Source organism: Coptis chinensis, chromosome 2 (genome assembly GCF_015680905.1).
Source record: "Coptis chinensis isolate HL-2020 chromosome 2, ASM1568090v1, whole genome shotgun sequence".
NCBI classification, from domain to species: domain Eukaryota; kingdom Viridiplantae; phylum Streptophyta; class Magnoliopsida; order Ranunculales; family Ranunculaceae; genus Coptis; species Coptis chinensis.
This window is the reverse complement of record NC_141457.1, coordinates 61695661-61767749: the sequence shown is the minus strand read 5'-3', so window position 1 is coordinate 61767749 and position 72089 is coordinate 61695661. Positions and strand designations below refer to the sequence as shown.

Here is a 72089-nt window from a genome sequence, read left to right as displayed (position 1 = left end):
GGTCGAGGAGTTGGGCAAAGATAGGACAGGAGATGTTGTCATAAATCCTGGATTTGGAATCGGGCCGCCAACCTGTAAATAAGAACAGAGGTGAGTTAATAGATCGAAGGGAAAACATTTCGAAAAATGGGGAAAGAACTACGATACTCAACTCGAAGTCTGAAGGCGAGGTGGTTAAGAGTCAGGGTGGAGGGAATGTCTGCGGACAGAAAGTTTCTTGATACATAGAGCAGATAGTGATGCCAAACTTTATCGGAAGTGGTAAGCTTAAGGAGAAAAGATTGTTTTTTAGGACGAACGCAGAAGGACTGGTATCCTATGCTGACATCCTTGGTGCTGGTTTTGAGATAGTATTGGGAGTAGATGTCGCGGCTAGTGATCTTGGGTTCCCGGGTCTTGTTATAAGAATTTGTGGCATACATTATCCGCCAGAAATTTCCTATACCTTGGCAAGGGGGAATGTTGAAGTGGTTGCAAACTTCAACATCCATGAGAGTAAAGGGAACCCCCAGACCGGCAACCATTTGACCTACAGTGATGACAAGAGAGCCCGGTCTGCGGGGAACCAAATGGGGATAGTGGGTGACAGAGGACACGTGTTCCAATACAATGTCGGCTGGAACACCGTAGGCTGCTCTAAGGGCTTCTAAATTAGGTCTAGGAGATCTAGGGGGGGCGACAGTAAAGTAGTGAGGCGACCGAAGGTGGAGGGTACCACTGTGGAAATAGGAGGAGGGGGAGAAGATACCCCCGCTAAACTGGAAGAAGACGAGTCACCAGATTCACGGTCCGACATCAGAAGGGAGATAAACAAACTCTAGGAATCGAATTATTTCAAAACGAGAAAGGGAAAGACAGTTCAAATGAAAGAGAGAAGGCTAAGAAAACGTACCGATCAATGGTAAAAAGGAGTGGGTGAGGTCGTGAGAGATAGCTGGAGATGAAGGAAGGTACTGGAGAGACCACCACAGGGGAACACACGCACGCCGGTGAAGGTTTGGAGGAAGAGAAAAATGGGGAGTTTGAGAAAAGAGAGTGAAGGAGAAGAGACAAGGGAAAAGAAAGTGAGGGAAGAAGAAGAAGGATTGGGGGTTTAAATAGGCTGGAGGTAAAAAGGTAATTTCGAGTGGCGAGCAAAACGAAGCATCAGCTGGTGCTCCAGCCGAAGGACGACATGTGGGCACACAGGAAACCATGGGCCGCTAGAAAAAACGTGCGTGATGAGTGCCTTTCACATCACACGCTTCCTAAAATAGACAGATATTAGCTAGAGAGGAGATAAAACGGTGGAAGTTCTCGACCTCAGACCAATCATATGGCCGCGAAGTCGAGAAGGGGAATTTGTAGTGGCCCATTGTATAACGCGGGACTGGGTCAAAGACAAAGGGGGGAGGCAGTGTAACAATGTAGGCTGGGGAGTATGGGATCATGTCCGCAAAACCCTAGAGAGTAGAGGTGGCACGGGTACGGCTGTAAGATGGGCCGAGGGATGGAAGGAAGAGGGACGGTCTGGATGGGTACGTTTCAATGAAGGAGCGAAGACCAAGTCAGCAGGACCAGGGAGGGAAGCAGTTTAATGCGCTACCCCAGGGAGCAGGAGAACCGGGCCGCAGAACACTAAGGGCAGACGTGGCCGAGGTACGGCTAAGAGGAGAGTCGTCAGATGAGGGGACAGATGGATGGTCCAGAAAGAGAGGGGAGGGGTATAAAAAGAAGAGAAGGAAGACAAGAAGAGGAGGCCATAGAGAAAAAGGAAAAAGGGGAGAGAAAAATAGAGAAGGAAAGAGAGAACAGTAAAGACTTCTTGGTTCTATTTGAGTGTTATTGTTGTTTTACTCCATTGGAGGTTTTTGGTTCTTACAATAACCTTTTCACATGTCTTTAGGGAAGTGAATAGGGTAGCTGATTACCTTGCTGGATTAGTCCATAATCATGAGTTGAATATTGTACACTTTGTGAATCCTTTAGATTTTACTTTACAAAACATTGTAAATGAGGATGCAAGTGGAAAAGTTTATGTAAGGAAACATTTAAGCAATATAGGTGGGGGTCTCCCTAACCCTAGCTTATTTGGAAAAAAAAATAAAGTATTCAAGAAAATGTTGTAAAGATTACCCAACAGTGAAGGAGTAAGAAGAACCATCAACATCGAAATCAACAACACCATCGTTGTTATTGACATTAGAGCTTTGAAGCATTCTACCATGACGTAAACGATCATAAGCTTTAAGTTGATTTAACTCAACAACTCCATTATGAAATGATCTTTCCAAGGTAAGTGTTGCAGCAAATTACAATTCTTCAAAACAAAACAAATTACATACCTTTGAAAGCACGGTAAAGTGTTAAGACAGATTTGATGCCATATTAAATACATATTTGATTCAACTAAAACTAGTTCCTGATTGTTTGAGTTTGGAGAGAGGAATAGGAGAGAGAAAGAGTGAGTCAGAGAAAATCCAAACCCTTCGTAAGTTATATTTCAAAATTTCGGTGTTTAGATCTAGGCGTTTGATTTTTTTTGTGATTCAATGGTGGAAATTTGGCTGTAAGATGGCTGTTAGAAATTTGGCTATCTACCTAGCCGGTCCATATACGTCAACATACAGAAATGACATACGAGAATTGACATACGCAATCCTATCTACCTATACAATGAACTAAAAGCTGATTTTATAGGGATGTGATCTCCACAACATGGAGATCATCTCCACAAAAAATTGGCTCCTTTGAACATGTCTAATCGTACCAAAAGTTGAGTTCAAATTAGAAATTTATTTGACGGTCCATAATTTTAATACTCTTTTGACAAGACTAGACACATCCAATTGAGCTGCTTTTTGTGGAGATACTATCCATAGTAGGGAGGTCATCTCTACCAAAACTCAATCCATAGTGCAATGTGCAAATCTATTTTTGGATTACATATGTCAATTCCGTATGTTATTTTTATATGTCGACGTAGCCAGCCCGACGTCATTTATATTTATATATATATAAGGTGAGTTGAATGGCTATTGTGTTTGGAATGTTTTGTAATTATTCTATTTCTTGAGAAGATGATTTAATAATGAAAGAATTACATTAATGAGAACTTTTGGGATGTAAAAACGTGTTGTTAAAAGTCTTGTGAAAATTTAATGTGTCGCTCACATATTTAGATCTCTCAACGCCTTTTTGTTCAAAAGAAAAGGGAAATAAATGTTTATGACTAATGATGTTATGTGAAAAGCCGGCCTAAAGAGAAACTAAGGTATTCGCTATGCGGGGTAGTTGTATTCCTTCAGTGTACGAGAATGTAGGTTTGGATTCTTTGAATGTATGGGAGTGACCTGTTATTTTTTTTTATGCCTAAAAGAGACATTGTTTATGCGCATGGAAAGCCTAGAGATGGTTGTGACTCACAAGTTACGAGTTTACAAAATGGAAATATGTTCTTAGAGGTGATTTCCCCGCTTGAGAGATATGTCCTGTAGTTGTACTCGGTGTGAGAGAGGCACACGGGTATGTGTGACGTGCAAATCGTGGAGTAGGAACTAAAGGTTGGGTTGTTTCTGTTTATAAATGAGTCAACGAGATAATTAATAAGCAAAGTGAAATATTGATTTTACGTATGAGTGAGTTATTGCATATGAATATTTACGTATTATGATGTATGATAAGAGCCAAAAACTGTAGTTTTAACCCTGTAACAGTCATACTTTTAGACCAATTATGTGAGTAATAATTAAGAGTTAATACTGATTACGTGTTTTTATGCGTTTCAGGCTTCAAAGTCAATTATGTGCAAAAATGTGCCACTTTGATGAGATAAAGGAGCAATGGTTGGTTGCTAAGGAGTTCTGTGATTAAAGGCCAAGATTCAAGAAGACAAAGCTTTCTAAAGCTTGGTCAAAGCTGAAAAGTCAAAGTCAATGCGGGCAGAAACAGCACACAAAATCAGCAGAACTTCCGAAGGCCGTATCTTTGGACTCAGACCTCGGAATTGGGTCTACCTTATGTCAAAACGATCGGCTCTGAAAGATCTTTCCAATGGTCTAAGCCTTGGCCCAATCAGAGGAGCAAAAGTGGACGAAAAGACTGTTGAAGCCAACTGCAGCTGAAGAGGCCTTTTTGGACTGAAAGTATTGGGTTTTGGGCCTGATTCTTTGGCCCAAAACATGGATCCAAGCCCATGCACGATTTTTGGATCTGAACATATAAAAAACCAAAGCTTAGCTCTTTGTTAATGGTAGCTAGTTAGACCTAAAACTATAGATAATTCTAGATCTAGTTTTCATTAAATAAAAATTAAGTTTAGTTTAAATTCAATTCTTGTTTTAGATTAAACTCTTAGAATCATTGTTCTTCATTAGTTTGATAAATAAAATAGTTAGTTTGTCAATTTCGATTTTTGTCATTTACCATTGTTTAGATCTAAATTCCTTTATTACTTGTTATTCATTTCCTAGTTATTACCTAAGATTTCAATTATTGTTTAGATAAGTTGCATAAAGATAGAATTTTTATATGATGTCTAGTTTTAAATCAATGGGAAATGATAGTAGTATGAATCAAGGCTAAACCTCCATTAGAGGGGTTGAAGAAGCCTTGATGACGTTTGATCCTTGTTAAACTTAGAAATCGTCGTGATAATTATTCCACTCTAGAAACGATTAATTCACCATGAGAATGGGTTTAATCGCTCACATGCTAGTTATGAATTGGTAGAAATGCCATGTATAATTAGGGATTAGAATTACTATTTTGATATGCTAAGCATTCAATTTGGATCACGACGAGTCTTTGTTAGTAGGATTAAGTCGAGTTAAGGTGGATTCAATTCCCTTTAATTCTTTATCTAGATTCAACCCCCTTAGCATTCTATCATTTCGTTATTCGTAACTTGTTAATTGAATTCACCTCGTAGTATAGAATTCCCTTCATAAATCTCTCATTAGACTTAAGACCAATTAATTAGACTAGAAAACATTCCATGCTAAAGAACTAGGAGTGGAACGAATTTGTTACTCCACTCTATTTCGATAGAATTGAGAGTAGAAAACTTGATAAACCTAGGCACGTAAAAAGTTTTAGTTTACTTACGTTTTGAGTTTTATCGTTCATTTCGTAGGTAAACTATCATTTTTTATGTTTTATCAAATGGTGCCGCTGCCATTTTAGTTACCTTTAGCATTGTTTTCAAAGTATAATTAGTCATTTTTAAGTCCCATTAAACCCACCCACCCTTGTTTGATTCATACTGTGGTTGTCCGTTTCAGTATTGAAAAGTTCTGCGAAAAATTACACTAAGCGCGACCCACGCCTAAACGGAGCGCACCTGCGCCCAAACGCCTGGAACCTTGAGTGCGACCCGCGCCCAAACCGAGTGCGACCCACCCTAAAACACTGTAACTTGAAGTTACACGGAGCGCACCTGCCCAAAGTGTGGCAATCCACGCTACTAAATTTGAATTTTGTCGGATTTCCACAGGTTTGTTTCGAACTTCGAGTTTTTAAGTTTTTCAGTGTTCTAACTTGTTATATACACTGAACACGCGTAAACAAGACACTATTCATAAGCGAAGCAGGGGCCTTAATCAGGTATTCCTTTCTTCTATACCTCGCGATCTCCGGTTAGAGGTTTATACTAATATATCAAGATTGTTTGGAGGGTTGTCGTGTTTAGACTTAGACTTGCATGAGATTAAGGTCTGGTCGGAGAAAAACACCAAACGTAATTAACCGTCAACGTCAACAAACAAATCTATCGAGTATACCAATCACTACACCTTTAGCTACTATCCCACCCACCCACACGACATAATGGGTGAAGAAAAGAGACTCCTCTCTCCGACTTTTACAAAACCTCGAGTGATAGCCCTAAATCTTGCATCGTTCTAGCGGACCGATGGGGGATTTTGAATTCCCCAAACATATTTAATTTGTTACCCGTTTTCCATGGTTTAGACCATGAAAAACCTTATCAACACATCGTAGGATTGAACAAGTCCTTACAACATTCCATCATCTTACGGTTGGTGAGGAACAAATTAAACCGAGGGTATTTCCTTCACCTTAGCCGATAAAGGCAAACATCTTGCTTAGCGCCCAAGCACCTAACTCGTGGACTCGTGGGCTAAACTTGTTCATTTGTTTATGGAACATTTTTACCCACCCCTAAAGACGGATGAGATGCTTTCCAAGATTCATTTTTTCGACGAGAATCCTCATGAATCATTTTCTCGAGGCTTGGAATTGTTTCACCGACCGCTTATAGAGTGTCCACACTATAACCTAGCAAAAGACACGTTAGTTCGTGCCTTTTTCAAAGGACTTTTACATCACCATAAAGAAGTCCTTGACATAATGAATGGGGGTAGTTTCCTAAGTAAAAGCCTCGGAGGCTTACACATTTTAGAAGATCAAACTAAACGATAATAATAATGGGGGTAGTGATGATATCCCCGCTTTGCTAGTTCTTCTTCAACAGATTAAAATTTGTCGGTATGTTTGAGATGAAACCCGATCTAGAACTTAAAAATTTAATCGAATCTCTAACTAAAAAGGTTGAGGCTATTTCGTTCAACAAAAGCCTATCCCCCGTCATGAATGTAAACTCCAACCCATGTAATTTCTGTTTGAGTCCTGAGCACCCTGACTCCTATTGTCCTCTCGCCTATGAACAACAACAATTAGAGCAAGATAATGTTTGCTCCATTAATAGCTATCCTATTCCTAATGCCCCATGGAGACAACATCCCAACTTTAGTTGGCGAAACAATCAACAAGTTACACCTCCAGGGTTTAATAACCAAAATGTTAGGCAAGCAAACAACTATAACCAAGCTCCACCTAGACAAGGACAAGCTCAGGGGAATTATAATAATTATAACAACCAAGCGCAACCACGACAAAGTTTAACACAAGGTCAGGGTAATTATAATAGTTATAATACCAATAGAGGTATCGTTCCGGTTAACAATAGTAACTATCACAACCCACCCATAAATAATCAATGTGAGATAGTTCGGTCGCACCACCGTGACTACTACACCACACAACCGGATCAGACGATCGGCGCCTTTTATACAGGTTGCCCAACAACTTTTCCAAACAATGACTCAATCAAACCAACAGATCTTACAATCCATAAATCAGTGCATACAACAATTAGCCCAAGAGAAAGCCCAACCAAAAGGCGTGTTTCCAGGACAAGCGATACCAAACCCTAAAATAGCAAACACAGTCTTTGAGGTAAACGGTAATACTAGTACGGAAACTACAATCATAGGTGACCTAAATGCCATCACCACTCTCCATTCTGGAATAGTGGTTGATAACAAAGTAACTATGCCTATAGTTACCCCATCAGTACTCCCTACACCGGATATCGAACTTGATACTGAAATAGAAACTGAAGAGCCTACCACTATAGAGGTACCAGTTAAACAACAAACTAAGAAACAGAAAGCCAAGGTTACACATGAAGTCGAGCCATACGCTAAATATAGAGCGAAACCACCGTTCCCTCAGAAATTAGCCATGCTAACCAGGGATACAAACTTTGAGGAGATTAGGAACGTTTTCAAAAATCTAACGATAAACCTTCCTTTTCTCGAAGCTATTAAAAAGCTACCTAACCACGCTAAGTTTCTTAAGGAGTTGTGCACTACTAGGTAAGACCAACATACCTAAAGGCGCCTTTCTAACTGAGCAGTTCCCAACTTTATCGAAAATAATGGAATTGTTAAGTACAAGGACCACGGTAGATCCCATCGTAAAATGCACCTTAGGAGATTCCCACACGGCCACCGCTTTATTAGACCGGGGGCGAAAGTGTTAACTTACTCTCCGTATTATTTGTATAAACAAATAGGTCTATAGGAAATGCAACCTACAAGAATAACGTTGCGAGTTAGCGGGCAGTCTATAAAGTATCCTAAAGGGTGTAGTGAAAACGTGCTTGTTAAGGTTCGTGGATTTCTACTATCCTGCAGATTTTTTGTTATCCTCGATACAGAAGTCGCTAACGACTCTGTACCGATCATCTTAGGGCTCCCTTTCTTGGCAACTGCCAATGCGCTTATAAATTGCCGCGATGGTAAGATGTCCTTATATTTTGGCCATCTTTCTGTTGAGGTAAATATTTTTAAAATGATGAAATAGTTACTAGAATCGTCTATAGATGGGGAGGTTAGCATGATTGAGAGCTTCCCCCGGAGTTAAAATATATTCAACTTGATCCGGATGGTAGTCATCCGGTAATTATATCTTCTCAGTTAACTAAGGGTGACGAGACACGTTTAATCCGGGTGATTAGGGAACATCGGTCTGCGATTGGTTGGTCCCTAGCCAACATTAAGGGAATTGACCCTAATGTTTGCACTCATCACATCCATTTGGAGGATAACGAAGACTTCTCGCAAACCTCAGCGTCGTTTGAACCCTGCCATGAAAGAGGTGGTTAGGGAAGAAGTCTTCCGATTACTCGATGTGGGTATCATATACCCAATCTCTGATAGTGAATGGGTAAGCCCCATTCATGTAGTTCCTAAGAAATCGGGAGTTACCATGGTACGTAACGGAAAGGGTGACTATGTTGTCACACAAGGTCCTATGAAATGGAGAATCTGTATTGATTACAGATGTTTAAATGCTATGACACGAAAGGATCACTTTCCTTTACCTTTTATAGACCGGATGCTTTCGAGCGCCTAGCTGGTCATGCTTTTATTGTTTTACGGATGGCTACTCAGGCTATTTTCAGATTATTATTGATATTGATGACCAAGAAAAGACTACCTTCACATGTCCCTTTGGAACGTATGCCTATAAACGAATGCTTTTTGGCCTTTGTAATGCTCCTGGTACCTTCCAGCGGTGTATGCTTCATATATTTAGTGACATGGTAGAGCGCTTTATGGAAGTTTTCATGGATGATTTTTCTATCTATGGAGACTCCTTCACAGACTGCTTGTCTAACCTGTCTAAGGTTTTGACACGGTGTGAAGAAAAGAGGCTCGTTTTAAACTGGGAAAAGTGTCATTTCATGGTGAAAAAGGGCATAGTACTAGGTCACATTGTATCTAGTGATGGCATCGAAGTATATAAGGCCAAACTAGATAAGATAGCGACTCTACCTAAACCACGGACTGTCCGTGATATTAGAGCCTTTCTAGGCCATGCAGGTTTTTATAGGCGTTTTATTAAAGATTTCTCGAAAATAGCTAGGCCTTTAACTAATCTGCTTTTAAAGGATGCAATCTTTGATTTTAATTTTAACTGTAAGCAGGCTTTTGAAACTTTAAAAGCAGCCCCTAACCTCTGCACCAATTATACTGACCTCCGATTGGTCTAAACCTTCGAACTCATGTGTGATGCTAGTGATTATGCGGTTGGTCTTTGTCTTGGGGACGAGAAACTAGATAATAAGTCCTTTGTTATTTATTATGCTAGTAAAACCTTAAACGATGCTCAACGGAATTATTCAACTACCGAAAAAGAATTCTTAGTCTGTCATTTATGCTTTAGATAAGTTTAGGTCCTTATTTGGTTGGTTTAAAACTTTAGTTTACATGGACCATGCTGACCCTTAAGTACCTTCTTGCAAAGAAGGATGCTAAATAGAGATTAATCCGATGGATCCTTCTCCCCGCAAAAGTTCACATTAGAAATAAAGGACAAAAGAGGGGGCGAAAACGTAGTTGCCGACCACTTATCTAGACTTACAAATGGCGATAATAGTGATTCCGAGTCCATACCGGACTCTTTTCACGATGAGCATCGTATGCTATTTTTCAAAGCACCATGGTATCTTTGACATTGTAAATTATTTAGCGGCTGATGTTATGCCTTATAATTGGTCAAGAAATGAGCGTAAGAAGTTCTTGGCGAGTTAAGTTATACTCTTTGGGATGAGCCCTACCTTTTTAAGTATTGTGCGGATAAGATTATTCGTCGTTGTATTCCCCGGTGGGAATATAATGAAGTTCTATCGCTCGCCATGACAAAGAATGTGGTGGCCATTTTAGTGGAATGAAAACAGCCGCTAAAAGTTACGAATAAATGTGGATTTTATTGGCCTACCCTTTTTAAGGATGCCCAAGTGCATTGCAAGATGTGTATTAGATTTGCCAACAACTTGGGGCGAATCAATGGCGTAATATGATGCCATTAAATCCAATCTTGATAGTAGAAATTTTTGACGTTTGGGGTATTGATTTCATGGGTCCCTTCCCTGTTTCCCACGGTTATATTTATATTCTAGTTGCCGCGGACTACGTGTCTAAATGGATAGAGGCCATGGCTTGCCGTAGCAATGACCATAAGACAGTTGTATTTTTTATTGAGTATATTTTCTGTCGTTTTGGCATTCCTAAAGCCATCATTAGTGATGGTAGAACACATTTTTGCAACAGAGTTGTTGCATCTCTAGTGAAAAAGTATGGAGTTACACACAAGGTAGCAACTCCTTATCATCCACAAACTAGCGGACAAGTAGAAGTTTCTAATAGGGAAATCAAAAGATTTTAGAAACAACTGTAAATCGATAGGAAAGGAAAGATCGGGTGAAGCATCTATCGGATGCCTTATGGGCGTATAGGGCGCTTTCAAAACTCCTATAGGTATGTCTCCCTTTAGACTTGTATTTGGGAAACCATGTCATTTGCGGATTGAATTAGAGCACCGCGGCTCGTGGGCTATAAAAGCCTTAACTTCAATATTGATGAGGCGGGTGTCAAACGCAAGTTGTAATTAAATGAGCTTGAAGAAATTCGTAGCGATTCTTATGATCTCGCGAAGGATTATAAAGCTAACATGAAATGTGTTCATAATAAGCAAATCTTGCGCAAAGAGTTTGTGGTCGGTCAAAAGGTCTTGCTTTATAACTCCCGTCTACATATTTTCCAAGGGAAACTAAAAACCCGTTGGTCTGGTCCTTTTCTAGTTACTGAAGTCACCCCTTACGGGGCAATCACCTTGGTAAATCCCACGGACAACAATACCTTTCAAGTTAATGGTCAATGGTTAAAACATTTTCACGAACTTCTGTCCCCTGATGTAGTTGAAGTCCTTTTACAGGACCCCGTCTATGAGGACTGACCTTTGTCATTTGGTGTACTTCCTTTCACTTCCATATAGTGGTAAGTGCACCATTCAGGTAACCGGGCCCTCCCTATGGAGTGTGTGGCTGTAAGTACCGGATCCTAAGTCCACGGTTCACATAATTCACGTTTTCCACTTTTGCATGTTTTTCTCAGTTTTTGAGTCATGTTCCTCTATGGGGTGAATTATGTATTTATTGTTTTTCATGTTTCTTATAATAAACTAATAAAAAAAATAATAGTGTTGTTTACAAAAAAAAAAAAAAAAAAAAACAGCACTATTCACGTTCTTCTTCCGACCTTCTTTCTTCCCTCAGAACTTGCGACACGCTTTGTCTTTGCCCACACCCTCGCCACCACCTCCCATCGCCGCCCCCATAAACCACCCAACATGGCACCTCATCGCTGCCACCACCGCCTCCTTTAAACCCCAGATCTGAAAATCAGCACCACCACCTACAGCTACCACCACCGTCCTCCCCCCTAATCCCAACTGGTCTTCAGCGTCTCTCAACCTTCTTCTCAACCACCTCCCACCAGCACTAGCCGCCACCAGCACCATTAATCCTCCACCCTCTCCACCGATCTAAACCCAACCTTGCTACTGCTGCATCACCTCGCCCCGCCACCACACCACCTTGAATCACCCTCCAAATCACCACCACAACCCCCGACCACCTCCTCCCATCAGCAACAACCTGTTGCTTCCACCGCCACCTTCCAGCAAGACCAAAAAAAAAAAGATCGATTTTTACTTGTACTCGGCTTCTCCGGTCCATAACCAGTCCTCCCTCATCCGCAGAACACTATCGACCACGGTACAATCACTACCCTCCTTCCTCTTCAGCGCCACACTATTGCCACACCTCTATATCCCCACCGCCAAACACCCGAGAAGCTCCAGTATTAGGTTCGTTAGGTTTGGGTTGCTTTGGTGCACTCATTCGTTGGGTTTTTGTGGCTGTCAGAGATAAACTTTTTTCTGGGCTGGTTTGTTCTGTCGGAGAGGTTTTGGTTTAGGTTTTGTGTGTTGATGGGATGAGGTGTGGGATTTGAAGTTTTGCTGACACGATTGGGGATTTGCTTATGTTGGGTTTTGTCTGATTGGATTTGGGTTTTGTTGAGTTGTTGACAGGATTTGGATATGAGAAAGAAAAAAGGTGTTTCTTCTGGTTCTATTGTCCTGCCTCTTAAGAAACGTGTTCATTGCCCTTTCCGTGATCGTCATGGATGCACTAATGGGGTTAACAGTAATGGTTTTACTATTCCCTACTTTCTCACGCATTTTGATAAACAACACGTAGGTTGTCAGTTGAGTATTGATAGGGTACGGGATGAACTTAAGGATGATTGTGATTTGTATTTGTTATTGGAGAATTCCTTAAAGTCTATAGACAAATGGATGTGTGGTCGTTGTCTGGGTATCCACGCATTTGGTATACCGTGTCATCATCCAGATGCTATCATACCACCACCTATTTTGTTGGAGAATGGGGAATCCCTTTGTTTCATTGTGGGCATATCACAGTCGCCTCCTAAGCCCGACACTACAGATCTTACATCCACGACACAGAGGGGTGGTGATGATACCCTTGATCCGCTTGTTGTCCCTTCTTCTTTTAATGAGAAATTACTGGATAATGCATTTCGTATACCATTCCGAACCGTGAAAAGTATACCACGTGCTTGTCGATTGGCATTTTCGGGTGCACTGAAATCGGCTCTCTGGGATATTACAACTGATCCTACTTTAGTCATGTCTTGGGTTAGTCTCCTCCTCTTGCCGCGTTGCACTCTGCAAGTTTTCCGACCACGTAATCGTCCGGGAACGTCGTTACGGCACTAGGAAAAACTTCGGTAAAAGAAAAATTCTCCATGCTTTGACGACATGGAATGAGCTGGCGGGATGTTTCATCTCTTAGAGTCGTAGCGAGTCTCTTTCGATCCGACCGACCGGAAATCTGCCTCCACTCGATAATGCGCCGCTATTTACAGAAAGTTTGGCGATGGACATTTTTTTGCGTGATCAAAGTGTTATCATCGGCCAGGAGTTGCCTCAATACTGCGGAGACTATATGTGCATTAGAGGAGAAACACCCGATCGACAACCACGTGAGACATTATTTCCTTTTTTTCGAGCCTCCTTTAGTGGTAGAGAGAGATGCCCTATTGTCATGTATTAGGTCATTTCGAAGGGTACTTCTTGTGGTCGTGATGGTCTTCGAGCTCGGCATTTGTTGGATGCCATGAGTGTGGAACGCAGCAGCGATATATCGCCTCGATTTGCTAGATGCATTGACCCCCGTGGTGAATCTTTGGTTATAGGACGATGTCCACAGCCGTTAAGCGAATTCATTCGCGAGTGCTCCGCTTTTACTCCACTTCTCAAGCCGGATAATAGTATTAGGCCCTATAGTCGTAGGGATGGTTTTGGCCGTTTGGTCTCCAAGATTGCAATGAAAGGAGTTTCCCAAGATGTGGTAGGATACTTGCGGGATTTTCGATTATGGGGTTGGTGTTTACGGTGGTGCATAAGCGATTTTGCCGTATTTATCAACCACATAGTGTATGCTAATGGTGCCGATTACCTCTCTTTCGATCTTTGCTTGTAGATTTTCAGAATGCTTTTAACATGGTTGATCGGACTACTATGTTGAGAGAGGTTCAGTATCCATTGCTTGACTATTTCCCCTTGGGTTGAGTACTTGTATTGTCAACCTGCGAGGTTATATATGGGGATAGCTACATTTGGTCCAACTCATGGGGTCAAAGGCGACCCTTTGGGTCCCCTTCTATTTTGCACCGGTGTTGCATCCCCGATTCTGCGGATCGATCCGGTTGTCGAGTTGTTGCTACATGCTTGGTATCTAGATGATGGGACTCGATTGGAGATATCTGAGTAACGGTGGCGACAGCTTTGAGTATGATTCGGGGAAGAAGGACCTTCTTATGGGCTGGTTCTTAATGTGGCTAAAACCGAGCTATTTTGGCCATCATTGGATCCACGCCGCTCCACCCCTAGTCTCTTTCCTTCAGATTTGTCCCGATCCTTAGGGAGTCGGGTTACTTGAGAGGTGCGGTCAAAGATCCATCCATTTGTCGGGGGGGCCTTTGCAAGGCGTGTTGAAAAAGGTTGTGACTTTGATGGACCGTTTAGCTACATTAGACAATCCACAGTGTGAGTTAGCTCTTTTACGTGCTTGTGCTGGGCTCTCTAAGTTGGTATTTGCAATTCGTACTTGTCCACCATCCCTTTTTAGAGAGGCAACTAAGACGTTTGATCGGCATCTCCGCAGTGTTCTCCAGGGTATTGTGGTTTCTGATGGTCCTAAGTTCGGTGATTTACAGTGGCGTTTATCGATACTCCCATTACGTCTGGGTGGGTTAGGTATTTATTGTGCCACTGATGTCTCTACTTTTGCTTTTGTGGCCTCCCGTTGTCAGACGTCTGAGCTTCAGAACCACATTCTTAGGAGTTGTGGGCCAGTGCCTTTGGATGAGATTCTTGATGTTGCTAGCAGTGCAATGAGTCTTTGTCTACCCGATTTTGACCTCAGTTCTATGGCTGGGAATGCTACCGTCCCCTCAAAACCACTTCATCCTATTTTTCATACTTATCATCTAGGTGGGCCTATTTATTTGTGGTTAATAGATGGGTAAGGATTTTTGGTGAAAATGAAAGGTTCAGTGGGGTGACTAGTGGTAAAAATTTTACAGGTATGAATTTTTGGCTATATCGATCCAAAGAAGGCCTAAATTCTCGCCTAGGATTCGGGTAGTGATAAAGTAAGTAGACGCGTGATTTTCTCTATTCAGAAAAGCTACTCCTCTGTGTCATTACTCATATATCACACATATTGAGGCTTTTTGGTTAGATTATCACAGGATATGGAAATTAAGTTGTCTAACTGTGGATCCCAGAAACTTACTGCTATGTACATTCAATGACAGTCAGTGCATGAATGCTCATGAAAAGATGTAAAAACTATTGCATACATATTAACTTAAGTTTTTAAGAACAAATCCTAATTCTAATGCTAGGGTGAGATTTCTAGATATTTTTCATCACAGAAAAGGAAACGAGATTTTGTCACTAAATACACTTATTTATACATAAAATAAAACTATATATAACTTATAAATGTTTAATTTTTGCTAAAGGTTCTAACCACCCCCAACTAGTAGGACGTTGTGTCTTCAAAATGTCAAGAGGAAGAAAGAATATACCTGAGAGGCTTGAGCCAAAATAGAGCTGATATCTTCAACAAAAAATTATACTAGCACCACATATAGTATACAAAACAAAAGGGAAAGGGCACATCAAGAACTAAAACAAACAAATATGTACATCAACTTACACTGCCCTAATTAAGAATTAGGGGTATGCCCATTCTAACTTCATCTCTATCGAAGTGCCATTCTTTGGTGTCACGCCAGTTTATCATGGTCTGCCAAACTTCGCTCCACTTTCTCTTTTTAGAAGAGTCTAAATGAGCTATCATGTCTTTGTCTTTGGGGAAGCAATAAACATACTTTAGGTACCTTGAAGAGCGCCGACGCCAGACCTGAAATCTCAAAGAACGAATTATCCTGTTCGTCAGACACATAGAATCTACTCGTACCCAGTCATGAAAAGTGGCTAAAAAATGTGGGAAGAATGCCCTCATTATTCGGCATGCGGTAACGGGCAAGGTGATATATAATGGTGTCGAAAATGACGAGCCCTTTTCAGGTTCTCAATTACGAGGTTCGTGATGTCGAAGAGGATATGTTGCTGAGCGAGAGCATGGAGAGCCTTGCAAGCTGATTCGGTGGTAGTGGAAAAATGCCAATCCCCCATGATGTTCAGAAGGATAAACAACATGGCAGTCCCGACATTCATTGTCATACTTGCTAGGGGAATTGTTTTGTCCGGCCATCGGCCAGGTTCTTGACGTTCAACGACACTGGTGAGGCCATCGCTGTAGAGGCAGGCAAAATCTTTCCAAAAGTAGTGATTAAAGGAGTTCTGTATGATGTATTGAATGGTGGGGGTGAGCTCGTGATAGGGAAGGTCCAAAGTCATAGCAATTGTAGGCTTGTAAAAGAGATGTCTGGTGTTACCCATACAGATTGCGAATCCGTTCAAAAAGAAACTACGTGCACCATTAAATGCTGTTGTATCCTCCATATGATCATAAAAATAAGCTGCTAAACGTGGAGAGTATGTCTGCTTAGGTTGCAGAACGAGGGAGGACCAACCAGCTTGGGTGATAAGGTCTTTGAAATGAAGTCCATACGAAGGAGAATCCAACAAAGCTTGGAAGGATTGTTCAGGGATGATGAGGTTCCATTATTAGAGATGCAGAAGACGTGTGATGAAAGACACCACCTATAAACAAAGATAAACCAATTTTTAGAATATGATGGAAATGACTGAGTAAAAACAAATGACATTGATTACAAAAGGAAAATTGCACTACACTTAATTAGGGTTACTAAAGAAAAACTAAAAAAAAAAAAAACATAAAAAATGACAAAGAACAGAAATTCTAACAGAAATTTGTGAAATTTAATTTGGGTCATGGCCCGGGTAACGGTGAGGATCCTTAAGTGGAAGAAATCCATTTATAAGATTCTCGATGAAGTCAATCCGTGCAATAGCTCGTTGCAATAGGGCGCTCTGCATTTGGTAAATCTCAGATTGGTTCTCCATTATGAGATTGTGATTTTCCAAGAACTGGTTGTGGTTGTGCAAGAATTGTGCTTGTTCCTCATCGTGCATTGTCTGAAGGTCGTGAAACTCAAGAAGACTAGTGATGATGATGTTCTGACGTGTGTATAATGTCATTAGTCCTTGGTGAATTAAACAAAGGCCATTCATAGGATTAAATACGTTGTGTATTGCATTGTCAGCGAAGATGTTGACAGAGGAAAAAGCTTCGACGGTTTCTGCACCGGCATGGTTCTTTGCAACGTCGGGAGTCCAAAAACCGTTCATACAGACGGAGTGAATGGTGAGAATGTTAGCTGTTCTGAGATAGGTAGTAGGAGCAGTAATAGGAAACCCCAACACACCATGATAAGTGTCACAATGGTTGGCAAAGGAGCTGACTTTTTCCTGGTACGTACGATCGCATTCCAGAGAAATTGAATTATGCAAAAATCATTGTTTTTAGTATGTAGTACCCAGAGTAGGTGGAGGAGGGGTTATGTTATTTCGGAAGTCTTAGATGTGTCGAGCACATTATGGGTTAGCCATTGGATCACAGCTAATTGGTTATTTTGCAAGGATCGCTAATAAACAATGCGGTTTTTCCGGTTGTAATCGTCGTAAAGGATAGTTGCAAACATTAGATGCCTTATATTGTTGAATGGTGAATCTTGAAGGTGTACCCCAGGGTTCGTTATGGGAATTTGAAGTACCTCGGAGATGATTTCCGGAGTCAATTTTACACTCGCATCTGTTTGCATGGACAAAGAATTGCTCGTTTTGGAAATAATCGTGTGTATAGAAATGCAGAACCAATTCTCTGGAATAAACTGCCTCCTTATGATGTAATAGAGGGAACCATCCTCAACGTAAAATTTCAATGTCAAAATATGGTTGAAATAGACCGCTCTGAAAATTTTCCATAAAGTTTTGCTCGGGCACGAAAATTCGAGTGAGGGCCATTGAAGATGGAAGGAATTGAGTGGTGAAGATAATTCAGTGAAAAAGGGAAGACTGGATTGTAGAGGTGTCTAGCCTAGCTATAAATAGGCACCAATCTGAAAGTTTAGAAAATACGGGTCGAGGTGTCACAGGGTAGTTAGACCACGTGTATCTTCTAAAATAATTCTATCAAGGTGTTTGCCCAAAAGATCATTTAAAGTCAGATCCCTGAGATTGTGAGTCAGACGTGGGAAGAAATAGAATATATGAGAGAAGGTTTCACAAGTTAGTTTGACCAACTTGTATATTCATAAATCAATTAAACAAGGCGCAAAATTGGATGTAGTGTGGAGGGGAAAGAATACGGCATGCGACTACAAGGAGTGGCGCACTCTTCCTATTTTTATTTATTTATTATTTATTTTATTTTTTTTAGCGAGATCTCTAGACGTAGCGTAAGTAGAAGAACAAGTAATACAAATACGTAGATAGGATCTTACATTAAGTTGTAACAACATACAGGGATGTGGAAACACACCATAATGACAACGGGAAAAAATACAGATCTAGATATTAGATATGACTATATGCCACATCAACAACATTACGATAATAAAACTAACGAGCATGAAGACTTGAGTAGCATATTCAATTTGCTGCTGCTCGAACTTTTCTAGTGCATCCATGAAGCTGAAGATTGGTAAGAACTTAAAAAATCGTAATTGGAATTAAAGAAAAAGTGTATAGGGGAGAAGATGAAAGGAGTGAAAATGAAGGATGTGTTGAACTTTCTATTTATATAAAGGAAATGGAGCCGTTTTCTGACTGTTGTAGATCGTTAGTTGACGGTAAAATTTGTCGTTATGTGTGACGTCAACTGTTATATATATATATATATAGCCCCGCTCTTAAGCGGACTGTCCATAAGCGAACTCAACTTAAACACCGAAATATCGCAAATACGAAATATACTCAAGAAGGGTTTTCTCATGAGACTCTTTCTCTCTCCGAAGTCCAAACTTACATTGACTGTCTCCCTCCCTCCTGGTACTCTCTTTCTCTCAAGTGAATGCTCAAGTGATGGTTCTGACCATATGAACCGCTGACCACCAGAATGAAACCTGAAGTGAAGAAGTGTTAATTATTTCCATGTGTTAGGTCATTGTGTATGGTTTCAGTTTTTGAGATTTTTACTGTCGTCGGTGAAAGATAAAATGTAGTTCAAATTGGAAAAACTCAGGAAAGCTCTAACTTTCTGCAATGATTTACCATGGTTTTTTCACTGTGGCTCTACTCTACTATATATGATGATTATGTTATTGTCGTAGGTTGCTATTGTCCATATCTCAAATACAATCTGTTTCTTTTTGCCGAGTATATCTCAAATAATGCCATCAGTACCTTGTTTTCTATCACTAAGTTGGTCGTGTACTCAAGTCTCTGAGATGTGGAATCATATATACCAAAATAGATGGAAGTCATGGAACAACAAAACATGATTAATTCTTGAAATTACTATGGCGATTTTGGAAGAATAGAGATGAACATGGATCCTTTTTTGGATCAGAAGAACATTTTCTTTTCTAGTTCATTCTACTTAAACTTTGAGGCCATTTCCTTCTAGTAACACCTTATGCGGTTATGCCTTTTGTTGTGAAAATAGTTCCCGCCCTTCCTATCTAATTTTATCTCTAGTTTTGCACATCTTGGTGCTTCATTTCTCAATGATATCTCAATTCTCAAGTAACTGGATGCACAGAAAATTATTTCTTTTGCTTAAAAAAATTAACAATCTTTCCAAGCATTAACTAAGGCAAAATTGTTTGGTGTATGCTAGTGTAAAAACACAAAAGAGATCTTCCTGACTTTATTTGTTCACTAAATAAAATTACATAAAAATTTCTCTGTTTTCTTAAGCTACTGGAGTAGTTGAATAAATTAAAATAATGAACAAAGAATTGATGCTGAGACTACATGTATGCGTGAGATCACAATCTGTAAATGAACTCTTTACAGTCAAGTAAGTAAAAGACTAAAAGAATGAAATAATGATTCTTCATTTTAATCATCCTGTTGTTCTTCCTTCCTACTAAGTGAACTGATGTTGGGAAGCAAATGTTTGTCCAAACTTCCATGTTGAAGGGACGACATTGGAAAAAACTAGTGTTTTTCCATTAACTAAGGTAAGTCTGAAAGACAACTTCTGGTTTCTAGCATCAATGCTACTTTGCCAGTTTGCTCCCTAGTTTCTATGCATGGGTACCCATTGCCTTAACTTTGATCCCCTGATCCATGCAGCCTTCACGTCACCACTACCGCCTATATTTGTTATCATTACCATGTTAAAATTTGATTGCCCTTTCAATGTGAATCTTACTCCACCCCTTCTTTTGCATGGCACCCTACAAATACCAATAATTGCAATCGAAACTGAAATGTCAAATGCCCAGTAGTTAGATTAAACTGATTATATCATGTGATATAGATAGGTAGCATCCCGTTGAATTAGTTGAGGAGCTAGGGATGTATAGATTAAAGGAATCGCCTAATATTAGGCCTTATGATGAACAACTTCTGGTCTTCATAATAAGCGTGGTTAAGGCTCTTTTTGGTGCTAAGACACACTTTTTATGATAAGTGGTTTGAAATTTTCTGAAACCTGAAAAAGACAATAAAAGCTATGAGTTGTCTTTTCATTAAGTGTAAGAAGGGTTGTAATGCAGTAATATAAGGGTAATAAAATGCACATTTGGGAGCTGATTACTAACGTAGTTTTGTATATTTTATTTTAGTCGTACTCATACCAGAAAATTCAATTTGCTGACCCATGTTTGCTTTCTTTTGCAACGTGGGTGTGTTCTTAGGAACATAGATGGAGAAGTGCAGTGAATGTGCACTCTTGATTTGGATTTGCTATTAGAGTCTCCTGGTTTAAGTTTTCTGAAATGTCCGTACAGTTTTGTTTGAGTTAGATGTAATAGAGTTGGTTAGCTTCTTTTTAACTTAATAATGTGATTGAAGGATTGCACATTTGGGGGTTTGTTTTTTAATGTTGCATTTGATAATAGGGTATTAGGTTTTTGTTTCATCCTGGGTTTTTCAGATGATTGAATTGGGTGACGATTGAGATATTTACATCTTGAATAATTTTCTGTTTTAGTTGTCTAGAAATTCGGTGTGTTACAACAACAATATGAATTTCATGGAACACGAGTAAAAACCTCCAACTCACTAATACAGAGATTTGTACCAAACATATGCGACTAAAGTATATTTTTAGTCATCTATCAATCCTTACAAAAAACCTCCATTACAAAATTTTATTTTAAAAGAAATTAAATTGTTTGACAACTAATTGAAACATGTATATAAAATATTAAAGAAGAAACAACTAATTGGGAGCAATAAACATCTTTAATCGGAAAAGACACTGTGAAATTTAAACAATACAACACCTATTAAAAATTTAACAAAAAAAAAAATGAATGTAAAAAACACATACTCTATAGAAAAACATAATCTAAAAGAATCTAACATTTTCTTAGTAAATCTTCAACAATAAAATTGAGAAGAGATTAAGAGAATGAAGATTGCTGAAAAAAAATAGCATGTGAAGAAAAAAAAAACATTACAAATAGGGGAGGTTCGAGACTTCTCATCTTCCACGTACTTGTTTTGCAAGGGCATAAAAGAGAAGAAAATATCTTAAAAACGCACTGGTCTCGAGTCAAAAGCCCAGATTCTAAAAAAAATCTATTAAAAGAAACTTGTGCGGATTAAAACAATTTAGGGGGTATTAAATCCCAAACAAATTATTGGTCGAGCTTTTAAATTGTTTATTTTTCCTTAAACCTGCCCTCTAGTCGAAATTGAAGTCGGGGATGGGGATGGGATGGCAGTTGGCAAATCCGCCCCGTTTACATCCCTACATTGGCTGTTAATTACCATACAAAAAATACATTGAAAGTAGGGGTGATAAAAGGGCCGGGCCGGGCTAACCCGGCCCTTAAACCATAAAAGCCTTCATTATTGAGGGCCGGGTTCGCCCGCCCCTATTTTTTATTGAGGGTCGGGTCGAGTAGGGTCAAGCATGAAAACTCAAGTCCTTAACCCGCCCCTCGACCCTCATTTTTTAGGGCCAAATGAGGGCCAAGTTGGGCCCGGTCTAATTATACTTTACTAGTTTATTTTTATTTTTTGGTGATTTTTTATTTATTTTTATCATACTTTAATTATGTATATCAATTTTAACTAAGTGTATGAAACTAATTATTATGTCTTTAAAATATATATATGTGTGTGTGAGAGAGAGAGAGAGAGAGAGAGAGAGAGAGAGAGAGAGTATTTTTAAAACCTCTACATTTTTGGATGGTAATTCCATCGGGCACTCATCAAATTGGATTGGGTAACCCCTCAAAAAAAAGAAATTTTACAAGTTTGCCATATTACAAGTTTTCCATCAAAGCCCAAGCCCAGCAACCTATTCAACCGGTCTCGCCAAAACGAACCCCTCGGGCCGTTTGGGTGTGCACTCAAACGATCCTGTCATGTCATTTAAGTGTACACTCTAGCGATTCCGCCATGTCGTTTGAGTATACACTCAAACGGCTTGACCACATCGTTTGAGTGTGCATGGAAATGACTCCACCACATCGTTTCAGAGTACACACACTCGATTTGAGCCTGTCGTTTAAAACTTGGCTCTCTAGAATTCCATGGAACAGTCTGAGCTACACTCAAACGGCATGACCACATCGTTTGACTGTGCACTCAAACGACTTGGTCACATCGTTTGAGTATGCATTTAAACGGTTTGTACATATCGTTTGGGGCTTCTATGGACCGATGTGGTGAAGTCGTTTGGACTAAAATAATTGAGAAGTTATAAAAACCAAGGAAATTCCTGATTAACCAATGATTAGCCAGATTAACCAATAAAAATTGATTACATAAAAACCAATTACACTTTTCTTATACATACATAAACACCGAACACTTTTCTTATAATACAAATCATTAATAGATCGTAATTGTACAATAATTTATTTAAACAATTATATGCAAAATTGAATTAGTAATGATAAATTATCAACACATCCCAATTGAATTAGGAAAATTGAAATCCTATTTAAAAAATTGGGTTAGGAAAAACACAATTAGTTACTCCAACAAAATTACATGCACTCTGCACTATTTATCTGTTATGACATAGTATCTATATAACCAAGTTAAAACATGTAATCAAACATGCCAAAATCTAAAATAATAATTTATTTTATATCTAAACTTGTTATTTTTCATTTTTTTTTTCAATTGTGAATCATAAACTAGTTTGGGGTTTGGGGTTCAGGGTTCAGGATTTACAAATTTCGTACCAACATATTTCACTTAATTATTTAAAATAATAATTTATTTTATATCTAAACTTGTTATTTTTTTATTTTCTTTTTAAAATTGTGAATCATAAACTAGTTTGGGGGTTTGGGGTTTAGGATTTAGGGTTTACAAATTTCGTACCGACATAAAAAAAATTTAATTTCAAACATATTTCACTAAATTATCCAAATCTAAAATAATAATTTGTTTTATATCTAAACTTGTTATTTTCTATTTTTTTTTCAATTGTGAATAATAAAATAGTTTGGGGTTTGGGGTTTAGGGTTTAGGGTTTAGGGTTTACAAACATATTTCACTCAATAATTCGAAATATATCAAAATTTCAAATTTCTCTACATAGAATACTCAAGTTTCTCATTTACTCCTCCTTACTCCTTTTTTCATCAAAATCCTTACTCCTTACATAGAATACTCAAGTTTCTCTACATATTAGAATACTCAAGTTTCTCTAAATGGAACATGAAGATGAAGAAGAAGCATTTGAGGTAATGTTTCAGGTGCAACAACAAATTAGAGAAGGAGAAAATAGAAGATATGTTGAAAGTGAAGTGGAACAAAATGTTGAAGGTGAAGGTGAAGAATTTGAAAATTTTGAAGAATTTGAAGATGCGACTAGTCGAGCAAATGAGATGCCGAGAAATCGTCGACGACAAAGTGCAAACCTAAATAATTAGGTAATACTTGATTATAATAAATACAAAATACTTGATTGATTTAATGAATGCAAAACACTTGAATGAATGTAAAACCCTAGGCCAAACAAATGTGGCTGGGTCATTTGGGGACACTATGGAATGACATGGCTGGGTCATTTGGGGACACCATGGAACGACATGGCTGGGTCGTTTAGAGACACTATAGAACGACATGGCTGGGTCGTTTGGATCCTATATGGAACTACATGGCTGGGTTGTTTGGACTAAATTTAGTTAGAAGTTCATTTTTTTTTTGTGACTTTGAAATCCCTCATTACCTAAATGCAAATTGTTTGAGACTCTTGTTTTATTCTTCTATATGTATGATTCTTTGCCACTATCTGAGAACCGATCCTCTGCAAACTCGAATGACGTAGATTGTCAACTTATTTTAAGTGATACAACAGAAATTTTTACTACGGAAGAGGTATGATTGAGTAGGCATTTATTTCATTTTTTTTTTTAATTTTCTAAATGTAATTTTATTAGTGTATTAATAATAGTTGTTGTTTTTTATGTGTTTAGGTCTTTCATACACGTAGCGAGACAATCAGTTGGGCAACTGCTAGAGGAAAACAAGTTAATATTGTTGTGGTCATTGAAAAACCGGAGTGTGCCAAGGGAAACCGAGTAGCAAGATTGAATTTGGCTTGTGAGTGCTCGAGTGTGTATCGGTCACACAAGAAGGAAGGCGAAGGGAGGAATAATAAGAGAAGGTCGGGAACCAAGAAATTGGGATGTCCATTTAAGTTAAAAGGTGTTTTCCAACGCGGCACTGTCGATAGTTGGAAAATAGAAGTTAGAAATGGTATACACAACCATGTATTGACGAAGACCCTTGAAGGACATGCATTTGCTACTCGTCTGACCGTTCCAGAGTTTGAGTACTTGTCAGAGATGAGTAAGTGTGGAATAAAGCCTAAACAAATTTTGGATTTCATCAAGAATAGGTATCATGAAAACATATTTAGTATATCCCAAGTCTACACTGCAAGACAGAAGGTGAGGAAATTGGATATGAACGGTCTCACACCATGCAGAGATTGCGTGAGTTGTTAGCAAAAGAACATTATTTTGAGGAGTTGAGACAGGATGAGAATACCGAGGAGATAACGGGGTTGTTATGGGCCCATCCAGAAGGTGTTAAGTTGGCTCGGACTTTTCAACAGTTTTCATGTTAGACGCTACCTACAAAACTAACAGGTATCGGTGGCCTTTCGTATAGTTTGTTAGGGTGAGTTCAACGTGGAAGTCTTTCACCGTGTGTCAGGTGCTACTTCAGTCTGAAACAACAGTTGACTATGAGTGGGCCCTTTGTCATTTTAGTGGCTTGCTTGGTGACATAAGCCCATCCGTGATCGTGTCTGACAGGGACTTGGCCCTGATGAGTGCCACTGACAAAGTTCTCCCTAACGCACACAAGTATCTATGTAGATGGTATATCGCTACGTGTGTCCTTTCAAAATGTTACAATATTTTCCAACTATAGAACTTGTAGAGAAGGCCCAGTTCTCGTGGAACACTGTAGTCAAATCGAAGATAGAGATTATTTTCAAGCGTAGATAGGATGCTTTGGAAAAATATTACAGTGTTGAGTATTCTAATTTTGTTAGTTATTTGCGAGAGACTCGGTTTCCTCACAGGGATTGATTCGTATGTTGTTAGACTGACCAACACATTTACTTTGAGAGTACAACGACCAATAGAGTTGAAGGGTCTCATGCTCAGGTGAAGCGTGTACTAGGAAATGCAAACTGTCATGATTTTTTTAGTATGTTTAGCTTAATCCACCCGATTCTAGAGATCCAGATGTCCGAGATTATAGCTACCTTCTAGAGAAGTATGATTGTAACTCAACACCATCACTGGATTCCTTTATTTTGTGAACTCAGAGGCCTTGTCTCACGCAAGTGTTTGGACTTGCTATTTGAATAAATAGATACCCGCGTAAAGCTTGTTAAAGATGGAGAGATCAGGTGCTGGTGTTATTTGCGCACGAGCCATGGACTGCCATGTGTTTATGAATTAATTGAGTTTGAAGAGCAAGAGCGGTCCATCCCTTTGACTGCTATCGACAGCTCTTTTGAAAAACATTGTCTGTTTCTCCCAATGTGTCAGTGGGTGTTGGTCCCAATGTTACACCTTCGATGGACTTGTTCATGAATAGGTTTGCAATAGTTTCTGAAGAAGAGTAGAGGGTTGTGATTAGGAAGCTTATGGAGATTCTTATACCATAAAGTACATGGCTAGTACCGCCTCGTGAAGAAGCAAAAACCAAAGGTCGGTCGAAAGGTAGCTGCAGTAAAAAGCTTCCAAACTGGAGATGAGAACTCTTCAAAGCGAGATCCATCTCATTTTGAACATTCTCAACGTGACCATGAGGAGTGGGTCTCGTCATAACCAAACACTACGCCCACCCAAAACACCCACACCACACTAAGAAAGAAGCCTTCTCCAAAAATACCAACCCAAAACACCCACACCACACCAACAAATAAGCCTTCTCCAAAAATACCAAAAATAACCACACCAAGAAATAAGCCTTCTCCAAAAACACCAAAAACAACCACATCAAGAAATAAGCCTTCTCCAAAAATAGCCACACCACGAAATGTGAGAGATGAGTTAGACTTTGGAAATATGAGGGGTCCTAAAGATTACGGGTTGGATATTCCTGAAGAAATACATAAATACATTGTTAGAGTCCATGACCCTGTTGGCGATGACAACTACGGTTATAGAACTTTCTGCATTGCATTAGGAAGAAGTCAAGAAGAATGGCCGTAGATGAGAAGGGACTTGTACGAAGAGTTTACTGACAACCTCCCCCTTTATTGTACTTTGTACAATCAAAGTGAGGTTTTTTATGCGATGAAGAAAATCCTACATGAAGAAGGTTACACACCCTAAAATAAGTGGATGAACATGCCCTTTGCTGGATACCTATTTGCTTCAAGATTTAATGTTGTCCTCCTGCATTTAGGAGCTCGTCAGTGCTTCTTTATCATGCCGCTGAGAACCCAAGAAAATCCTGAGAGAATAAAAAAAGTGTTGGTAGCGCACATGTTGGTAGAAATCATTTTGCCAATGTTGAACTTGTTGAAGATTGTCAGGTTCCTCCAGTAATGCGCCAATAGCTTACAGCTCGATATGATATTGCTGAAAGTTGGGATTTGGCCTTGACAGCAAGGCAATTGCAATTTATGGCATTGAATATTTCCAATCTAATATGGGAAAACGAGCTCGTTGAAGCCCCAACAGTACATGTTATCGACTAAGTTATTTGTATGTTATCGATATGATATTTTGATGTAATTTGTAAATTTATTTTGACATGTTATTTTGATATAATTTGGAACAAGTGTAATTTGATTTTATTTTTATGTTATTTGGAAAAAGTTGGAGTTTGGGGTTTTGTTTGATTTGATTTGGAAATCGAGTGATCGACTAAGTTGATTCAGATGGCAATCGAGTGATTTGGAAATAATGTTCATATGTTGTCAATATGATATTTTGATGTAATTTGATTTGAGTTGATTTGATTTTACTTGATTCTACCCCAAACGACATGGTAAAGTCGTTTGGCCTTTATACCAAACGGTCTGAGCTGGTCGTTTGGCATTTACCTTAAACGACATGGTCAAGTCGTTTGGACTTTATGCCAAACGGTTTGAGCTGGTCGTTTAAGACAGAGTTATCTCTTTTTTATCCAAACGGTCTGAGCTGGTCGTTTGGCCTTTATGCCAAACGATGTGGCTGGGTCGTTTGGGCTTTATACCAAACGGTCTAAGCTGGTCGTTTGAGACAGAGTTGTTTGTTTTTTTATCCAAATGGTCTGAGCTGGTCGTTTGGCCTTTATACCAAATGGTCTGAGCTGGTCATTTGAGACAGAGTTGTCTATTTTTTATCCAAACGGTCTGAGCTGGTTGTTTGGCCTTTATGCCAAATGATGTGGATGGGTCGTTTGGCCTTTATGCCAAACGATGTGGCTGGGTCGTTTGGACAAAAAAAACTTCAATTTTCATTTTGTTTTTACAACACTTTCATTTCCAAAAAACAAACAAATTCCACTTTCAAAACATCAAATTTATATACCAATACATTAAATCGCGATCAAATTCATATACACTTTGATATAAACTCAAATTCATAAACTCAAGTTCAAATTGATGTTGTTGCAGTAAATTCATATACACTTTGATATAAGCTCAAATTCATAAATTTACTTTGATATACCAATACATAAACTCAAGTTACTTTTTACGCGACCCTGTTGGCGATGGCAATCAAATTCAATTCGAATACGTAATCAAATTCAAATACATAAACTCTATAAAAAACCTAACTTATAATTCTTGAATTTTTTTTGCCATAACCTCCTTTGTTTTATTGACATATTCATATCCAAAACTCATCAAACAACCTGCTAATAAAGAAGTCATTACAAACAACAATCTCAAACGCCATATTACAAGTAATGGCGCACAGTTATTACAAAATACATCAAATTCAAAAATACATAAATTACATCAACATCAAAGGAAGCCGCACTCAAAATCAGTTATGTCTATACCGCCCACCACTATACTTGCACCTACTCAAGTTGTATGCCTCTTTGAACGAAGACCTTGCTTCTTCGGGAATATTATTCCCACCCAATTGCAGACCTCTCTCTAGCAATTGACTCGTTTCATCGATGACGTTGTTCTGTCGAAATAAGAATACAAAACAATTATTAATTACCGTTTTAAAATAAGAATGTGAGAATAAGAATAAGAATACAAAGCAATAAGAATACTCACAATTGGTGCATAAGATGGAAGTGTCTCCATGGAGAAATGGATAGGAAACTGCTCGCGATTTATCAATCGAATATGAGAATGCCTCACATACCACTCCATGTACTCTTAAAAACACTCCCATGGATAAGTACAGATGGGTCCTCGATTGTTGGGTTAGATCACGTGATTCTGCCACGAGTCCCAATATGCAGGCCCAACAGTTGTCCATGTCCATTTCACTTCATACCCGCGTCCGACTATAGTCCTCAACGAGTAATTTGGTCTTGGAGGAGCTGCAGGTATAAACTGCACATGACCCAACTGACGCATGACCCCTGCAACGCAGTAAATCTCCACAACATCAAAAAAGCAGATCACTCCCTCAAAAAAGGTAATTTTATCGACTGGGCATTCATCTCTGATATTCTTGTATGGACACCAATCAACCTTAAACAAAATAAAATGTGTCATTAATCACATACTCAAATAATCAATTACTAAAAAAAAAATTGAAAAAAATTGAAATACTTACAGTCCACACCGCTATATCATCAATTATAGCTCGGTAATACTGCAATGCATATGTTGGGTTCTCATAATGTGTGGCGCTAACTGCGTGTCTAAGAACACGCGACCCAGCCAACTGATACTCAAAGTTTGGGATTGCCTTGAATAGCGGGAAGTACTCATAGATCCACGCCTAGATATATACACACACAGTTAACATACTAATAGAATAATATAACTAACATTAAAAAGAATCTGCAAAATATTTAAGTTGTACCTGTAGAAGAGTCAGGAAGCCTAAAACACCTTTCACCTTTGCACACGTGGCAGTCCCAAGTGCTCTATACAAAAAGGCCAAAATTGCTGCACCCCAAGTATACTCGCCGATCTCTTTGAATTTCAGCAACTTGGTCAAATAATAAATAGGTACTCCAGTCCCAGACTTGTTGGGGAAGATGGTACATCCAAAGAAAAATAGTAGATAAGCTCTTACAGCCCTATGTACCTCCGTCAAAGTCGACACCTTCCCCGTTACAACTTGCCCTTTATCGCAGACCTTCCCAGCAAACTGGCTCTGTAGGAATTCTAGCCTTACCTTTGAAATGAACCGGGTCGCGTCCATCTCCTTTTTAATCACAGGCTCCGAGACACCCAGAACACGGTGTAGGAGACTCTCCGTTTGTTCACGGGTCAACTCTGTGTTCCCTCTCATTGCTCTGCCTCTAATTGCGACGCCTAGGATTTGGGAGACATCATCCAAAGTCAGAGTCATCTCCCCAAACGGCATATGAAAGGTGTTGGTCTCTGGATGCCACCTCTCCACAAACGCATAGATCAACACCGGATCTTGATGTTTGTAACACCCAAATACCAGATCATAAAACCCAGTCCTCCTAAGCTGATTTTCAAATCTGGGAGATCTTTCAAACTCTTTCTTGAGATCCCACTGGCTTAACTTGGCTAGATGCAGAACACACTTCAACACTCCGCGCTCCGCCTGAAACAATAAAGACTCAATGAGGAGAAGCAAAAGGTTTTGTAAAGACAAAGGAAAATCAAGATACTAAGTCTATGATAATACCTTATGTTCCCAAACATCACGAGCCACATGCACCGAATAGTCATACAAAAGCTGAGACTCAGTAGGGCCACCACCATATACACCTCGTGTGTACTCCAAATCATCTTTGGATTTTCTCACATAGTTTACCACTGGAAGTGCTTAGACTTCGACCGGTGCTTCCACTTCAATCAATTCTTCTTCTTCTAAATCATCATCCTCCTCCTCTTCATCACCATCATCATTTCCATCCTCAACATCATCATCCCCATCATCTCCATCCTCACCATCATCATCCTCATCATCATTAACTATACTCTTCCCACGATCCATTGCTACATTTACATTTACATCTAAATCTTTATCTACATCATCTAAATCTTTATCTACATTAATCTCAGTTTCACTCTCAGTCTCACTCTCAGCCTCACTCTATACATTACTCGGAACAACCTCATTGTGGTCCCTTCTACGCACTGAGGCCGAGGTGCCTGCACTCCTTTTTCTCTTCTTCTCTCCTTCTACATCACCTACATTCGTAGGATCATCATCTGCTTTTCTATCGCCTCTACGGATTGGAAGCTGTTGTTTTCGACCCCTTTTCTCTCTTCTTCTCAGGCTCAGGCGCATCACCGCGACCTGAAGAGGAACCGCTGCCACTAAACAACTTCCTTACACCATTGAATGTAGTTTTCGCTACATTCTTGACATTCTTTGATCAAGGCATTGCTACAAAGAAAAATAAAACAAGTATTAGTAACTATAATAAGTTTAATAAAATCTATACCTATGTTAGAAACAGTAAAATACAACACTGGGAAGAACTGATTCTCAAATAAACCCAATTAAATAGTAAAATACATTAAATCTCAAAAGCAATCAAGTCGTGGTAACATGTGAGTTCAAAAAGCTCAAACCATACTAAGAAGAATGAGAAACAAAAAACAGAGACAGAACAAAAAAAAAACATACACATATAACCTCCAATATCCTTAAGTATAAGAAGATAGGATTTCTTACTACTTTGTATGCCTTTGTAGAAGGAACGTACATCAAGTAAAGAAGTCTGCCTTGGCTGGGTTCGCATGAAGTGATATGATCTCCTTGGTCATAGGAGCTGTAATGTAAAGAATCTTAGCTAGCTAGGTGTTTTCTACTTTTCTCCACATAGGATCACTATAATTTTTAGTGCCTAAATACATTTCATAATCAAAGTTCAAATATATCTCCGGAAGCCTTTGAAATTTTACTCATATCAAGCTTAAAGGCCGACTGAATGTTTCATTCTTCATTACATAAAGTCCACTTACATAATTACATGGGCTCACATACTAGTATACTACATTACTACTACTATAAGTGCTATTTCTACGGCAGCTCAATTCCTATGGAAGTATGGAACAAAATCTAATTTACCGGATGTAAGATTCATACTTCACGTCGATTTGAGATTACGACATGGTATAGAGGCAGATACTTCCTTTTTAATTTCTCCTTTTGCTAAAGGGAAAACAAAACTAGTGCTGCCCACACAAGTACCATTAGTTGTACCAATTAGAAATCTGTCAATTTAGAGTTACTTAATCTTATGAACAACCACTAAAACATATTCAATGAGCTGATTTCCAATTTTCGTGGATTGGTGGTGAAGCTATAGATATTGGTTTGTGTACAATGCATTAGATTTTGATTCCATCACTGTTTCGAGAGGGCTGGAAAAGAATATCAAATTTTCAAAAGTTTAGTTTGAGTTCTTGTTTAAGCTCAAAATTTAGTAAATTTCTACTGGAAATGACATGGTGTTCTATTTTTGCCAAGAAACTATGCTTAATGATGTAGATAAACATTATAACCAAGGAGTGAGTAAATGACTAATGAGTGCCATGCTGAAGGCACATGGATTACTTTATTGAAGACAAAACAGAATGCCTGTTAGGTACAAATGGGATGGAAAAACATGCAAAGTGCCAAAGGAAAGAATGAAACAACAAATTGATTGTAAATAAGTTTCTTTATGCAAAGATACTTTCACAATGGAATGGAGACAACACAAGAGCCAAAATGTCTAAGGCACTAGGAAGTGATATGAAATGAAATGTGAAGATACAGAGGTATCACTAGGTTCTAAGTGTTTGGATTCATAAGCATATTCAGTGCAAGTGAAATGCACAAGAAAATTGTGAATTCCAGTTTACAATCAATTATAGACAACTTTAAATCTGTCAATTTAGAGTTACTTAATCTTATGAACAACCACTAAAACATATTCAATGAGCTGGTCCAAAAACATATTCACTAAAACATATTCAATTTCCACAGTATCACACTAGTTTACCTTGAAAATGCAGATCCAAATACGGATTAAAATCGGTGCCACAATCCAAATACAGATCCAATATCCAAATGAAACTCGAATTAAAATGACCCAGCCAAAATAAAACTTGAATTAAAACGAAAACAAAGATCAAATGAAACGAAATGTATCTAAACAAAGAGCGAACAAAGAACAAAATGTATCGAAAGACATGTTAATTGTTCAAATTCAACAGATGGACTTATTGTGAGCAACACACACACAAACACACAAACTTGCAACTCACAATTATCTCGCAACTCGCAACTCGTAACACACACACAAACACACAAACTCGCCAATGTAACAACTAAATTTGCCAAAATCAATTATCTCATCAATGTCCAACTCGCAACAAAAGTTTCACATGTACTTGCCCTAAGTTACTCCCCTAAGTTCATATGATCGTCAATCTAACAAATAAATATCGACACATAACGAAATGCAACAAAGATCAAAAAGAAGTTCTTACCTTCAAATTGGAGATGAATGCAAGATATCTCCGGTGTGTTTAAAAGATTTGGTTTGGTTTTAAGATATCTCCCTTCAAATTAAGGTTAAAAGGTTTGGTTTTGAGTATTTTTGGTTAGGTTTCGAAGGGTTTTTCGCGAGAGAGATGACCGGTTAGAATAGGTTTTTCCGGTTTCGCGATTTGGTTGGGGAGTGTACTGGGCTTTTGTTTGGGCTTGGGCTGGAGGTTGCCCAATCTAATTTTAGTGGCGCCCAATACTGGACCCTTTTGGATTTGCTTTTATATATGACTTATATTCCTATCACTCAATCAATTACAAAAAACACATATGTTATGTTATGTTCTAATCTATCCCATATTTAAAACTAATTTAGTAATTTTTTTTTATATAACTTAGATAATTAAAGTGTAATACATAAATATAATGTAAAATAACAAGAAAACGCATGAGAGCCAAGTGAGGGCTGGTGAGGGCTTAATGAGGGCCGGACTCATGCTTTAGAACCCAGGTCCTAGCTCGCCCCGCAAATCTGTGAGGGCCAACTTTTGAGGGATTGAACATTCAATTTTGAAGGCCGGGTCAGGGCGGGTTGAGGGCCAAATTATCACCCATTTGAAAGTACCATTCAGGTTAACTAGTCGGCTTTCTCTCGGGTTTTTCTATTAGGCATTTGGGCTGGGCTTAGAAGGTTTGGAAAGGGTACTAATGAAGAATTGACAAGTATAAAATGGAGGGCAATGTAGTCCATTGATTAAGTTATTAAACCCTAACCCTAAAATGTCTTCCGTCAAGTATAAAACCATGTGAGAGACAAGTCCACCGCTGCATCATTTGGTTCTTCAAAGTAGAAAAGGTATTAGGAATATTTTATTTGAAATAAACTTCTCAGCTCTTTAATCGCTGTTATTTTGTAGTTTTACTTGTTCTAATGTTGTTGTAGAGATAACAATCTTTATAGTAAGCATTAGCTCATAGCCTTTTGATGAGATCCCTTTCTCTCTACATGAGATAAAAGGTTGTTATCTCTATCTTGATAAAGATTTGTAGAGGCTTAGATTCTAGCAGGCCTTGAGTCACTTCGCTATCAGTTTTTTTCCCACTGTGCGCAGTGAATTATGTCCTGCCAAATCCCCAATTCTATTTTCACTAATTTTCCCTTTTTTTGTTTACTTTTTTTTTTGGGATCCTATGATGGTATATCTTTGAGACCTGATAATGTTTTCATTTTTGATGACAACTACAAGCATTATTGCTGAGGATCCCCTATGTTAAAATTATGTCCTATATTACATTTTCATTTTCATTGATTTTTTATTTTCTTTTACTCTTTTATATATAAACGAATAAAAGGTTCAAAAAAATTGCGGATGATGAATTATGCACTGGGCTCTGAGCAGTTTTTCTGCGCCTATTGATGCACATGCGGCCTAGAAAGCCTTCTGACACGTATTAGCAACCTGTTTTTTGTTACGTTTTCTTGATATTGAGATTTAGTAGTTTTTATGCATGAATAAAAAATGGATGAATTATATAAAATTTGCTTTTGAGCATCATCTGTAATGGACTTATAGTAGCTCTTATATCGACATAGTAGTAGCTGCAGCTGAACGGCCAAGAAAAATAATGACCGCTGCCCTAGAACAATTTAGAAGAGCTGTGGAGAATCTTGAAGTAAAAAGTAAAGGCTAAATTTAGGATGCATGGGTGCACCTCAACTGAGTGGTTGAAATTTTCGTGACCGGGTCAGCAAGTTTGAGTAAAAGGAATAGGAAAAGGTAAAAACGTAATTTCAACATAAAAGGGTAGAAAACGTAAAAAGCAATACTCTTTCCGCTGTTCTCACCAATATCGCTCGATTATGCTCTGAACGATCCCCTCTGACCGTCCGTCCAGCGAACCATTTCATGACTCAGCTATGCAGGTTTCAGTATTTTATAACGACCTTACCATTTCATGACTCAGTTATGCCGGTTTCAGTATTTTATAACGACCTCACCGAATTGCTGGAGTATACTCTCAACGAGTTATACAGACCAACTAGGAATTTTTTTAATGCTGTTGGGTCCAAAACAAATAGGAATTTTTTTAGTTTTTTCCTATCTAAATTTCGAATATACATGCATCAAAACCAAATAAATTTTACCAATGGGTAGACATCAAATTCAAAAAAATTGAATTAAAAACCAAATTAGCATGACCACATCGAATAGGAAATGTTCAATGTTGTAAATTGCGGTTGTCTAGCAAGTAATGCAGTATCCCAACTATCTGCAATTAAGTGTCGAGATGTACGCTATCTACGCATCGGTTTTGAAACTAGATGGATTGACCAAATGAAAATTCTAATTACATGAACATTAATTAAATAGACTTGATCGATAACATGTACTATTAGTATTTTGGAACCCCTAGTCTGAGAATGTTCAATGCTGTAAATTGCGCTTGTCTTGTTTGTAATGAAATATCACAACTATCTGTAATTAAGTGTCGAGCTGTACGCCATTTGTGCATCAGTCTTGAAGCCAGATGGATTGACCAAATGAAAATTCTAACCACATGAACATTAATTAAATAGACTTGGTCGATAACATATACAATTGGTATTTCGGACCCATCATTAATGTGCTCGTTTGCCAATACTAGACTGGGAAAGTTCAATATTGTAAATTGCGTTTGTCTTGCTTGTAATGCAGTATCCCAACTATCTGCAATTAAGTGTCGAGCTGTACGCAATATGTGCATCGGTTTTGGAACCAGATGGATTGCATTCCATTTGGCGTACATTCAGACTGTTGCGACGAGACCCACTCAATTGCAAACCAAAACCCAACTCAATTACTAATCGTGTTGAGTTTGTCAAACCCAAACCCAAACCCAACCTGCCTATATAACGGGTTAACTAACAGGTGATCCGCTAAGGCAGCGGGTCAATTTCGAATTGGATTAATAGATAACATGTATGTAAAAAAATACAGCATAAAATAAGGCAAATAATATCGAGCAATAATATTTAGTATCCGATACCCTTGAATCTGACGGCTAATCCTTCTCATTTTAGTCGTTTAGTTTAGGTAGTTGGGATGATGAGATCTTAAAAAATAGGGAAAGTTATCTTAAAACATGTTATATTGGTCACGGGTTTATGAACCGACCCATTATACCTGTGAACAAATCAGGTCTACTAACGGGTTACTTGGGTTAACATATGTGCCATTAGTTGGAACTATTTATTTGACGGATTCGATTGGTCAACCCTTAAATGAACCAAAAGCCTTTTTTCCCAACTCGAACCCGTTAAGTTTGTGTTGGATTCGTGTCGGGTTAGTGGGTCGTGTACAAAATTGTCACCCCTAGTCCCTATTGAGTCAGTAGAATCACTACTGAATTGAAAGAAAATAAACTTACAAGTACACTCACCCTCCTCCTTCTTCAATAGTTGGTTATATCAATTACTATTTATGTATTTTGGACTGTAATAACTAACATGTACATTTTTATTAGGAACAAGTAGGGTTAGAGATTAGTTTCGGAAAGTTACAGCTATAAAACCATAATATATTCCATTGGAAACAAGGGTTTGGAAAGAGATACAAATATTCATAGATCCTCAAAAGGGATAAAATTAGAGTATTGAATAAGGTTAAGAAGACGAGTATAATTTGAGGAGAGGATAATAGGTTTTTGGAAGTTATAACCACTAACGGGTACATTTTTCTATCATATGTCGTTGACTAGTGCTAATGTAATAATAAAAAATAAGATTTAGAGTTAGAGCTGGGTTCCGAATCACAGGTTGAAGGAGCAAACCCAAACCTAAACCCAATTGATAAATATGTCAAGATTATCCAACCCCTACCCCGAAACCGCTACAAAAGAGTCGGATTCGTGCTGGGTTTGCGGGTCCTGTACTAAACTGTTATCCCTATTTTGTGTAAAAACTTAGCACTTAACAATTAATTCATACTATTCCATGATGTAATGAACAATATTTATCAATGATATTTCTCAATGTATATTTCTTTGGACCCATATCCTCCCTTTTTATTTTCTTTTTAATTGGCTTTTAAGGCTTGGCTTTTAATTGCATTTTTTTTGTTTGTTTGTTTCTTCTTTCTTTTCCGAATGACCTAACTTTTGTATTTAGAAAGAAGAGGCTTTAGAACCCAGTAAATAAATTACCTAACAAAAGGGGGGAGGGGTATATATATCGATGATATTAGTTTTGTTTATATAGATGTATCATGAAATGTCGATAATGTAATGATATTTCACCTTATATCATTGAAATTTGCACATATAACAGTGTAATCCCAACTGAATGTGATAAATCGACGATAAGGACCGATATTTCGTGGGTTGATGATATGAGTCCGGTTGATGTATGACCCAAATTTGCCACAAGTTTTTGGGCGGTCTTGTTTTTTCGTTGTTGGAACTCATACCAAAAAAATTGAATTGAATCGTGTCCTAAAAGCCACCCTTGTAAACATTGTACGACCCAAATATCATTAGGCTCCCCGTATCATTATTCTATTTTTTTGGCTCCTCTGCCATTTATTTTTCTTTGCAAGAACCCCAACAACCGAAACAAGGAATAAAGCCCTGAAACAAATGCTCTCTCTCTCAATGATCTAAGATAAGCCCTAAGTTTATCTCCCTAAACTACTAAAATCTCTCTCTCTCTCTCTCTCTCTCTCTCTCTCTCTCTCTCTCTCTCTCTCTCTCTCTCTCTCTCTCTCTCTTGGGTTAGTTAGTTTAAATTAGATTGTTTTAGCAGTTAATTTAGTTGGATTGCGATATGTTGTTTATAACTTAAATTTAGAGTTGCTTGCTAACTTGGTAAGAAGCTCTTTAATTGTTCATTGTTAAAGAAGAAAACAATGAGCTGATTTTTAAGTTGTTATAGAGTATCCAGTCCTTGCCTTGCATAGAGTTATGTTTTTTTTTTATTTATTATATTATTATTATGGGCAGCCTGTTATTATTATTAGGCCCTTATTATTAATTTAGAAATAGTGAACTTGTGTTGATTGAAACAAGGACCAAATATCTATAAATTATTGTTGAAAGAGTCAAAGAGAACCATGTGGTGTTGATTGACTCTTAATTATATGTAAACTGAATTTTTTACAGAATTATGATACCTAGTTGGACGACTTGTTTTCCTGCCACATAACTATGGAGATAAGGGTTTGGTGGTTGTTGGATTATAGTTGTATATGAGTGATTGGTATGTAGTTACCGCCAAATGATATATTGTGGATGGTAGTCCTGATGTTGGTATTGGATTACTGCAAGTGATAGGTCTTGTATGACATTAAGGTATACATAAAATATAAGTTATGTCCAGCCATATAATCACTTGCCATGGGTATGGTTTAAATGATGGTTGAATTGATATATAATGGAGGGAATTAGCATTTGACTCTTCTATCTATTTATTAAAGGTACTGATGATGTAGGAATAGGGAACTAAGTCACTTATAGAAAATAGATGTCAGAACTGATCATATGGCCTATATTGGCCTGGTGATGGCATGCAGTGGCTTCGCATCATATCGGCCTAGCAGCACCCTGTCAGTGTCTTGTAGTGGCTTGGAAATGGCCTAGGACATAAAATTTAGTAACTAGAAGGGTAGAACATTTATTTAATAACATCAGTACTTCATATAATCAACGATTAATTATTCCTTTTGACTTAAGTTGAAAGGAAATGTTAGTTAGTTTTGTTCGGGTTCTAATAGATTTACAATTATGATATATGATTTTTATAGGAGTTGGATATGGTTTTATTTGCTTGTTCGGGATTAAGGAAACGGAGCGTGCTAAGGTAGGAACTTACATAACTAATATATAGCCTGCTTATTTTCATGCATGTTTTGTTTGTTTAAATTGGTAAAAGATAGTTTGATTATCAAGCCATGCATATATACGTGTGATACTCATGTTTCACATTTTATTTTTAAATTAGGCAATTAATATAAATTTCATATATGGATATAATTTGTGTCAAGAGGAGTTTTTTGAAATTCGGGTCATTGAGATTATTTTTCTTTTCATAAAAAGAGAAAAACTTGTCTTAGAAAGGGGTTCTTGCCTCTTGTTTTTCATTAAGGAAAAAGGGACATAGATTTTTGTAATCTAGGTATGGAATATCTTACTGTGTGTAAGCTATGTGTGAGGTTCCTGGATTGTTCAATTGATTTGGTTTTAAATTGAAGAGCATTTACACGATGAGTTATCTCAGGTCATCAAGTTAAATCTCATCTTCAAATTTGGACAATAAGCTAAAGATGTTGTATTGAAACTGCATGCATAGATGTAGGAAACTCTGTTAGTATGGTGTAATTTTTTTTATATTATCTCTCAAGTTACTTTTTATGTCTTGGGCACTAGCTTGTACTTTGTGTATTTGTTGAATGTGGTTTGTTAGAGCAATGAATTAATTTGGTGAACCACACAACTAGTGAGTATATATATAAGTTCAGCTGGGGACCATAAGATATACATGTGTTGGTAGTGCCTTGTTTTACATGCATACTAGTAGATGAATAAGGTCATTCTTATGGTATCCTTGATATTGTCAGTATCAAGCTATATATAATCTTTTATTCATGCACGCAGTTATATAAGTTAGTATGTGGATTGCCTAGTAAACAAATATTTACTTATTTCTTATCAATTGCATGGTTCTTTGTTGATGGTTGAGTGTCTGCTTGCTGTTTTGCCTTGGTTGTAGTGAAATGGAGTTAAGATCACCACCTTTTCGTACTAAAAATAATGAAATCAGCAGTCCCACCATTACTTTCCCTTCATTAATTTTAACTGCCTTATCATAAGATATTCAATCCATGTTCATCAATTTGTTTAATCTCTTATCTATTGTATGAACTGTTCTAGTTTAATTATTTCGGCTCTAACTTTTTTCTACTAATCTAGTTCCTACTACACACTGCAGCATGGACAGACTACAAATTATGCAGAATTTATACTTACAAGATGATCATATATCGTCTTTGCTCATGGAACAAGAGGTAACTAGCTATCTTCAACTATTTATTACTTATAAGTTTTCAATTGGCTTCTATTAATTAACATTCAATAACTTGTCTAAATGACTAACAGGTTCGACCAAGGGTCCGTACACATGAGCACAATCAAAATGTAAATAAGTGGATATTGTCTAATGCTCAAAAGAAAATGGTCGCGGGTTTGGGCTTCAAGCACCTAAGAAAAATATACCATTTCCAAGGGGACCAGTACTTGATATCTGCTTTGGTTGACTGTTGGCGACTAGAGACTAATTCATTCCACTTGCCAACTTTTGAAGCAACAATTACACTGGAGGATGTTGCCTATATTCTAGGCTTAAATGTAATTGGGAAACCAATTGTGGGCAACTCAAAATTGGAAGCTCATGAAGCATGTCAGAAATATTTGGGCCTAAGTCCTCCAGAGTCAGAGGTAAGAGGGAAATCAGTGAAATTGTGATGGATGTAAACTACCTTCCAACGCCCACGAGCGGATATGAGCGAAGCACAACGCGTGACTGCGTTTGTGTTATTCCTCATTGGAAGCATAGTGTTTTCAGAGCCAGGAGGTTATCACGTGCATACGAAGTATCTACCATTCCTGGCCGATACGAAGAATTGTGCCTCATATGCTTGGGGTACTGCTGTACTTGCGTTCCTATTCAGGTCACTGATGGGGGTGTCACTTTGTCGTAAAGAAAAGAACAAAGGCAGCAAAAGTGCCTATAATTTTGTTTTGAACGTTTGTGTCTCTTCAACTCTACTGTTGGTAAGTGTTGTAACACTGTAGCTCCAAATTCTTTTATGGAAAGATCTTTATTAATTAACTATGTATTGGATTGTAATTATGGATGTTTGCTTCTAGGCATGGTTTTACGAAAGGATTAGTATGTGTTAGCCAAGGTGTCCTGCTTTGGTTAAATTCCCAGCTGCTTGCCGGTGGAAACACGTCAAATATAGACCTTCGAAGCTCATGTATGAGCATCTAAGTGCAAAGATGGACTCACTACGTGTGGATCAGGTTAGTCTTGTAGTTGTTGTCTTAAGTAGATATTTAGGTATTAGTGATATGCATTTATACTTGATATCTGTCACGCATAAACAAATTAGCCACATACTAAAAACCAGTGCAATTAGGTTGTTTGGAGCTGATCACTACTTATTTATGTGTGAATGTGAATGCCAAAGAAGTGTATATGCTAATCTTGGTATGATGTTTGGTATTTTAGATAATATGGCAGCCATGGGACGCCTGGGTGAATGCTCCCTAGTTTGCTTTGAACGCTTCATATACGAAACCCATATCGACATGGCTTATATACTTCGACATTATAGAGAGGTATATGCCAGAAAGATGCATGAGGCAGTTTAGGCGGAAGCAACACATACTAGATCCACCTCCTAGGTGGAGAGATGATCCTAAATCCGGGAAGCCGTCCAAAGAAATATGCGCAGATTGGGAAATATGGTGTACGTCTGACTGTATTGGGGAGGAACAAGTAGAGTCCACTGAGGCAAGTAATGCAGCTTACTTGGAGTGGTATAGGAGCCATAGTGTCACACAGATTAGACCCTTGCACCTTCGCAAGGCATTGTTGAGGGATTAGTTGACTAAAGAGGTTAATATGTTATGAATTCATTCCATGTGTTTACTATGTTTTTGTTTAGAATGGTGTTTGCTTAGAATGCATGTTTTTAACAATATTTGTTTAGAATGCATGCTTTTAGAAAGTAGCTTGATTATGATATGATAAGATTTTCTTTAAAACTTCTTCTTACTAGTAACTTCAACCTTTGTTATGTGGATACTTATACATGTATATCTTCTGAACCTAAAACTGCCACTACAACAGAAAAGACATTTAAAATCACCCTATAAGTGATGTCAAAAATATACGACGTCACTTTTGCAAGTGATGTAACTGGTGGCGACGTGAAAAGTCAGGGTTTTCCACATCACTTTTTAAACGATGTCCACAAGTGATGTTACTTTACATCACTTTTTAATTGATGTCCATAAGTGATGTTATAACTTTGCATCACTTTTTAATCGATATCCACAAGTGATGTTATAACTTTGCATCACTTTTTAATCGACGTCCACAAGTGATGTTATAATTTTGCATCACTTTTTAATCGATGTCCACAAGTGATGTTATAACGTTTAACATCACTTTTTAAGTGAAATCAATAAGGCCGATTAACATCACTTCGAAAGTGACATTTCATTCAGATTCCAAATTACTTGTAAAGTGATGTGAAATAACTCTATAAATCACTTTAAAAGTGATGTCCCATTTATCAAAATAATAAAAAAAATAATTAAAAAAAAAACAAAATTGCCAATATCATCCCAATATAATACCATTTTTGTAGTCATTTATCATCAAATAAAGATGAAATGTATCTTAAAATCACATTCATCACACAAATATCATCTCCAATTACAAATATTACACTATATACAAAAAATTGTAACGAGCCAACATATACCAACAAAATCTAATCTGCAGATGATCGAAATGAGCCAAAGAGAACCACAATCACCCAACCAAGAATCTACCACGCCTGGCTTAATGCAATCAATTTAATCCAAGAACCTATCACGACCCTAACAAATCACTCACTTTTTTCTTTTTCTGCATTATGAAACATTGTACTAGAAAATCAATGCAAATTTTATAAAAGGAAAATAAGCGCACGTAACATCCGCCATAATATAGTACCCGAATGACAAAGGAAGTTCTACAAAAGACAATTACTTGTTTTCAATATTACGAAATTCAAGATTATTCCGGATCCTCAATGGCCTTAGCAGCCAAATCTTTAGTCCTAAAGGTAACAAACGATAACCCTTATTCTCTCATGAAGTCTTTGCCTTTCATCATCCCCGACGTGCAATAGCAAAATGTCAATCTTAAATCTTTAGGTGTAACGAAGGGAGGTAAAACCACCATAAAACCATAAACATTACCTCGTGACTTCTTCTCCTATCGACTCACAAAAGCCCTTTGGATCCTTCTCGGAAGCATCATGTGGAATACCACCAACATACACCTCGAACCATACAATCAAATTTCAAAAATGCATCCACCGAAGGGAAAAAAACATAGGCAAAGACATATGAAAAAGAATTTGATACCAATAATTAAGTCGAGACATAAGAGGATTATTCTAACATCTCTAAACAAATTCAAGTCAGTCCAACAAAATAATACCAAAAATGAACCGAAAAGGTAATTCAGAGCCAATGATATTAAAGAATGAGCAAACGCCGCACCGAAAACTAGTGATGCTTACCGCTGAACCATAAAGAACTCCACATGTTTCTAGATTCTTATTTGTATTTTTCGTGCTAGCCTCGAGGAAGTCCTCCATCATTCTCACAGTCAGTAGCATTATCTCATTGAAGTTAGTAAGGAATTCAACAAGCACGTGGTGGAAGCCTTAAATCTAAATTCCAAAACCATATAAGAGTAGAGGAAATATTACGTGAGACCTAAAATAGGAAGATAGTTTGGGTGGAGCTTACAATGTGTAAGTTTCGATAGCCCCCGATCTGTGATAACTTTGCTGGTTCAGGTCTTGGATCAGCAACTTTTGAAGGAGATAATGGAAGGAAATTAGCCTGCTGAACTTGTGCGAGAACCGGGGGAGGAAAAGGTTATTATGACCTCCTTGAACTCATCTTAATGCCAGATTTTAACCTAAGAACAAAACTCTAGAAACAAATTTGGTTTGCAGAATTCTACTTATGGTAAATATCTGCTTGTATAAAAGTAATTTTTCCATGACATCATTTGTCAGAATTTCGTCCTGTAATTGTTACACATGGGCAAAAATCTGATCCACAAACTAAGTTGGCCCTTGTGATCGTGAACTCAAGTTCTTTCCACACATGAGATTCGCAAACAAAAATACAAACTAACTAAAAATATTTATAAAGAAAAAAGAATGACCATAATCATAAACAACGCCAAAATACAAACGGGCAACTAAAAATATTTTGGGAATAAGCGCCATAATCATAACACCTTGAATATTACACATTGAGAATATAGAATCGAAAAAACCTATAAAACCAAAGGCTTAATATCGGACATTATCGGTAAAAGTCCAAAGAAAACAGATTATATCGGGGGCACCACAAACTCTTGTGCATTTTTAAGAAGTAAAGTTTAATTTCTTCATTTTTTTGTAGGAAAAAATCGCCATAGCCCCACCTAGACAACTTAAGTGCCCTTCCACCGCTCACTTAGCACTTTTCATAACACCGATGCTAAATAAGAAATAAGTTTTAAAAAAAAAAAATAATGCTTTTAGTCTTGGTGAAATAGTTTTGTTTAAAACTCATTCTTACCGTAGAGCATGCATTGCCCCCTGCTTTCTTATGGTGATCAAAGCCCGGTTTTTTCTCATGAGAAACATACACCGACGAGGTAACTCATTTCCTTCAACATCACAGACGCTATCTTGACCAAGGAAAACCTCAGTAGTTCCAACAATCAAAAATATAAGAGGGAGCTGAAAGATTTGATCAATGGAGTAATTTAGTGAAAGATTTGATCAAGTAGAACTACCATTCCATAAGAGATCGCATGATGAGAACTCCGAACTAGAATCAGATGAACTATCTGACTTAGAACTAGAATATCTTCGTCTTTTCCTCCTCCTTCCTCTTGAAGGCTTCTTAGATTTTCCTTTTTCACGACAAACTAAAAAAAACATTCAGTTGTAACTCATAAGAAAATCTATTATACCACAAATTATCTAGAAACTGAAAAGCTCTATATCTTTAGTGATAAACAATAAAGCTCTATCAGCCAAGCTGACTGACTCCCTCTCCAAAGCAGCTACTGCGCGTATCTTACCTTCAAGAAGTTCACCACAATTGACAATTTTCACAAAAAACGCAGGTTCCCCCTGCTTGGAACCTGCGCTTTCAATCTTTTTCAATGTCCGACGGCCTTGCACAAGCTTCCCAAAGACAACATGCAACCTGTTGAAATCAAAAGGGAAACAAAAAAAAATGCACATATGAGCAACAAACAATACACACATATAGGATGGGATCTATACAGAAAGGGTTTCGTACAACGGGCACCTACAAGATAAATTGCAGGCAGATATTTGGAACAAATCATTATCAGCTCATCTGGACAGTTCTAACCTTTTTAAAAGTTGTCTATACCTTAAACAACTTTTGAAAGTATATGAGGAGCCAGTATTTCTCAAAATAGGATCCTCTTTTGACAAGGTTAGAAATGTCCGAATGAATTGAAAGCTTATGGGGACATCTCTACGATGAGGAGACCATATCCACCAAAAACCAGCACCTAAGTCAATTTGTAAGTTCACCAACTCACACTTTGTACAAAACCATATGCATATACATCACGTCCCAGTATATATATAGAGTGGGGTACTAAAACTAACCCATCAAGATGGTGTACAGCTCTGAAGGTAATGAAAAACTGAGAGTTATTGCTGTTGGGACCAGTATTTGACATAGACAGATAGCCCCGACCATCATGTTTCAAAGTGAAGGACTCATCTGGAAGAATGTCAAAGCAACCACTTGTTAACAAGAAGATAAATATACTGAAAAACCCAGTAGCCTGTTAGAGACTTAAGAGTAACATATGAAAGACGCACACCAGGTGCAGTCACCTAGCCAATTAAGGAAGTGAGCATCCACATATCAATACACCGTCTGATACGGAAGTGACAGGTTTGAATCATATAGACCCAACAAGGAGCATTTTCCTGCTCTCCTTCTTTGGTGACATTTTCCTGTTCTTCTTTCTAGAACTACAACACAGGCAGCAGCACCATTTTGGCCAACAGTTGCAGGTCTTTGCAGGGGGTTTCTTCTTGGTGGGGGAATCAAATCCATACAAAGCTTGCCTTCTGAAAACACAACCTGTTCCAACATAAATAGGTCCCTATATGCCATCAAGCCCTTTCATGTTGATCTGCGTACAGTAAAAAACAAGTTATCCATTCTACAAGATCAGGAGAAAAACAAAAACACCAAAATGTGGATGAAGAAAGCAGCATTACGCACATCAAAGAATACAATGTTACGATTTGAATATCTACCATTACGATAAATTCCATCAAACCTTTGAGGGAATTGCACGTAGTAAATCTTCTTCCCTGAAATTGGGTCCATCATAAAGCACATGGCCTCTCTGAGTGCCTTAGCTTACTGTTGTTTATATAATGATCACAGTCTACATTCAGAAAGTATGGAGCATTGGAGATGATTGCTGAGACTCTCACCTTGAGCTGATAATATCCATTAAAGACCTATTCTTCAATGCCAAAGTTCAAGAGATTTCCAAGTAACTCGGAGCATTTCCAAAAGACTTCCAGCAGAAACTTTTTCCTTAATGTGCTGCTGAATTGTTTCAAAATGCTTGGTAAACAGGGCTACCGCAAGTTCAACGAGCTGTTTTTCTGATTCAGGAAATATTACTCGATAAGCACGTACAACCTCCACGAAATTACGAACGGAAGCCTAAGTGATTTTTAAAAACACTATGGTTCATCAGGCTGATCAATATAATATTTAACTATGTGAAATTATAAGGTGGCAGCAAGCATAATCACAAAATAGCCATCGAGCGTAAAGGAGTTATCTGCGACCCATAATAAGATATCAAGAAACCTTTTGAATACCGAGCAAACAATTGGCATCCTAGAGTCGTTATCATTCCCTATCAATGCTATAAACAAGAAAAGATTTAGCAAACTATTCTTCATGCAATTGAGGAAGAAACTATTTGCTCATGCAACTGAGAAAGATTGAAGGTTCTCGAACAAAATGTAGCAATGTTACCTATTTAATAATTTAATTGTATGGAAACCAGAGAAGTACCAATACAAGTCAACAAAAGTAGAAGCAGAAAGCACCAATAGTCCATTAGCCATATCAAATACAGGGGAGATATTTATCGAAAAATAGTAATAATAATAATAATAATACAGGGGAGAGGCGTGCATAGATCGCAAAATCTCTAAGATGTTAGCTCAATAAGGGGGTGAAATGGGTGAACCATAATCCAAATAGTCGACCACCATTATCACAGGATGGAACTAATTTATCAAATCCATCAAACAGTGCAACTTGACTAGAAAGATTAAACTTGGACCACCCAAATGCCCAAAAGATTAGCTGTTGTCTCTATGAACTGTTTTTCTTCCTTGTTTTTTTGATTGGTAAGTATGTTTTGTTTTTCCAGAGAATTAGTAAGAGAAATATTCACATACACCAAAATTTGAAAACGTCCATAGATTGCAAAATCTCTAAGATGTTAGCTCAATAAGGGGGTGAAATTGGTGAACCATAATCTAAGTAGTCGACCAACATTATCACAGGATGTAACTAATTTATCAAATCCATCAAACAATGTAACTTGACTAGAAAGATTAAACTTAGACCACCCAAATGCCCAAAAGATTAGCTGTTGTCTCTACGAACTGTTTTTTTTTTTTTTTTTTATTGGTAAGTATGTTTTGTTTTTTCCAGAGAATTAGTAGAGAAATATTCACATACACCAAAATTTGAAAACGTAACTTTTTGCAACAAACCCACGGTTGTATAACAATTCAACCAAAAGTTTGTGGAGTTTGTTGTTACAGCAATCCTGTTCTGAAAGTCACTTCTGTTGGAAGTCTATGAATACAATGTCACAACAACTACGTGTTATTATGGTCATTGTTGAGAATCACGATGGGTTCATATATGTGTATGAACAGTAAGGCAGCTATAAGGGGAGTGTCTTACTATAAAGGAAAAGAAACAAAGTAATACCAGTATAGAACTATCTAACTAATTGACCAGCACAAACAACAACAAACGTTGTTATCATTATGTGGAACTTCTTCTGAATAGTGTTGTCATGGCGATCTCCATGGAGAACACTATTGCAATGCGCTGGATAAGCGCAACCACCTTAGATAATGGCGCACATACTAAGGGCTCAGCATGGCATGCCTTTGTTGCTTTTTCACCCCTCAAAGGTACCCTTAAGATCATTTTTTATTCTGATCAGGACTCTTAAGACTATCCAACTCTCTTAAATAATTATTATTAGTAATAATGGAGATTATCACTTTATGTTTGTTTTAGAGTGTTTTCCCCAGCTTTGAGAATCGTTTAACACAACCTTAACTCGTCTAAAATGGAAGACCAGACTTACAAAAGAATAAAGTTCATCTCATTTATGAGGAACTTCTCTTGTAAAGCACTTATCTCTTTACATCTACATGGAGGATAGAACTGGAGACAAAGTAGCAAGTTCATAAGATGCATAATTGCTGATGGTGCAAGTATTAATTTTTGGCACGATAAATGGTCTTATGGTAAAATCTTTATGGCTAGTGCCTGCAGCTAGAGCTATCCTGCAATTCCCTGAGCTATCCGAAAGATAAAAGCCTCAAGTCAAAGTTTCTTTCCATCTACATACAAAGGGCTAAAATGGAATGCTACTAGTTTCCTCTTGAACTTTGGCATTGAAGAATAGGTCTTTAATGGATATTATCACTTGGAAACAAACAAAACTTGGGAAAAAATACAATAAATAGACAGAACACCAGCTGAACTAGTGTACTACTTAATAGACCACACTACACATTGCCCATCAAATGCAAGCTTTTTTAGTTTGACATAATTAGTCTTCATAGTTTGTTATTTGCTTTACCTCGCATCATCTTTTATATCGATCAGTCTATAGTCTCCTACCAAAAGATAAAAGATAGAGAAGGAAACGGGCACATTGCATAACATTGATAAAGCGGATGATGCAAGGACTAAGGTTTTAAGAATAGTAGGAAACACTGATAATATACATGACGAATTACCTGTATCATTCCAGGATGATCCCGGACATTGTTCCCAGGCCATGGTGTTCCATCTTGCATTGTCCAACCCTCTTTGGGAACCTTCTTTACCCCTGCGTCATCGCTGCTTTGAGTGAATACATGGCATGACCTGTTTTTGGCAGATCTTGTGCAGGTGTCCAGATCCTCAGGGAAACCTTCCGACCTGAGTGAGTGACAAATGTTTCATCTGTGCTTTCCAGCTTTCCAGCAACTAACACAAACAAGTAGCAAGGTTTCTTGAATGGGTCCTCCCAGAGAACATAATGTCTACCACCCTTCAACAGAATGAGACAACAATTAAAGTGAAAAAACTAACATGAAGATGATTTAGTTCCAGTTCCAGTCCATATTCCAGAAGAAGTTAAAAATACCTCAAGTTCTCCTTGTTCAATTAGGTTCCCATTTGATAACAGAACTGGATACAGAGAATACAAACTTCTCCATCTCATTGCCACATTGAGTATGACTAAATTTTGGGAGGCTTAAAACTCTTCTAACTGATAAGTCCTTAAATGTATTCAAATAGATTCCAGAAGTCTAGGCAGCTTGTTCTCATTCAGTAAAGCAACCAACCTATTTCCTCTACCAGCTTCGTTCGCCCACCCGAAGGGTGGGGAAGTGTCCCAGGGTAGTGAGAGAAGGGCGAAACTAATTAAACAGTTCTCTCTTTTCTCTCTGAACTTTCTTCTTCGACACTTCGTTAGCAATAATATAACTTAACTGTTTTGAATAATACTGAAGAGTGCTCTTTAGAGTTTTATGATCAGACGTTTCGGATTGATGCAGAATGTGACAATTGGAGGCTGACAAAAACAGACAACCACAGCGTGAAGGTAAACTATTGATGACACCGACCATACTCAAAACAGAATAAAATCTGGAAGAACATAGCATGATCCTAGTATTTTTCCTAGATGAATTGGATCAACCGAAGTGGTAAGAGGTAGGAACCAAGAAATTGGCACAATAAAAGGTCATGCAAAGGAATAGGACCTTTTACCTGTTGTGCCGAAAGTGATGTGCAGCAAGAAAAGAGAAGATTGCTCAGCCTCAATTAACACTATAACATATTATCTTCATAGAAACTGGGAATCCACTTTTCAGGCTTACTTCAAACAGATGGATGCTAGGTCTCAGAAATTAGAACTGCCTACAGGATTCACAACACAAGGAAGACTCACCCGAGAATGTACATGTCTGCAGGTTCTTCCAAACAAAGCCAGCCATCAATCTCAAGATTCTCACCCGGAGGTCGTCCAAAGAACATTCCATTACCTATCATTACCCTATGGACCACCAAAATCACCGATTTCATAAAAGACTTAGTAAGGCCATCTTATTATATCAAATCAATGGTTCAAATATTTCACCAATAGAAAGAATGGAAGCCTAGTAACACATATTGGCATTCATACCTCACATCCTTTGTGTCTATGTCTTGAGCGCAGAGAGTTTCAGAATTTCTTCTTTTTTCTTAACAGATGTCCCTTTAGTGATATCCCTGAATAGATCAAGTACAAAAGTTATTAACATGACTTTGAGTACATAAAAATCCAATTTAGTGTATGAAAAAAAAAGTAACCCGTCTCGGTTGGATACTTTAAAGATTAACGGCAAATAATAAGACTATTTGGATATTATCAATGAAATATATGGGAAAAAGGAAATTATGGTAACCAAAAGGTTATTTGGTCTCTTTCTAATACTAGCATGCAAGTCTTTTTGAGGCGACAAACTGTGTAGAGTAGAAAGGCAAAACACTAAAGTTTTATAGATGTGAGGTTGCTTTAAGCACCAACTCCGTTTTTTTATAAGATGGACATGATTCTAAAATGAAAAAAATAAAAGGCGGAGGGTGGGTAGAACAACATCTCTCTGTGGAGCAAACATGGTGACTACAAGTATGCCATATAAAGAGGTCTACTTTCACATATCCGTCATCGCTTTCTATTTATCAGCTTCAATTCGACAACTATATGTTGCCATGATATCGAGGGAGATCCTAACAAGACAAATTGCATACCTTGATATATTTAGAATAGATCAACAATACTAGCAATCGGAACCATAAAATTAGTTTGAATGATAGAAGAAACCCGATAAAATGTGATTTTTCTGGAAACTCTCGCTTCACATTCGAATAAAAGTAGTTAGAACTAATGAGTAATGACAGTATTTGGTTCTAACATAAAAGGAAATACAAAAAAAGGTGAAATAAATACCGTGTTACTGATGAAGTAGATCATCTGCTTCACTCCCAAACTTTGATATATTTTTAAAAGAATTTTAATTGCAATACCCTATACTCTTCCCTTTACCCTCCTCCTTTATCCGGGCTTGGGGACCGGCATTGTAAAGCTAGCGACAACTTTACAAAGCGGAGTTAAAAGTGTTGGCTTTGCAAGAAGCAATAGAGAACAATCGGTATGGATATATGAATAAATGATTAGTTCTAAAGCCTGCAAAGCGTATCAATAACAAAGCTAAGAATAACAAAGAAAACAGATACATATAGCACCAAGTGGAAGAATTTAAACCATTCACCATTCATTGAGTCCAATTCCAACTAACACAACTTCCCAAACACGCATAATTAAAAGGTCTTCAAAATTTAAGTGTTTTCAAACAACAAAAGACTAGCTCTTAAAATTGAGTGCACATCACAACTTAATTAAGGAATTGGTTGGCCAAGCCACAAAACTAGAGACAGAATCTTCTATCGTCTTCAAAGCGTTATTCCCCCTAACAAGTAGCGCATCCTTTTGAATTGCAACTTCAACAGAAACCTTTGAATAACCGGGGCCTAAAGGCTTAGTATGCACTGTAGCTGCTGGATCATCAGTATACCACAATCCTTCTGCCACGACATCTTCAGGAACAAGTCTAAACAACTTGCACTTCACAACTTTGGATTTAGTACCCTGTATGAAAACAAAAAGATATACATACATGACTCTAGAAATTCACATATTAAATGAAATAGCATTTAGCAAGGATAACATACGGAAATTAGATTTTGATTGCTTTGGGCAGATGGACTTTGATGGTCACGTTGAGCCTGATGAGTAGGTCTTTGCGTAGATACAACTTTGGATTTAGCCCCACCCCTGCGAAAACATGAAAGGGAAAATATAAAAAGCAATGAAAATTTCAAATTTAATGAAATAGGATTTAACATGGAAAACTTCTTGAATTTTGATTGCTTGGGGCGGATGGACTTTGGTGGTCGCGTCGACCCTCAAGAGATCTTTCAAGAGACACATCTTTTCGATTTTAGTCCGTCCTTGTACGAAAACATATAAGGAAACAATAATATAAATGTAAATCTAGGAATTTGAAATTAAAAAAAAAAAAAAAAAAAAATAGAATCCAACATTGTATACATACATAATTCAGATTGTGATTGCTTTGGGAAGATGGACTTTGAGGGTTCATTGCCACCTCTGGAGAAGGTTGAACAGACGAATGGTTTGGCTGAAAATAATTTTGATGTTAGTAAATCAAAACAAAAGTATATATGGAATCCCCAAACAAATTGGAATACCTCTTCACTATTCAATAGTTTGGCAACAAGTTTCTTGATAGAAGACATTTCTTCCAATACATCATCATATTTCTCCTGCAATTCACTCATCCTCCCATTGCATTGTTGGATACCATACAAAGTAGATGGAGTAACTCCATATCCCACTCCCGTGCATGCCCATTAGGATCGGGACCTAAAACTTGTGAGAGGGCATCTCCTCTTCCACATTCTATATCACGGTCTATTTCATTCAACTTATCCTATAACAAAGAACAACAACAACAACAACAATAAATAATATAACTAGAGTTAGCATGGAAATCGAATAAGCATGCCTTTTATCTTAGAAAATATTTTATGAACAGTGAAGCGACATACTATTTTCTCTTTAGCAAACTCATTTACTGGTTCTCCATTTTTCCTCTTGTGGCTGCAACCCATACAAGATTACCTCTTGTAACGGGCTTACCAATCTTATCCTTTTACGCCTCTACAAAACAAGTAAATAAAACATTTCACATATATATATTAAGTACTCTTAAGGGGAAAAATCTTCACAAGTCAAAAATAGATCATTTAATTACCAACTCATCTTCCAATCTTGCATAACCTTTATTTGACTACAAGTATGGGGCATCTTGTGGTGTTGAACCCGCCTTCTTCCCATTTTCCCTTAGTTTCTACAAAAAAAAAAATAATATATGAGTCTTGATATGCAAAATGGATTTTATAACCCATATAATGTATGATGAATACCTTGTATCCTTCACGTGAACAATTTGCAACAAATGCTTTCCAATCGGGTAGTTTTACATCGGTTGGGCAATGTGCAATTCTAGCTTGGTCAAGATTATCATATGCATCATAAATTCTTGATCTCAATTTTGTTTTGAACCCATGCCGAGCTTCCCAATAGACTTAAAAGTCTGTTTTCTAGCGTTCGGTGCTACAAAAATTGTTGTAAAAGATGCATAAACAAATATTACTATATTTCTTTAATAATATATAACTTGCCATGTAAATAAAGAAATTTACCTTTATAACAGTCCACATTTTGTCCTTAATCTCAGGTGTTACTTTATGCCAAGTAGGATAGCCAATTGGAGCGATCCCTTGCTACTTTTGCCCAAGTAACTGCTTGTATATAAGTTAATTAGGACCTATAGGTAGACCTTTTTCATTAAAGTCAAGCACAAGTTTTTGAGCTTTTGGATCCAATTGATTCAGTTTTGTCGCCCCGGTATTGGTTGGTGAAGATCATTCGAACCTTCCGATGCATTACCTTCTCCTTCTTCAGTAGTCATTTTCATAGTGGTTTTCCAACCATTCATCATCTTCCATTTCCAAAGTCATGATTTCCATTTTGTTGCTCACTTGGTAGCTTTTCCATATCCCTTGGCAACCTTTCCACTTCTTGAACTTTCTTACCATAAACTTTATTTGGACTTTTGGAACCTTGTACATGACAAAATAAATTGGTTTAATATACTTACAACCACACCTTAATGACACAATCACAACCGAAGCATAATTATTTTTCTAAGTGGAAATTAACAATATACACAAACTGAATGTGCACCGCCCACTTTTAAACTTTTGAACCTTAGCTCTTGCCGCTTTTTTTGGTACTAGAAAATCAAAACAAACAGAAGAAAACAAAATTAAAATACTACAAATACAAAGGCGAATAAAAAATTGAGAGAGAATCAAAATATCTTACGGGGTTAGTTCTCTAGTCTTTTCCTTTGCCATTCTTCACATGCATTGAAAAGATTAGAAAATACGTCTGAAAAAAAACAAAACAATCATATACATGGCACTTAGGTAAAATAAAGTACATAATTTGATCATGACCATAACACAACATGCCTTGCACCATTATAAGAAGCACTCACAAAACATAATAAAGTCAATAACTAAATAGACAAAAACAAAAACCACATAATAAATCAGTCTAAATGGACAAAATGAAAACAAAGCGGACCCAATTACACTCTATTTCTTTTTTTTTTGTAGCACCCAAGTTCCCTCACAATCTTGGCGCTTATAGACTTAGCCTTCTACATCACCGCCGATGTCATTAACTAGCTCCACACTTGCAAAGGTGGTGGTGCGAGGCACATTGCTAAGGTCCTCCTCCGTACTACATTCAAAATCACGGAATCCATGAGAAGGTGCTTTCAAAACCACAAACCAACTGGCTGTCATGTGATTCTCGTGGAGTAGAAAACTGGTTTGACTTGGGATGCAAGGATAAAAGGGTCTTGCTTGTGTGTTAAACTTTGATGCAGATTAACTAATGTGAATCCCTCTTCTACTTTGATCCCACTTCCTACGTTTGCCCAATCACAATTAAATAATGGGTACTGAAAAACACCATAATCTAGCAAAATTATATCTGTTTTATCACACCATAATATGTCACATCTTCCTCGATTTGTCTGCGGTGTCTTTAGCACTTGCCCTACACAAGCTACTAGTCGACAATGACACTCGAGTTTTGAGTTCCTTTTTCTCCATCCTTTATGTGGAAGCGGTAGCCATTTATCAAATAACCTTTATAGCTCCAAGCATCGCAAAACAAGGTCCATCGAGAGCCAATCCAACATATCGGATACATCTTTGGTTTTTTCTCATTTTCAATCTAAAGACAAACAAAATTGAAAGTCAAAATCTTACATCGATTAAAACTTCTATAAATTTAGATAACAAAACCTGCTTCTTCACCTCAAGCTTAAACCACTCATTGACGCGTTTCAAAGATGCTTTGCTCCTAAAGCACCTTCATTTCTTCCTAAAAGCGAGGTTCCTTATGCGGATGAGCATTTTTTTGTGTCTTATGTTTAAAAGGTGTTCATTAATATATATATATATATATATATATATATATATATATATATATATATATATATATAAGTTTTCACATTAAACATATTAACTTACTCAATGTATGCAATTTGAACTTCCTCGAAATTGAACAAAATGCAACGATGTCTTTGCTTCAACCATGTCTCTTGTTAATGTAATAATTGTCCCCTTCAATAGTGGCTTACCTTCAAGAATACTGGATTTTGTGGACTCATCATTATAGTCTTCATTTCTACTTGGTTGGTCATTATTAATATCAACTCGCTTCATATGCTCGGAAAAAAATGTTACACTCTCTTCAGCCAAGTTACATTCTGCCATGCACCCCTCGGGCCTTGCATGATTCCTTACACTTGCTTTCAAATCCTTCATATACCTATACTCGATGAATAATCAAATGTTTAGAATGCAACACTCTACAAACTAAAAGGTGTATCTTTTTAGCTAAAATATATTGTAGTAATAATAGGGAAATATAAAAAAAAATAATACCTTTCAAAGGGATACATCCAACTAAATTGCACCGGTCCTCCAAGGCACACCTCCCCGCACAAGATGAAGCGTCAAGTGTACCATAATGTCAAAGAAAGATGGAGGAAAATATCTTTCTAGTAAGCACATTGTCACTACAACTTCATCCTCCATTTGTTCCATTTTTTCCTTATCAATAGTCCTTTGACATAGTTCATTAAAGAATGAACGAGTCTGAAAAATTGCATTCCTAGGCCTTTTTGGTAAGAGATTCCGCAAGGCCAAAGGCAACAGTTGTTGCATTAATACATGGTAATCATGAGACTTCAAGTCATATTTAGCATAGTCGGACAAAGGAAACACGGTATGATATATTGGAACTATACCCATCGGGCAACGGTAGCTTTCAACCTTTCACAAAAATTTGCTTCTCACTCTTTAACAAGGTGCATTGTGATGCAGGAAGTAAAGTTCTACTCCTATTCGTATAGGGTGTAAGTCAGGTCTTAATCCCATTTCTTCCAAGTCTTTCCTAGATTTAAGGTTATCCTTTGATTTTTTTTTTTCAGATTCAACAAAGTTCGAAGCAAACTTTCACAAATGTTTTTCTCTATATGCATAACATCTAGATTATGAGTTAACAAAAGAAATCTCGATATGGCAAATCAAAAAAAATGAGATTGTTTCTTCCACAATTTTGCACCTCTAGTTTTTTTTTGCTTACCTTTGTATGCCCTTTCCACGTTTTTTTTTTTTCTTTCCTATAGGTTTTCCCCAATCATCTCTCAAATTCTTTTTCGGATCTTTCCCCAATCATTTTCTATAGATTTTACCCGAAAGTAAAAATCTCATCGGACTTCAAAGGAACGGGCTTAGCCCGTGTTCTTGCTTCCCATTAAACCAACTTTTCTTCAAACGATATGGATGATCATCCGGAAGGAACCTCGACTTCCCATGTAAGAGAATTTCTGCTATGCTTTAGCCAATCTGCACATGTATTAACGCCACACCTAGGACATGCTAATCTGCCCTTCGTTGAACATCGGCTAGGTTTCCAAATCTTGGAAAATCATTAATGGTCCACATTAAAACAGACCTTAATGTGAAGGTGGATTTTTGGTATCGTCATTACGTTTCCACACCATCCGGTCCACAAAAGTAGCGGTCATCAATCAGTGGCTTTAAATAAACATCTATGTCATTACCTGGCTGGCTAGGACCGGGGATTATCAATGTCAACATCAAATACTTCTTTTTCGCATGCACATCCAAGGAGGTAAGTTATATATTGCCAAAATGACTGGCCAATAACTATACCTCGAGCTAAGAGTGCGATGAGGATTGACACCGTCAGCAGACAACGCCAGTCGAAGATTTCGTGCTTCATCACCAAAAGAGGGCCAACTTCTATCAATATGTTTCCATGCAGGACTATCAACCGGATGACGCATGTTTCCATCAGTACTCTCATTGGATGCATGCCATGTCAACTGTTTTGCCATTTCGATAGACTGAAACATCCTCTTGAACCTTGGAATAATAGGAAAGTACCTCAAAACCTTTGCTGGAACCTTCTCGTGTACTTTTTTAGTATGAGGATCAGTTTTCCATCGTGTAGTCTTGCACTTTCGACAGCTCACATCATTTTTAAAATCACCAGTGTATAACATGCAATCATTTACACATGCGTCGATTTGCTTATAATCCAAGTCAAACTTCCTTAACAGCGCCCTTGCTGAATTATTTGACTTTGGAATAACATTACCCTCTGGAAACATATCCTTCAACGCCTCTAAAAACTCTGTAAAACCTCTATTAGACAAACCATGTTTAGCTTTTATGCTATATAGCGTAACAACTGCTTCTAACTTCGTATACTTGCTACAACCTTCATACAATGGCCTTTTAGACTCCTCAACTGCCTTTTGGAATTTGGCTTCTTTTTTTGGATCACCAGAAAACTCTTCTTTCTTATTACTCTCATTTGTCGCTTTAAGCATCTCATAAGTCTCAGTGAGGTTAAAGTCTGTAGTTTCAACTCTTTCATCTACTACATGCACTTGCCCTTCTTCTCCATGCAAAACAAAAGGATCATAAGTCATATCAATACCCTCAATGATCAAATGGTCTTTTACAATGTTGGGACTCAAATGGTTAAAGTTTTTGCAACTAATGCACGGACATCTAATGCTTGTTTTATCCATCAAAGGAGCCATAGCGAATTCGATGAATTCATTAACAGCATCTTCGTACTCATCACTAGCTCTGGAAAATTTCAGTATAGTTAATGATATATGTACATAGTAATAAGCACTTGTTTCAAATAAAGTAATATAAGTATAAACTATTTAACCTGTTTAAAGTTCTCCAAGTCTTGTCCATAACGTCGCTTATATTGAACCTACTATATCGAAGAGTAGCACCTAGATGTATAAGAATCAGAACATCATTACCATTTAATCTTGGGCGGTTTTAATGGCAAAAAATTGTGCCTCGACAATTTCTTATTATTGTAGAGTTGTTCAGAACTTATATACATATACAATTCATACATAGAGGTAGGTCGGAAATATATTAATCTGTCATAAGTCATTTATTCAAATTATTTCTATTTAAGTTTTCCAATAGTGAAAATAACTTAAACACTTAAATCAATTCAAGTTTACCACCGAGAAAGTAACTTTAAGTTCTTTGTTACCAAAACTCAAGAAAGGTAACTTCATCATTGAAACCGTAAACTTAAAGTTAATTGATTTCATTGCTGACATTTCAAATCCCCCATTCGTTAAATAATATAACACAGTCTTTACATGTATCCCTTTTATTCCGTAATCAGACATTACTGTTGCCCACGAATGAAGTAACAATTTTAAAAAGAACAATGAAGTAACTTACCTCGCTCTTTGGCCCCCGAAAATTATCCCATCGATAATTATCTTGATAACAATACAAACAATGACAATAGTCACTTAATTAATCCTTTAGTAGTACAAGTTGTAGAGCAAGATTTTTTTTTTTTCTTGGCGGGTTATTGGTGTATGCCTTTACAGTACATTTTAATGATTCGCACAGAGCAGATATGAGTAAAAGCAGAGCGAGAAGTCCACTAAGTAGTATATGATACAGATGAAGACGAGTACAGAGATGATTTCGTTAATGATGGTGATATGGAAACTTCCCCATCTTCAAAGAACATACAGTAGAAAAACAACCAATTGAAAAACACTAAAAATTTATCACACCACCAGACAAACACAAATATATTGAATAAAAAGATCGGGAAATCGAGTACGGAGAGGGGGCAAGAAAAAAGAATGAACCTGTTTGCGTTCTTCCTTCGCTCACGTGTAAGATCTACTGAAAAAGATGATTCTTTTTTTGAAGAAATCGTGAAAACAAAGTATGAATTAGTTAATGTATATGAGAATAAAATCAAGAGGAGAGGAAGAGAGGAAGAAAGGAAGAAGAAACAAACCTGATTCGCAATAATTTTCAGCCGACTTTCTAGCTTTTCCCATACCAGTTTGCTGTAAGTATAACTTATACCAAGTTCTCTCAGCGGGAAACCAAAATTTTCGGTATCAAATTCGCGGTTTTTTATTTCTAATTTTCGTTTAAGGCTAGTCGAGCAAACCAATGGCTGTTTAATTTCTATTTCTAATTTTTTGATGATCTTTCGATTCTAACTGGGGAAGCCAAAATATATTTAGTAGAAAAAATCGCGGGCTTTTATTTTTTATTTCTCGTTTATGGGCGAACCAATCACGCGCCTGTTTTATTTCTATTTAACCTAATTTATTTTTAGATAGTTTTTTCTAACTAATTAACTTAATAATTAATAGGTATATTAATAATAACACTTCTGGAAGTGATTTCCAAAACTTGACAAAGTCACTTTTAAAGTGATGTTGAATACATAGATATTACATTACTTTATAAGTGACACGGTGAGTGACAACACTTTTAAATTGATGTTGAATACATAGATATTACATCACTTTTTAAGTGCCATGGCGAGTGACGTAAAAAAATGTTACTATATCACTATCACGATATCACTATCACGACATCACTTATTAAAATGATGTTGTATAACTCTACTATATCAGTCTTTCAAATAAGTGATGTTAAAAAAAAATTGTGATAATTATTACATCACATACTGAGAAAAGTGATGTCATAGTTTTCATATGACATCACTTAGCTGAAAGTGATCTAAAATTAGTGACGTCATATGTCATATTTGTTGTAGTGTGCATTTGTTTTGGTGCAGAGGAAGCACTCTTTCCACCTTGCTCAATTGCTTGTGCCTTTCTTCGAGAGTATCACTAAACAAGTAATCCCAGAAGATTTGCTCTCCATGCATTCAGAAATAGTAAGAGTTGGTGAAGCCGGGAATGATGCTGATGTAAGTGAAGATAGGCATTGTGATGAGAGTGTGAGTGGTGTTTAGGAAGGCTCTAATGACATGAGTAGTGAGTCTGATCCTTTTTTGGCACCAACTTATGAAAGGGAAGACAGCACTGATGACGTAGAAGCCAATGAACAAGGTGTGCCAATCAATGTAGTATCTGGACCAGTTAATGCCCCATCCGGGCGAGACCTCAACGAAAAGTCATAAATTGATGATGCGAGGTGAAGCAAATGAAGATGAAAGACAACATCATATAAATTTGAATATCTAGTAAATATGTCTGTGTTACTAATATGCTTGTTCTGCAGGTTGTTTAACTACGCCTATTGATAATACATAAAAACAGTTAAACACTAATATTAATGTTAACAACACTAATACGTAATATTACCATTTTTATGTTATCAATTATATTTCTTTACTCTCTCAAATAATAATGAAGCAATATAGATAAGAGTATGGATTCGTTCCACTATTAAACTACCAAGACTCAATATGATTCAACTAATTAAATCAAGAGGAAAGTGGTGAGAGTAATAATTATATTGATAATAAACTAATTATGATTGTGTTATTAATTAAAACATAAACTAAATAAACTAAACTAATATAAATAAGGTTTTGATGGAAAAGAATAATATAGAGGAAGTAATAAATCCACATATAAAAGTTTATTCATAATTCACTTAGTTCATGTATTAATAAGTCATCATCTCTATCAAATTCAGTAATGCACTAAAATAAAGATTCCTACTTTGTAAGATCCCTAATCAACTATTACTTTCTCTAGTTAATAATTAATTAGCATGAGAGAATAGTACCTATATCAATCTCTTGTATAGAAATACTAAACTCTAGTTCAAAACTAACAATTTCTATCTCTAAAAATATGAAAGCTTCAAACTTTAAACGCATAAACACAAATAACCCACAAAATCATAAACAATCCTCACACAGGCTTCATTAAAACTCTCTCTAATGGGAGTTTTAGCCTTGATTCATTGGACTGAAATTACTTAAACAATAAAGGGAAAGCATAATAAAAGAACTTGAAGTAAGAGGAGAATTAGATATGCTAACTAAAGTTTTTTATTGAAAGGTTTAATGGAGGCTATAAATTAAATCTAAACTAAACTAAAAAAGAGAGAGAGAGAGAGAGAGAGAGAGAGAGAGAGAGAGAGAGAGAGAGAGAGAGAGAGAGAGAGAGAGAGAGAGAGAGAGAGAGAGAGAGAGAGAGAGAGAGAGAGAGAGAGAACCCTAATTTATTCTAAACTAATGAGGGAGTAGCCAATATTTGTTTTAGCCTTAAACCTCTTTATATAGGAGAGGGTTAGGTTATAATTTCGTGCATGGGCTTCTAGGCTAGGTTATGGACCCATAAATCAACTCCATAACCCAATTGGGTAAATCCAAGACTTTCAATTCTGGTTGTATTACTGTAGCATGCAATTTCACTAACTTATACTGTTCTGATCAAGTCAAGGCCTAGACCATTGGAAAGAGCTTTCTGAGCCGGTTATTTTGATATAAAATGAGCCTAATTTCGAGGCCTGAGTCCAAAGATATGGCCTTTTGAAGTTATGTTAACTTTTCTTCAACTCTCTAATCCGGTTTGACTTTCACTTAACAATGTTGACTTGGACTTTTTAATGGTTTTTTCTCCATTAAACTTGGGCTTTCTTCATGGAACTCCTCTAGCAATCACTTTAGCTCCTTTTAGCGCCTAATTAGTAACGAATTGACATTTATTCAAATCTGAAGCCTGAAATATTCAAAAGCACGTAATTATTGATAAACTTATATTATTAATAACATAATTGGCTAAATAGAAATACTATTAAAAGGTTTAAACTACAGTTTTGGGCTCTTATCAAACCACCCCCAAACAGCATTTTGCTTGTCCTCAAGCAAATATGTGAAATTAAAATAAATGGTCAAAAATGTATTTTTAACTAGTCTCATTTCGCTGAGTGCGACTGCATTGACCATATGTAATAAGGCCTTAAACCACTAAAAATTCCATAGTGGACGAGTTATAGCCTCGTGAGAGTTTTCTAGAGAAGGTACTCACAAACTTTATTTATACTACAACGACTAAGAAATAAAAGTAATTGTTCCCTAAATTTATCTCGGAATCTATACATCTTACTAGTATTTAAACAAGGATGATCATTCTAAAACTTAAACTAATACATGCATAATAATTAAATCATCTTAAGATAAACAACTATATAATTAACTATGATATGAAATGCAATGGCAGGTCCGTTTCTGAAATTTTTGGGTAGCGTGCCTAAGTAGGTTCTCACAAGGAATGTGTCAAAACACATAACACTCTGATTTTTCCACTCAAGTTTGCTAACTCTAGTGTGCAGTGGGCACACGTTTCCTCACAATCTCAATGACAACCCAAGGAAGCCAAGGTCGATCAAACACATCTACCACTTACTATCACACCAACCTATTCCTAATTGAGCTAGAGGTATTTATTAGGTGATACGGGGCGTAGGTGTTGGTTAAAGAAGGAAGAAAATGGATATTCAAAAAAACAAGTCTGAGAAAATAGGGTCTTCATAATATGTAACTAGAGAAAACCTCGTTCTTATTTTGCTTCTACACTTTGTTTTCATCTTTAGCCTTTTTATTTTGGCTTTTTGACTCCTTTTATTCTATTTTTGGAGTTATTATTTTATTTTATTTTTCTTTTCTTTTCTTTGGATGAAAACTTTCTTTTCTTTTCTTTTTCTAAAGCAACTAACTAATTTTTGTTTACACAGGTTTTTCTCTTCTCTTTTCTTCACTCATCCTATTTCTCAGACTTATCCAGATAAATTGGCTGATTTTATTTTTTTATTTTGTTTTATTGGGTAAAGAATTTTTGGTTTGTGAAAAGGCTAATGAAAGGCTCAATGGGGCGACTAGCAGATAATAAATTTCATATAGGTGTGAATTTCTGGCTATATCGATCCAAAGATCCTAAAAGTGCCTAGTATAAACAGTATATACTGTTCACTATATAAATTTCATATTAGTGCCTAGTATAAACAATATTTATGATTTTTAATATTTTATAAAGAAAAGTGCATAATTTACATCCTAAAAGTGCTTAATTTTTGCAAATGTTTCTATCCCACCCCCAAACAATCGAACGTTTTGTCCTCAAAGTGTAAAGAGATAATGAAAGAATTTACCATAGAAATGTGGCAAAAATTGGCAGTACCTGTAACAGAAATATTATAAAAGATGATATGATAACATGAAACATAATTAAATTGTTACGTACTAACTAAATAAGAGTAAACATGACAGACAATGGGTGGCAAAACGTTTTGAAGTAAAATACTAAAATACACCACCCCCAAACAAAATTGGAAAACTCTTTTTAAGTTTGAAATTTTTTATTTGGCCTATACTCTAGAAAAGTAATATTGTACAAAAACTTGGGTCTTTTAAAGTCAGATTCCTTAGACTTAATGTGATATATATATATATATATATATATATATATATATATTAACATGCAGTTTACCATATATCAATAATCTAAATAATTATGGATCTTTCCATAAATAGTTAACATGGGAAAGCACTATCAAACAAAATTAAGCACTAAGATTTTCTATGACGTGGTCTAGTGGAATGGGAGTGAATTCTAATGGATCTAGAACCTAATCGAGCATATAGTTTCTTCTTTGTTCTCCTACGAATAGGATGCCAAGTGAATGAACGTGAGAAAATGAATGGTTGTGGAAGATACGTGGGATGTGGATAATTTTGAGAAGGAAGGAATAGAAAAAATGAAAAAATGTCAGGTGGCTTGTCCTTGGGTGTTACTTCTTCACCAGATGGGTTTAGAAAGTTATGAAGCATAGGAGAAACAAGAAGGTCAAGTACAAACTCAATGGTTTTTTGAAAAGGTAGAGGGCGAGGAACATTCATGATGGAAAGTGAATGAATGACATGAAGATGTGAGGTGGGTGAATGGTGCTCAACTAGTGTTCTTAGTTCTATATCATCAGAGGCCTTAAGATATGCAAGACATTTCTCAATAGGTGGGTAAGAAGAATCACTGGGATAGAGGGTAAAAAATTCTTCTTCCGTCATGGCGTCAAGAGATGAGTGGATGTCAATAGGAGGGGACTCGCGAGGTGGCAATGAAGGGTTGCAAAAGAGTCGAAGGAAATCTTCCTCGATGTTATCTACGCCTAGGGAGTAGAAATTGTGATCCTTGTCTTCTTCCATAAGAGGGGTATCTACTAGTGTGGGGACTAAAGTGTCAGCTATACTAATGTGAGGTACAAAATTCTCAATGGACTTCACTTCTCCTTCTATAGGCAAACCTAGTTGTCCCTGCTTTTGTCTAACATGTTAATTTCCACAGAAAGATTCCCAAAAGAAAGAGTCATTGGGCCATCCTGACCATTAATTTGGGCATTGGCGGTTGCGAAGAAAGGACGCCCTAAGATGATGGGAATGGAATCATGAGCAACTTCTGTGTCGAGAATAACAAAGTCGGTTAGATAGTAAAAATCCTGAACTTTAACGAGAATATTTTCAACTACACCATTGGGATACTTAATAGAACGATCGGCTAACTGCAAAGTCATTTTGGTTGGTTGAAGTTTTGTTAGACCTAGTTGTTTATATAAATAAAAAGGGAGTAAGTTAACACTTCATTTCATGATCTAATAAAGCAGTTGTTATGAAGGTATCACCTAAGGTGCATTGTACAGTAGAACAACCAGGGTCCTTGTACTTAACAATTCTGTATGTTCAGATAAAAATGGATATTGTTCAGTTAAGAAGGCTTCATTGGGTATGTTGGTTTTCCTCTTCTTGGTGCACAACTCTTTTAGAAACTTAGCGTGTCCAAGTAGACTTTTTATAGCATTTAGAAAAGATAGGTTTATAGTCAGATTTTTAAACACTTCCCTAATCTCATCAAAATTCTCGTCCTTTTTAGACACAACTAGTCTCTGGGGATACGGTGGTTTATCTCTATATTTAGCATAAGGTTCAAAAGTATTATTAGTCTTTACGTTATTTTTAGCCGTTTTCCATCTAGGTGTCCACATTGGAACCTCTATAGGTGTAGGATCTTCAGTTTCTATTATAGTATTTGGTATGGTATCATTTTTAGTTTGCGGGTGATCTTTAGGCATAGTCACTTGGTTATCAACTACTCTCCCTGAACGAATAGTAGTGACTGCCTATAGGTTCCATGGGGTTATATTACCATTACACTGAATACTTTTTATTTTGAAGGCGGTATTTGTTGACTTAGGATTAGGCACTGCTTGACCTGGAAACACACCTGTTTGGTTATTATTTTGGTTAGGAGATATGTCAATAACCTTTTGGCACAAAGACTGCATCATTTGCATCGTTTGTTTCATCATATTAGAGTTTTGATCATGCTGATCTTTCATCAAGTTGGAGTTTTGTTGCATAATTTGATTTTGTTTTTCCAACAAGGTGACTACTACTTCATCTGTAGATGGTTGAACTAGAATTAAGGCTTGTTGAGCGTTCATGTCTTGATGTTGATAGTTCTGGGTCATGGGCACTAAACCTCTATTCTGGTTACCTAAGTTCCCTTGTCCTTGATGTTGAGTTAACTGGTTGAAGTGTGATGGTTGTGGTGGTGGTTGTGCATAGACAAGAGGACAATAGAAGTCGGAATGCTCAAGACTAAAACAGACATTACAACGAGTAGATTTAATGTTCATGACTGGAGTGGGTTGTTATTGATCAGAGAGAACATCTACCTTTTTAGTGAGGGCATCAATAAGAGTTTTAAGCTCGGAATCAGGTTTATCCTCAAAAAAAGAAATGGAGCGGGAAGAGTCGTTACCTCCCCAATTGTTGTTCCTCTTAGATTGATCTTTTAAGAATTTATAAGCCTCCAAGGCTCTTTTACTAAGAAAACTACCCCTAGACATGATATCTAGAACCTCTTTATGATAATGTGAAAGCCCCTTGAAGAAAGCACGAACAAGCATGTCTTTTGCAAGGTTATGATGCGGACATTCTATGAGAAGATAAGTGAAATGGTTCTAGGCATTTGAAAAGGATTCATGAGGGTTCTGGTGGAAGAAATGAATCTTTTGAAGCATTTCATCGGTCTTCAGTGGTGGGTAAAATTGTTCCATGAACAATTGAACAAGATTAGCCCATGAGTCCACAGAGTTTGGCGTTTGGGCAGTTAACCAAGACGTCGCCTTGTCGGCTAGGGTGAATGGAAGCACCCTAAGTTTAACTTGATCCGGACTTACGCTAGGATGATGGAATGTAGTGAGAACTTGTTCTATCCTACGCATGTGTTGATAAGGCTTCTCGTGGGCTAAAACATGGAAAACCGATAACAAGTTAAATATATTTGGGGGAATTCGAAAATCCCCCACTAGGTCTGCAAGAACAATGCATGACTTAGGGCCATCGTTTAGTGATTTATAAAAATCAAAGAGAGGTGTCTCTCGTTCTTTAGCCATTGATGCAGGTGTAGTGTGTGAAATTCTAGATAGGCGTGTGATATTGCGTCTACAAAAAACAAGCCTGATTATACTAGAATTGAAACTCCTCTAACAGAAGAGGTGAGGAGTGTAAGAATGAGTACCTGAATGCCTCCTTGTTATGCTTATAAATATCGTCTTGTATACGCGAGCTCAGTATATTTAACAAGTTAGAAACACTGAATAACTTGAAGAAATGGAAGTTTGTACTAACCTGTGAAGATAGGGCTGTTCAGAAGAGGGCGAGGGTGCGCTCATAAATTTTCTAGGTAGGGGGTTGGGTTGCTCTGTCTAACTTCGAGTTCAGTGCTTCAACAACGCAAAGCTTTTTAGAATTTTACTGTGAAGGGCCCAGGTCGCTTCGTGCACGAGGCGATGTCGATGAGTTGAGCCGAGGTATTCCGAATTTGCCCTGTGAAGGGCGCAGGTCGTGCTCGTGCCTGAGGCGATGTCCAGTGAGTTGAGCGCGGGGGGCACTCAGAATTTGCCTATGAAGGGCGCAGGTCACACTTGAGCCTGAGGCGATTTCCAGTGAGTTGAGCGCGGGGGGCGCTCATAATTTGACTGACACGGGCGCAGGTCGCGCTCTTGCCTTTGGCAATGTCTAGTAAGTTTAAGGTACTCTAAAAAATTTGAAATTTTTACAGTAGTTTGCTAAGACGTCTATAAAGTAGCCTGTAAAATTTTTGATAACTCGGAGCTATGAACGTCCTTCTACGGCCCTTCAAAGTTTGTAAAACAGTTTTCGGACTCAATACAAACAACCGAATGTTAACCAATCAAAATAGAGCCAAAAATTGCCAAAATTGTATTAGAGACTCCTGATAGATCCTACGTATTTCTGTAAAAGTTTTAGAGCAATTGGAGTTCTACAAACCGTCCTTATTGGCTGGTGTTTCAAAAATTAAGTGTTTGCAAAACTGCAGAAACACAATGAAAATAATCCACTAGTTAAGTGGTCAAAACAAATCAAAAACTCATCAAATTTTTAATAAAAACTCCTAACTTATGATAGATACTCCTGTAAAAAAAATTAAATTTTTTGGAACTGCCTAAGTAACCATACTCGTCTGTTTTTCAAGAACTTACGGTTTGAAAACTGAAATATAGCACTATAAAGATCATATTAGTTCACTAGGTAAAACAACTAAGAAAAATCTAAAAATATTACAATAAATCAATAACACCTTAAGGATTACGCCTGTAAATTTTCAGAATTTTTAAAAAATTTCAAATACCTTTACTGCAGTTATTTCCTCTGTGAATCCGTAGCCCCTATGCCTAAAACAGTGAACAGTACCGAAAATACAAGAAATAAGAATGAAAAATTAAAAGGGTGGGTGGGTTGAGAATGGGAGATTGCCCCTTGGATTCAAGAAATTAAATTCTTGTCCTGAAACAGTTTAAGATGGCAGGGACGCCATTTGACAAACATAAAAACAGTTAAACACTAATATTAATGTTAACAACACTAATACATAATATTACCATTTTTATGTTATCAATTATATTTCTTTATTATCTCAAATAATAATGAAGCAATATAGATAAGAGTATAGATTCGTTTCACTCTTAAACTACCAAGACTCAATAGATTCAACTAATTAAATCAAGAGGAAAGTGGTGAGAGTAATAATTATATTGATAATAAACTAATTATGATTGTGTTATTAATTAAAAGGTAAACTAAATAAACTAAACTAATATAAATAAAGTTATGATGGAAAAGAATAATATAGAGGAAGTAATAAATCCACATATGCAAGTTTATTTATAATTCATTTAGTTCATGTATTAATAAGTCATCATCTCTATCAAATTCTATAATGCAATGAAATAAAGATTCCTACTTTGTAAGATCCCTAATCAACTATTACTTTCTCTAGTTAATAATTAATTAGCATGAGAGAATAGTACATCTATCAATCTCTTGTATAGAATTATTAAACTCTAGTTCATGTTGGAGTTATCCCTCACATGAGGAGAGAAAAACAGATTCGAGAGAAAGCGGGGTTAATTCGCATCGCGACATGTCGAAGGCCTTCAGCTCGGATAGGGCGCACCCGCGCTCAGGTTCCAGTATGCTAGGCGCGACCCTGTAAAGAGATAAGAGTGATCTAGTAAGGTGAGAGACTGAAAAAAAAGAGAGAAACCCAATCTTGAAAGCTATCAAGATTGAGAGATAACCTTTACAGAGATACAACCCTGTAAAGAGATAAGAGTGATCTAGTAAGGTGAGAGACTGAAAATGAGAGATTGTAATCTTCCTTCCCACTTTATAAAGAACTGGCTCTTGTGGAAGTAGGCATCATTGGCCGAACCACGGTAAATCTTTGTGTTGTGGTTTGCTTTTACTGCTTTACATTATTATCTGTTGTTAATAGTTGTTTAGCGAGTTGGGCATGTTAGTATAGGTTGTAGTTGATATTTAGATTTTGTCCGGAGTTGAATTGAGTTCATATACAAGTTATCTGTGTAGTGGGGAATCGATTGGTATTAGTATAATCCCCAACAAGTGGTATCAGAGCCAGGTTAGAATAGCCTAGGGTGTTATCCGAATCTTGGTCAGAAGGTGTTTGACGAAATTCCTGGGAGAAGATTTGAGGTTAAATAACTTGTAGAGATGGACCATTCAGTGAACACTCGCATGATGAGTCTGAATAGGAAGAACTACACCATCTGGAAAGCCAAGATGGAAGACTTGCTATACTGCAAGGACTTGGCACTTCCCATTGAGAATGAGGGAGTAAAACCAGAAAAGAAAATGAGGCCGAAAGTGGAAAAAGCTTGTGACGAAAAAGCGATTGGATACATTCGACAGTGGATTGACGACAGTGTCTTTCACCATGTGTCCCAAGAGACTACAGCCTTCAATCTGTGGAAGAAACTTGAAGACCTGTATGAGAGGAAGTCGGGTGGAAACAAAGTGCTAGTCGTTAAGAAGTTTGCAGACACGAAGTACCAAGAAGGTTCTTCAATGTCTGAGCATCTTAATGAAGTATAGAATATCATCAATCAGATGCATTTGATGAAGATCAATTTGGGAGACGAAGTTGAGGCTTTGTTTCTATTAGGCTCTCTATCCGAAAGTTGGGAGACATTAGCAGTTTCTCTACCGGGGCAGCCAAGGATGGAATTGTTACCATGGAGATGGCTACCACATCTTTGTTGAATGAGGAGACTAGAAGGAGTGCAAGAAGCAGCTCTTCTCACTCAGAGATCCTTTTCACAGAGAAACGGGGGAGAGGTCGAAACAGAAAACCATCTCGTTCTAGAGGTGATGGCGTATAAATCTAGGGGTGAAGCTAGAACTCCTAAGGCAGAGAGGCAATGTTACTATTATGCCACCAAAGGCCACTTCAGATATGAGTGCAGAACACTGAAGAGGGATAAGAAGAACAACTGTGTACATGAAGACATGGTGCAAAGGAACGGAAACACAGGCAGAGATACTACCGCACTAGTCGACGACCTAGTGGGAATTGTGTCAGATTGTGGTGTGTGCTGTCTTAGTACCTCATGTCGAGGATCTGAGAGTGGGTGATAGATCTGAGGAGCATCCAATCACGCCACACCGCGGGGAGATTCTTCACTACCTACAATTTGTGGTGAATATGGTGAAGTAAGGATGGGTAATGATGGAGAGTCTCGAAGATTATAGGCATTGGAGATGTTCATATAGAAACCAATGTTGGCTACACCTTGACACTCAAGGATGTACGACATGTCCCTGACATACGGTTAAGCCTAATTTTGGTGGGAAATTAGATGACGATGGCTTTGTAAACTCGTTTGGTAGCGGGGTATGGAACCGAAAGCGAGAGGTTCCATTGTAGCAGCGGAGGAAAGAAAAACTTGCTCTCTTACAAAAACACGAGGCTAGTTTGTGTAAAGCAGGAAGCGAATCTGCGTAAGAAGAAGCTTCATCGAACGCGCGTGGCAAAGGCGTGTCCGTGGTCATAAAAGGGATGGAAGTTCTTGCTAAGCAAAAGGCCGTGCGGACATTAAAGGTACACATTTAGATACATGTACTCACTGTTTGGTAGGAAAGCAACACAGGGTGTCTTTCCAAAGATTCCGTCTCCACGAAAGGACAATCGTCCTTGAACTAGTGCACGGACTTATGTGGTCCTATGAGAGTGAAGTCCCACGGGGGAGTTTCGTGACTTTTGACATTCATTGATGATCGTCAAAGAAAGATATGGGCCTATAGTCCGAAGACCAAGGATGAAGTACTTTGCGTGTTTGAGAAATTCCAACGGCATGGTGGAAAGAGAGCTGGGAAGTTGTTGAAGTGTATTCTCCGATAATGGGGGTGAGTACATTGGGCCATTTGAAGAGTATTGCGAGTCATGGGATTCGGCCATCGCCAGACCGTTCCCCAAGACACCGCAAATGAGAATGGAATAGCAGAGAGAATGAACCGTACCACTTGTAGAGAGGATGAGATGCATGCTATCTCACTCTAAGCTACCTAGAAGCTCTTGGGTAGAAGCAATGCGTCTGCCGTGCATGTGATCAACTGTCGCCCGCAAAGCCTCGAATAGTGATTATCCGAGAGAGTATGGTCGGCAGAGATGTTGATTATGGATACTTGAGGGTATTTTGGGTGCGGGGCATTTGTGCATATTCGAAGGATGAGAGATCCAAGCTTGATGACAAAGCCAAGCAGTGCATTTTTCTGGGTTATGGAGATGAAAAGTTTGGTTACAAACTCTATAATCCGATTAACAAGAAGGTAATCCGAAGTCGAGATGTTGTGTTCTTAGAAGACCAAACCATAGCAGACTTTGAGGAGGGTGAGAAGCTAGAGGCTTTCACCAATGATCTTGTTGATTGAGAACCGAAGTTCCTACGATTGGAGAACGTCGCGAGAAGGCATTGAGAATGCAGAGAACCATGAGTTTGAAGCTCTTGATGAGAATCCTATTGCTCATGATGGGATAGAACCTATTGGTATAGAAGATGCAGATGAGATGCATGAACCACCACCAGAGCAAGTAGAAGTGCAACCTCCTGAGGCACCAGCAGATGGGGCAAGGAGGTCTGACAGAGGGAGACTAGCTTCAACAGGTATCCACCACATAACGTCACGTCACGTGCTACTATCGGATGGTGGAGAACCGATGTACTATCAAGAGGCACTTGAAGGTACAGACAAAGAAAAGTGGTTGAAGGCCATGCATGACGAGATGGATTCTTTGCATAAGAATCACACTTATGAATTAGTTGAGAAACCCACAGGGAGAAAAGTTCTCAAGAATAAGTGGATATACAAAGTCAAGCATGAGGAGAACAATCCTCACCCAAGGCACAAAGCTCGCCTTGTTGTGAAGGGATTCGGTCAAAGGAAAGGGATTGACTTTGATGAGATTTTCTCTCCAGTAGTGA

At 37.5% G+C, this 72089-nt stretch overlaps 2 long non-coding RNA genes and 2 other non-coding genes across 12 annotated transcripts; 3 read left to right on the top strand and 1 right to left on the bottom strand.

Annotated features, from left to right (window-relative positions):
• Positions 1-33716: 33716 nt before the first annotated feature.
• Positions 33717-60379, top strand: LOC147516990 (uncharacterized). 5 transcript variants are annotated; one of them, XR_015211302.1, is made up of 7 exons: positions 33717-33840; positions 38762-38817; positions 39946-40021; positions 40113-40787; positions 40884-41039; positions 41248-41637; positions 60046-60379. It is a non-coding gene; the product is annotated as an uncharacterized LOC147516990 (long non-coding RNA). The 5 variants fall into 5 exon arrangements; XR_015211304.1 differs by lacking the exon at positions 41248-41637; XR_015211301.1 differs by lacking the exon at positions 60046-60379 and having other exon boundaries at positions 41248-41766.
• On the top strand, positions 34172-34247 carry LOC147516993 (small nucleolar RNA R66). Its single transcript, XR_015214644.1, has one exon. It is a non-coding gene; the product is annotated as a small nucleolar RNA R66 (small nucleolar RNA).
• LOC147516992 (small nucleolar RNA snoR118) lies at positions 34351-34433 on the top strand. The gene has a single exon (XR_015214664.1). It is a non-coding gene; the product is annotated as a small nucleolar RNA snoR118 (small nucleolar RNA).
• On the bottom strand, positions 44871-50165 carry LOC147516991 (uncharacterized). Of its 5 annotated transcripts, none has more exons than XR_015211299.1 (5): positions 50089-50165; positions 48887-49182; positions 45689-46541; positions 45455-45572; positions 44871-45017 (listed from the first exon to the last, which is right to left on the bottom strand). It is a non-coding gene; the product is annotated as an uncharacterized LOC147516991 (long non-coding RNA). The 5 variants fall into 5 exon arrangements; XR_015211297.1 differs by having other exon boundaries at positions 49279-50160; XR_015211300.1 differs by having other exon boundaries at positions 44872-45017; positions 45689-46229; positions 46304-46541; positions 48887-50160.
• Positions 60380-72089: the final 11710 nt, after the last annotated feature.